General features: G+C 38.0%; 1 protein-coding gene across 3 annotated transcripts; it reads left to right on the top strand.

Moving 5' to 3' along the window:
• Positions 1-35,658: 35,658 nt before the first annotated feature.
• On the top strand, positions 35,659-62,951 carry akap11 (A kinase (PRKA) anchor protein 11). 3 transcript variants are annotated; one of them, XM_073811933.1, is made up of 12 exons: positions 35,659-35,778; positions 37,940-38,030; positions 38,137-38,247; positions 43,694-43,747; positions 44,231-44,362; positions 44,811-45,054; positions 45,181-49,360; positions 49,466-49,621; positions 51,948-52,031; positions 54,900-54,946; positions 55,257-55,438; positions 60,099-62,951. In XM_073811933.1, the coding sequence occupies exons 2-12, from the start codon at positions 37,968-37,970 to the stop codon at positions 60,252-60,254; spliced, it is 5,409 nt and encodes a 1,802-aa protein (XP_073668034.1). In that variant the 5' UTR covers positions 35,659-35,778; positions 37,940-37,967; the 3' UTR covers positions 60,255-62,951. The 3 variants fall into 3 exon arrangements, with proteins under 3 accessions (XP_073668034.1, XP_065149097.1, XP_073668035.1); XM_065293025.1 differs by having other exon boundaries at positions 51,945-52,031; XM_073811934.1 differs by lacking the exon at positions 51,948-52,031.
• The last annotated feature ends 9,138 nt before the right edge of the window (positions 62,952-72,089 follow it).

The following is a 72,089-nucleotide window of genomic DNA, read 5'->3' as shown; positions in this document are numbered from 1 at the left end:
CATCAGTATGAAATCCGTTAAATATGAAAACACAGGCGCGAAAACAAGAGTTTGAATCGTCAGTAGGAAATTCATTAAATATGAAAACACAGGCGCGTCACAGCTCAAAACACGCGTTTGAATCGTCAGTAGGAAATTCATTAAATATGAAAACACAGGCGCGTCACCGCTCAAAACACGTGTTTGAATCGTCAGTAGGAAATTCGTTAAATATGAAAACACAGGCGCGTCACAGCTCAAAACACGCGTTTGAATCGTCAGTAGGAAATTCATTAAATATGAAAACACAGGCGCGTCACCGCTCAAAACACGCGTTTGAATCGTCAGTAGGAAATTCGTTAAATATGAAAACACAGGCGCGTCACCGCTCAAAACACGAGTTTATATCATCAGTAGGAAATTCTTTAAATATGAAAACACAGGGGCATCACTGCTCAAAACACGCGTTTGAATCGTCAGTAGGAAATTCGTTAAATATGAAAACACAGGCGCGTCACCGCTCAAAACACGCGTTTGAATCGTCAGTAGGAAATTCGTTAAATATGAAAACACAGGCGCGTCACCGCTCAAAACACGCGTTTGAATCGTCACTAGGAAATTCATTAAATATGAAAACACAGGCGCGTCACCGCTCAAAACACGCGTTTGAATCGTTACTAGGAAATTCGTTAAATATGAAAACACAGGCGCGTCACCGCTCAAAACACGCGTTTGAATCGTCAGTACGAAATCATTAAATATGAAAACACAGGCGCGTCACAGCTCAAAACACGAGTTTGAATCGTCAGTAGGAAATTCATTAAATATTAAAACACAGGCGCATCACGGCTCAAAACACGAGTTTGAATCGTCAGTACGAAATCATTAAATATGAAAACACAGGCGCCTCACAACTCAAAACACGCGTTTGAATCGTCAGTAGGAAATTCATTAAATATTAAAACACAGGCGCATCACGGCTCAAAACACGAGTTTGAATCGTCAGTAGGAAATTCATTAAATATGAAAACACAGGCGCCTCACTGCTCAAAACACAAGTTTGAATCGTCAGTAGGAAATTCGTTAAATATGAAAACACAGGCGCGTCACTGCTCAAAACACGCGTTTGAATCGTCAGTACGAAATTCATTAAATATGAAAACACAGGCGCCTCACTGCTCAAAACACGAGATGGAATCGTCAGTAGGAAATTCATTAAATATAAAAACACAGGCGCGTCACCGCTCAAAACACCCGTTTAAAGTGTCAGTAGGAAATTCATTAAATATGAAAACACAGGCGCGTCACAGCTCAAAACACGCGTTTGAATCGTCAGTAGGAAATTCGTTAAATATGAAAACACAGGCGCGTCACTGCTCAAAACACGCGTTTAAAGTGTCAGTAGGAAATTCATTAAATATGAAAACACAGGCGCGTCACAGCTCAAAACACGCGTTTGAATCGTCAGTAGGAAATTCATTAAATATGAAAACACAGGCGCGTCACAGCTCAAAACACGCGTTTGAATCGTCAGTAGGAAATTCATTAAATATGAAAACACAGGCGCCTCACTGCTTAAAACACGAGTTTGAATCGTCAGTAGGAAATTCATTAAATATTAAAACACAGGCGCATCACGGCTCAAAACACGAGTTTGAATCGTCAGTAGGAAATTCATTAAATATGAAAACACAGGCGCGTCACAGCTCAAAACACGAGTTTGAATCGTCAGTAGGAAATCATTAAATATGAAAACACAGGCGCGTCACAGCTCAAAACACGAGTTTGAATCGTCAGTAGGAAATCATTAAATATGAAAACACAGGCGCGTAACCGCTCAAAACACGCGTTTGAATCATAAGTAGGAAATTCATTAAATATGAAAACACAGGCGCATCACAGCTCAAAACACGAGTTTGAATCGTCAGTAGGAAATTCATTAAAAATGAAAACACAGGCGCATCACAGCTCAAAACACGCGTTTGAATCGTCAGTAGGAAATTCATTAAATATGAAAACACAGGCGCGTCACTGCTCAAAACACGCGTTTGAATCGTCAGTAGGAAATTCATTAAATATGAAAACACAGGCGCATCACGGCTCAAAACACGAGTTTGAATCGTCAGTAGGAAATTCATTAAATATGAAAACACAGGCGCCTCACTGCTCAAAACACAAGTTTGAATCGTCAGTAGGAAATTCGTTAAATATGAAAACACAGGCGCGTCACTGCTCAAAACACGCGTTTGAATCGTCAGTAGGAAATTCATTAAATATGAAAACACAGCCGCGTCACCGCTCAAAACACGAGTTTTAATCGTCAGTAGGAAATTCGTTAAATATGAAAACACAGGCGCGTCACCGCTCAAAACACAAGTTTGAATCGTCAGTAGGAAATTCGTTAAATATGAAAACACAGGCGCGTCACAGCTCAAAACACGCGTTTGAAGCGTCAGTAGGAAATTCGTTAAATATGAAAACACAGGCGCGAAAATAAGAGTTTGAATCGTCAGTAGGAAATTCATTAAATATGAAAACACAGGCGCGTCACAGCTAAAAACACGCGTTTGAATCGTCAGTAGGAAATTCATTAAATATGAAAACACAAGTGCGTCACCCCTCAAAACACGCTTTGAATTGTCAGTAAAAAATCATTAAATATGAACACACAGGCGCGTCACTGCTCAAAACACGAGTTTGAATCGTCAGTAGGAAATCCGTTAAATATGAAAACACAGGCTCGTCACATCTCAAAACACGCGTTTGAATCATCAGTATGAAATCCGTTAAATATGAAAACACAGGCGCGAAAACAAGAGTTTGAATCGTCAGTAGGAAATTCATTAAATATGAAAACACAGGCGCGTCACAGCTCAAAACACGCGTTTGAATCGTCAGTAGGAAATTCATTAAATATGAAAACACAGGCGCGTCACCGCTCAAAACACGTGTTTGAATCGTCAGTAGGAAATTCGTTAAATATGAAAACACAGGCGCGTCACAGCTCAAAACACGCGTTTGAATCGTCAGTAGGAAATTCATTAAATATGAAAACACAGGCGCGTCACCGCTCAAAACACGCGTTTGAATCGTCAGTAGGAAATTCGTTAAATATGAAAACACAGGCGCGTCACCGCTCAAAACACGAGTTTATATCATCAGTAGGAAATTCTTTAAATATGAAAACACAGGGGCATCACTGCTCAAAACACGCGTTTGAATCGTCAGTAGGAAATTCGTTAAATATGAAAACACAGGCGCGTCACCGCTCAAAACACGCGTTTGAATCGTCAGTAGGAAATTCGTTAAATATGAAAACACAGGCGCGTCACCGCTCAAAACACGCGTTTGAATCGTCACTAGGAAATTCATTAAATATGAAAACACAGGCGCGTCACCGCTCAAAACACGCGTTTGAATCGTTACTAGGAAATTCGTTAAATATGAAAACACAGGCGCGTCACCGCTCAAAACACGCGTTTGAATCGTCAGTACGAAATCATTAAATATGAAAACACAGGCGCGTCACAGCTCAAAACACGAGTTTGAATCGTCAGTAGGAAATTCATTAAATATTAAAACACAGGCGCATCACGGCTCAAAACACGAGTTTGAATCGTCAGTACGAAATCATTAAATATGAAAACACAGGCGCCTCACAACTCAAAACACGCGTTTGAATCGTCAGTAGGAAATTCATTAAATATTAAAACACAGGCGCATCACGGCTCAAAACACGAGTTTGAATCGTCAGTAGGAAATTCATTAAATATGAAAACACAGGCGCCTCACTGCTCAAAACACAAGTTTGAATCGTCAGTAGGAAATTCGTTAAATATGAAAACACAGGCGCGTCACTGCTCAAAACACGCGTTTGAATCGTCAGTAGGAAATTCATTAAATATGAAAACACAGCCGCGTCACCGCTCAAAACACGAGTTTTAATCGTCAGTAGGAAATTCGTTAAATATGAAAACACAGGCGCGTCACCGCTCAAAACACAAGTTTGAATCGTCAGTAGGAAATTCGTTAAATATGAAAACACAGGCGCGTCACAGCTCAAAACACGCGTTTGAAGCGTCAGTAGGAAATTCGTTAAATATGAAAACACAGGCGCGAAAATAAGAGTTTGAATCGTCAGTAGGAAATTCATTAAATATGAAAACACAGGCGCGTCACAGCTAAAAACACGCGTTTGAATCGTCAGTAGGAAATTCATTAAATATGAAAACACAAGTGCGTCACCCCTCAAAACACGCTTTGAATTGTCAGTAAAAAATCATTAAATATGAACACACAGGCGCGTCACTGCTCAAAACACGAGTTTGAATCGTCAGTAGGAAATCCGTTAAATATGAAAACACAGGCTCGTCACATCTCAAAACACGCGTTTGAATCATCAGTATGAAATCCGTTAAATATGAAAACACAGGCGCGAAAACAAGAGTTTGAATCGTCAGTAGGAAATTCATTAAATATGAAAACACAGGCGCGTCACAGCTCAAAACACGCGTTTGAATCGTCAGTAGGAAATTCATTAAATATGAAAACACAGGCGCGTCACCGCTCAAAACACGTGTTTGAATCGTCAGTAGGAAATTCGTTAAATATGAAAACACAGGCGCGTCACAGCTCAAAACACGCGTTTGAATCGTCAGTAGGAAATTCATTAAATATGAAAACACAGGCGCGTCACCGCTCAAAACACGCGTTTGAATCGTCAGTAGGAAATTCGTTAAATATGAAAACACAGGCGCGTCACCGCTCAAAACACGAGTTTATATCATCAGTAGGAAATTCTTTAAATATGAAAACACAGGGGCATCACTGCTCAAAACACGCGTTTGAATCGTCAGTAGGAAATTCGTTAAATATGAAAACACAGGCGCGTCACCGCTCAAAACACGCGTTTGAATCGTCAGTAGGAAATTCGTTAAATATGAAAACACAGGCGCGTCACCGCTCAAAACACGCGTTTGAATCGTCACTAGGAAATTCATTAAATATGAAAACACAGGCGCGTCACCGCTCAAAACACGCGTTTGAATCGTTACTAGGAAATTCGTTAAATATGAAAACACAGGCGCGTCACCGCTCAAAACACGCGTTTGAATCGTCAGTACGAAATCATTAAATATGAAAACACAGGCGCGTCACAGCTCAAAACACGCGTTTGAATTGTCATTCGGAAATTCGTTAAATATGAAAACACAGGCGCGTCACCGCTCAAAACACGCGTTTGAATCGTCAGTAGGAAATTCATTAAATATGAAAACATAGGCGCGTCACAGCTCAAAACACGAGTTTGAATCGTCAGTAGGAAATTCGTTAAATATGAAAACACAGGCGCGTAACCGCTGAAAACACGCGTTTGAATCCTCAGTAGGAAATCCGTTAAATATGAAAACATAAGCGCGTCACAGCTCAAAACACGCGTTTGAATCGTCAGTAGGAAATCATTAAATATGAAAACACAGGCACGTCACCGCTCAAAACACACGTTTGAATCGTCAGTAGGAAATCCGTTAAATATGAAAACATAGGCGCGTCACAGCTCAAAACACGCATTTGAATCGTCAGTAGAAAATCATTAAAAATGAAAACACAGGCACGTCACCGCTCAAAACACGCGTTTAAATCGTCAGTAGGAAATCCGTTAAATATGAAAACATAGGCGCGTCACAGCTCAAAACACGCGTTTGGATCGTCAGTAGGAAATCCGTTAAATATGAAAACACAGGCGCGTAACCGCTGAAAACAAGCGTTTGAATCATCAGTAGGAAATTCTTTAAATATGAAAACACAGGCGCCTCACAGCTCAAAACACGCGTTTGAATCGTCAGTAGGAAATTCATTAAATATGAAAACACAGGCGCGTCAACGCTCAAAACACGCGTTTGAATCGTCAGTAGGAAATTCATTAAATATGAAAACACAGGCGCCTCACAGCTCAAAACACACGTTTGAATCGTCAGTAGGAAATCATTAAATATGAAAACACAGGCGCCTCACTGCTCAAAACACGAGTTTGAATCGTCAGTAGGAAATTCATTAAATATTAAAACACAGGCGCATCACGGCTCAAAACACGAGTTTGAATCGTCAGTAGGAAATTCATTAAATATGAAAACACAGGCGCCACACAGCTCAAAACACGAGTTTGAATCGTCAGTAGGAAATTCATTAAATATAAAAACACAGGTGCGTCACCGCTCAAAACACGAGTTTTAATCGTCAGTAGGAAATTCGTTAAATATGAAAACACAGGCGCGTCACTGCTCAAAACACGCGTTTGAATCGTCAGTAGGAAATTCATTAAATATGAAAACACAGGCGCCTCACAGCTCAAAACACGAGTTTGAATCGTCAGTAGGAAATTCATTAAATATGAAAACACAGGCGCGTGACTGCTCAAAACACGCGTTTAAAGTGTCAGTAGGAAATTCATTAAATATGAAAACACAGGCGCGTCACAGCTCAAAACACGCGTTTGAATCGTCAGTAGGAAATTCATTAAATATGAAAACACAGGCGCGTCAAAGCTCAAAACACGCGTTTGAATCGTCAGTAGGAAATTCATTAAATATGAAAACACAGGCGCCTCACTGCTCAAAACACGAGTTTGAATCGTCAGTAGGAAATTCATTAAATATTAAAACACAGGCGCATCACGGCTCAAAACACGAGTTTGAATCGTCAGTAGGAAATTCATTAAATATGAAAACACAGGCGCGTCACAGCTCAAAACACGAGTTTGAATCGTCAGTAGGAAATCATTAAATATGAAAACACAGGCGCGTCACAGCTCAAAACACGCGTTTGAATCGTCAGTAGGAAATTCATTAAAAAAAAAAGAAAACACAGGCGCGTAACCGCTCAAAACACGCGTTTGAATCATAAGTAGGAAATTCATTAAATATGAAAACACAGGCGCATCACAGCTCAAAACACGAGTTTGAATCGTCAGTAGGAAATTCATTAAAAATGAAAACACAGGCGCATCACAGCTCAAAACACGCGTTTGAATCGTCAGTAGGAAATTCATTAAATATGAAAACACAGGCGCGTCACTGCTCAAAACACGCGTTTGAATCGTCAGTAGGAAATTCATTAAATATGAAAACACAGGCGCATCACGGCTCAAAACACGAGTTTGAATCGTCAGTAGGAAATTCATTAAATATGAAAACACAGGCGCCTCACTGCTCAAAACACAAGTTTGAATCGTCAGTAGGAAATTCGTTAAATATGAAAACACAGGCGCGTCACTGCTCAAAACACGCGTTTGAATCGTCAGTAGGAAATTCATTAAATATGAAAACACAGGCGCCTCACAGCTCAAAACACGAGTTTGAATCGTCAGTAGGAAATTCATTAAATATGAAAACACAGGCGCCTCACTGCTCAAAACACAAGTTTGAATCGTCAGTAGGAAATTCGTTAAATATGAAAACACAGGCGCGTCACTGCTCAAAACACGCGTTTGAATCGTCAGTAGGAAATTCATTAAATATGAAAACACAGGCGCCTCACAGCTCAAAACACGAGTTTGAATCGTCAGTAGGAAATTCATTAAATATAAAAACACAGGCGCGTCACCGCTCAAAACACGAGTTTTAATCGTCAGTAGGAAATTCGTTAAATATGAAAACACAGGCGCGTCACAGCTCAAAACACGAGTTTGAATCGTCAGTAGGAAATCATTAAATATGAAAACACAGGCGCGTAACCGCTCAAAACACGCGTTTGAATCATAAGTAGGAAATTCATTAAATATGAAAACACAGGCGCATCACAGCTCAAAACACGAGTTTGAATCGTCAGTAGGAAATTCATTAAAAATGAAAACACAGGCGCATCACATCTCAAAACACGAGTTTGAATCGTCAGTAGGAAATTCATTAAATATGAAAACACAGGCGCCTCACAGCTCAAAACACGAGTTTGAATCGTCAGTAGGAAATTCGTTAAATATGAAAACACAGGCGCGTCACAGCTCAAAACACGCGTTTGAATCGTCAATAGGAAATTCGTTAAATATGAAAACACAGGCGCGTGACTGCTCAAAACACGCGTTTAAAGTGTCAGTAGGAAATTCGTTAAATATGAAAACACAGGCGCGAAAACACGAGTTTGAATCGTCAGTAGGAAATTCGTTAAATATGAAAACACAGGCGCGTCACAGCTCAAAACACGCGTTTGAAGCGTCAGTAGGAAATTCGTTAAATATGAAAACACAGGCGCGAAAATAAGAGTTTGAATCGTCAGTAGGAAATTCATTAAATATGAAAACACAGGCGCGTCACAGCTAAAAACACGCGTTTGAATCGTCAGTAGGAAATTCATTAAATATGAAAACACAAGTGCGTCACCCCTCAAAACACGCTTTGAATTGTCAGTAAAAAATCATTAAATATGAACACACAGGCGCGTCACTGCTCAAAACACGAGTTTGAATCGTCAGTAGGAAATCCGTTAAATATGAAAACACAGGCTCGTCACATCTCAAAACACGCGTTTGAATCATCAGTATGAAATCCGTTAAATATGAAAACACAGGCGCGAAAACAAGAGTTTGAATCGTCAGTAGGAAATTCATTAAATATGAAAACACAGGCGCGTCACAGCTCAAAACACGCGTTTGAATCGTCAGTAGGAAATTCATTAAATATGAAAACACAGGCGCGTCACCGCTCAAAACACGTGTTTGAATCGTCAGTAGGAAATTCGTTAAATATGAAAACACAGGCGCGTCACAGCTCAAAACACGCGTTTGAATCGTCAGTAGGAAATTCATTAAATATGAAAACACAGGCGCGTCACCGCTCAAAACACGCGTTTGAATCGTCAGTAGGAAATTCGTTAAATATGAAAACACAGGCGCGTCACCGCTCAAAACACGAGTTTATATCATCAGTAGGAAATTCTTTAAATATGAAAACACAGGGGCATCACTGCTCAAAACACGCGTTTGAATCGTCAGTAGGAAATTCGTTAAATATGAAAACACAGGCGCGTCACCGCTCAAAACACGCGTTTGAATCGTCAGTAGGAAATTCGTTAAATATGAAAACACAGGCGCGTCACCGCTCAAAACACGCGTTTGAATCGTCACTAGGAAATTCATTAAATATGAAAACACAGGCGCGTCACCGCTCAAAACACGCGTTTGAATCGTTACTAGGAAATTCGTTAAATATGAAAACACAGGCGCGTCACCGCTCAAAACACGCGTTTGAATCGTCAGTACGAAATCATTAAATATGAAAACACAGGCGCGTCACAGCTCAAAACACGAGTTTGAATCGTCAGTAGGAAATTCATTAAATATTAAAACACAGGCGCATCACGGCTCAAAACACGAGTTTGAATCGTCAGTACGAAATCATTAAATATGAAAACACAGGCGCCTCACAACTCAAAACACGCGTTTGAATCGTCAGTAGGAAATTCATTAAATATTAAAACACAGGCGCATCACGGCTCAAAACACGAGTTTGAATCGTCAGTAGGAAATTCATTAAATATGAAAACACAGGCGCCTCACTGCTCAAAACACAAGTTTGAATCGTCAGTAGGAAATTCGTTAAATATGAAAACACAGGCGCGTCACTGCTCAAAACACGCGTTTGAATCGTCAGTAGGAAATTCATTAAATATGAAAACACAGCCGCGTCACCGCTCAAAACACGAGTTTTAATCGTCAGTAGGAAATTCGTTAAATATGAAAACACAGGCGCGTCACCGCTCAAAACACAAGTTTGAATCGTCAGTAGGAAATTCGTTAAATATGAAAACACAGGCGCGTCACAGCTCAAAACACGCGTTTGAAGCGTCAGTAGGAAATTCGTTAAATATGAAAACACAGGCGCGAAAATAAGAGTTTGAATCGTCAGTAGGAAATTCATTAAATATGAAAACACAGGCGCGTCACAGCTAAAAACACGCGTTTGAATCGTCAGTAGGAAATTCATTAAATATGAAAACACAAGTGCGTCACCCCTCAAAACACGCTTTGAATTGTCAGTAAAAAATCATTAAATATGAACACACAGGCGCGTCACTGCTCAAAACACGAGTTTGAATCGTCAGTAGGAAATCCGTTAAATATGAAAACACAGGCTCGTCACATCTCAAAACACGCGTTTGAATCATCAGTATGAAATCCGTTAAATATGAAAACACAGGCGCGAAAACAAGAGTTTGAATCGTCAGTAGGAAATTCATTAAATATGAAAACACAGGCGCGTCACAGCTCAAAACACGCGTTTGAATCGTCAGTAGGAAATTCATTAAATATGAAAACACAGGCGCGTCACCGCTCAAAACACGTGTTTGAATCGTCAGTAGGAAATTCGTTAAATATGAAAACACAGGCGCGTCACAGCTCAAAACACGCGTTTGAATCGTCAGTAGGAAATTCATTAAATATGAAAACACAGGCGCGTCACCGCTCAAAACACGCGTTTGAATCGTCAGTAGGAAATTCGTTAAATATGAAAACACAGGCGCGTCACCGCTCAAAACACGAGTTTATATCATCAGTAGGAAATTCTTTAAATATGAAAACACAGGGGCATCACTGCTCAAAACACGCGTTTGAATCGTCAGTAGGAAATTCGTTAAATATGAAAACACAGGCGCGTCACCGCTCAAAACACGCGTTTGAATCGTCAGTAGGAAATTCGTTAAATATGAAAACACAGGCGCGTCACCGCTCAAAACACGCGTTTGAATCGTCACTAGGAAATTCATTAAATATGAAAACACAGGCGCGTCACCGCTCAAAACACGCGTTTGAATCGTTACTAGGAAATTCGTTAAATATGAAAACACAGGCGCGTCACCGCTCAAAACACGCGTTTGAATCGTCAGTACGAAATCATTAAATATGAAAACACAGGCGCGTCACAGCTCAAAACACGCGTTTGAATTGTCATTCGGAAATTCGTTAAATATGAAAACACAGGCGCGTCACCGCTCAAAACACGCGTTTGAATCGTCAGTAGGAAATTCATTAAATATGAAAACATAGGCGCGTCACAGCTCAAAACACGAGTTTGAATCGTCAGTGGGAAATTCGTTAAATATGAAAACACAGGCGCGTAACCGCTGAAAACACGCGTTTGAATCATCAGTAGGAAATCCGTTAAATATGAAAACATAAGCGCGTCACAGCTCAAAACACGCGTTTGAATCGTCAGTAGGAAATCATTAAATATGAAAACACAGGCACGTCACCGCTCAAAACACACGTTTGAATCGTCAGTAGGAAATCCGTTAAATATGAAAACATAGGCGCGTCACAGCTCAAAACACGCATTTGAATCGTCAGTAGAAAATCATTAAAAATGAAAACACAGGCACGTCACCGCTCAAAACACGCGTTTAAATCGTCAGTAGGAAATCCGTTAAATATGAAAACATAGGCGCGTCACAGCTCAAAACACGCGTTTGGATCGTCAGTAGGAAATCCGTTAAATATGAAAACACAGGCGCGTAACCGCTGAAAACAAGCGTTTGAATCATCAGTAGGAAATTCTTTAAATATGAAAACACAGGCGCCTCACAGCTCAAAACACGCGTTTGAATCGTCAGTAGGAAATTCATTAAATATGAAAACACAGGCGCCTCACAGCTCAAAACACGCGTTTGAATCGTCAGTAGGAAATCATTAAATATGAAAACACAGGCGCCTCACTGCTCAAAACACGAGTTTGAATCGTCAGTAGGAAATTCATTAAATATTAAAACACAGGCGCATCACGGCTCAAAACACGAGTTTGAATCGTCAGTAGGAAATTCATTAAATATGAAAACACAGGCGCCACACAGCTCAAAACACGAGTTTGAATCGTCAGTAGGAAATTCATTAAATATAAAAACACAGGCGCGTCACCGCTCAAAACACGAGTTTTAATCGTCAGTAGGAAATTCGTTAAATATGAAAACACAGGCGCGTCACTGCTCAAAACACGCGTTTGAATCGTCAGTAGGAAATTCATTAAATATGAAAACACAGGCGCCTCACAGCTCAAAACACGAGTTTGAATCGTCAGTAGGAAATTCATTAAATATGAAAACACAGGCGCGTGACTGCTCAAAACACGCGTTTAAAGTGTCAGTAGGAAATTCATTAAATATGAAAACACAGGCGCGTCACAGCTCAAAACACGCGTTTGAATCGTCAGTAGGAAATTCATTAAATATGAAAACACAGGCGCGTCACAGCTCAAAACACGCGTTTGAATCGTCAGTAGGAAATTCATTAAATATGAAAACACAGGCGCCTCACTGCTCAAAACACGAGTTTGAATCGTCAGTAGGAAATTCATTAAATATTAAAACACAGGCGCATCACGGCTCAAAACACGAGTTTGAATCGTCAGTAGGAAATTCATTAAATATGAAAACACAGGCGCGTCACAGCTCAAAACACGAGTTTGAATCGTCAGTAGGAAATCATTAAATATGAAAACACAGGCGCGTCACAGCTCAAAACACGCGTTTGAATCGTCAGTAGGAAATTCATTAAATATGAAAACACAGGCGCGTAACCGCTCAAAACACGCGTTTGAATCATAAGTAGGAAATTCATTAAATATGAAAACACAGGCGCATCACAGCTCAAAACACGAGTTTGAATCGTCAGTAGGAAATTCATTAAAAATGAAAACACAGGCGCATCACAGCTCAAAACACGCGTTTGAATCGTCAGTAGGAAATTCATTAAATATGAAAACACAGGCGCGTCACTGCTCAAAACACGCGTTTGAATCGTCAGTAGGAAATTCATTAAATATGAAAACACAGGCGCATCACGGCTCAAAACACGAGTTTGAATCGTCAGTAGGAAATTCATTAAATATGAAAACACAGGCGCCTCACTGCTCAAAACACAAGTTTGAATCGTCAGTAGGAAATTCGTTAAATATGAAAACACAGGCGCGTCACTGCTCAAAACACGCGTTTGAATCGTCAGTAGGAAATTCATTAAATATGAAAACACAGGCGCCTCACTGCTCAAAACACAAGTTTGAATCGTCAGTAGGAAATTCGTTAAATATGAAAACACAGGCGCGTCACTGCTCAAAACACGAGTTTGAATCGTCAGTAGGAAATTCATTAAATATGAAAACACAGGCGCATCACGGCTCAAAACACGAGTTTGAATCGTCAGTAGGAAATTCATTAAATATGAAAACACAGGCGCCTCACTGCTCAAAACACAAGTTTGAATCGTCAGTAGGAAATTCGTTAAATATGAAAACACAGGCGCGTCACTGCTCAAAACACGCGTTTGAATCGTCAGTAGGAAATTCATTAAATATGAAAACACAGGCGCCTCACAGCTCAAAACACGAGTTTGAATCGTCAGTAGGAAATTCATTAAATATGAAAACACAGGCGCCTCACTGCTCAAAACACAAGTTTGAATCGTCAGTAGGAAATTCGTTAAATATGAAAACACAGGCGCGTCACTGCTCAAAACACGCGTTTGAATCGTCAGTAGGAAATTCATTAAATATGAAAACACAGGCGCCTCACAGCTCAAAACACGAGTTTGAATCGTCAGTAGGAAATTCGTTAAATATGAAAACACAGGCGCGTCACTGCTCAAAACACGCGTTTGAATCGTCAGTAGGAAATTCATTAAATATGAAAACACAGGCGCGTCACAGCTCAAAACACGATTTTGAATCGTCAGTAGGAAATTCATTAAATATAAAAACACAGGCGCGTCACCGCTCAAAACACGAGTTTTAATCGTCAGTAGGAAATTCGTTAAATATGAAAACACAGGCGCGTCACAGCTCAAAACACGAGTTTGAATCGTCAGTAGGAAATCATTAAATATGAAAACACAGGCGCGTAACCGCTCAAAACACGCGTTTGAATCATAAGTAGGAAATTCATTAAATATGAAAACACAGGCGCATCACAGCTCAAAACACGAGTTTGAATCGTCAGTAGGAAATTCATTAAAAATGAAAACACAGGCGCATCACATCTCAAAACACGAGTTTGAATCGTCAGTAGGAAATTCATTAAATATGAAAACACAGGCGCCTCACAGCTCAAAACACGAGTTTGAATCGTCAGTAGGAAATTCATTAAATATGAAAACACTGGCGCGTCACAGCTCAAAACACGCGTTTGAATCGTCAGTAGGAAATTCATTAAATATGAAAACACAGGCGCCTCACTGCTCAAAACTCGCGTTTGAATCGTCAGTAGGAAATTCATTAAATATGAAAACACAGGCGCCTCACAGCTCAAAACACGAGTTTGAATCGTCAGTAGGAAATTCATTAAATATGAAAACACTGGCGCGTCACAGCTCAAAACACGCGTTTGAATCGTCAGTAGGAAATTCATTAAATATGAAAACACAGGCGCGTCACAGCTCAAAACACGCGTTTGAATCGTCAGTAGGAAATTCATTAAATATGAAAACACAGGCGCATCACAGCTCAAAACACGAGTTTGAATCGTCAGTAGGAAATTCATTAAAAATGAAAACACAGGCGCATCACAGCTCAAAACACGAGTTTGAATCGTCAGTAGGAAATTCATTAAATATGAAAACACAGGCGCGTCACTGCTCAAAACACGCGTTTGAATCGTCAGTAGGAAATTCATTAAATATGAAAACACAGGCGCCTCACAGCTCAAAACACGAGTTTGAATCGTCAGTAGGAAATTCATTAAATATGAAAACACAGGCGCGTCACAGCTCAAAACACGCGTTTGAATCGTCAGTAGGAAATTCATTATATATGAAAACACAGGCGCCTCACTGCTCAAAACACGAGTTTGAATCGTCAGTAGGAAATTCATTAAATATTAAAACACAGGCGCATCACGGCTCAAAACACGAGTTTGAATCGTCAGTAGGAAATTCATTAAAAATGAAAACACAGGCGCATCACAGCTCAAAACACGCGTTTGAATCGTCAGTAGGAAATTCGTTAAATATGAAAACACAGGCGCGTCACTGCTCAAAACACGCGTTTGAATCGTCAGTAGGAAATTCATTAAATATGAAAACACAGACGCCTCACAGCTCAAAACACGAGTTTGAATCGTCAGTAGGAAATTCATTAAATATGAAAACACAGGCGCGTCACAGCTCAAAACACGCGTTTGAATCGTCAGTAGGAAATTCATTAAATATGAAAACACAGGCGCATCACGGCTCAAAACACTATTGGATATTACCAGAATTCCAACCGCTAAATCGTCTTTTATTCAATAAATGCAATTGTTTAATTAAAAGGAAACCGAATATAAAAAATGGCATCTACTGCATTAATTTTTTTTTGCAGTTGACCAGGGGACACACCCACTCTTGTTTTTGCTTTCGACGCCCATGATTTCGTCTCAAGATGCACACCAGTGTTTTTTGTGACGCTCCAGCATTTTGAACTTCAGCTGTCATAACTCTCTCTTTCAAGGGCTGAGTGTTTTAATTGGTTAATGTTCATTGGACTTTTTTACCCTAACTGTAAAATGTGACAATTTAACTAACCGATAAACTATGAAAATTAATGATTATTTTAGTCTAAAGCCCTATTCGGACGGGATTAGTTTTACAGGGGCCCTCTGTGTTTTTAATCCCGTCCGAATCGGCCATGTCTGTGTTTTTCTCTGACGACATCTGTAAGAATTCCAGAGCAGTTTACCTACTGTTTTTCGCCGAACTCAGAGGTCCTCTGAGAAATTTAATCCCGTCCGGATGCAAATGTCTGTGTTTGCCCACAATATCTTTTGAAAACGCGTTTCTTTTCGTGTTTTGGCAAACGTGATCTGCCGTAAGGTCTTAGTAACGCGTGTACAGTATATTGTACTTCCTGAGTCCCATTCATTCAGATATGAATGTTTTTAAAATAATTAAATCAAGACAAGCTGAATATCAAACACTGTTAAGATTGGCAACTGTAATATCAGTATAAGGTAAACTCAACTTTATTTTGTTCAACTCCGAAATGTAAATGTTAATTAATAAAGATAATAAATTATTATTAATCATTATTTCTTCATTTCTTTGGGTTTATTATAAGCAGACAGTTATATAAAACATGTAGGCTAACGTTACTTTAGTAGGATTTGTATATTTTATTTTGATTTGTTAAAATTAAATTAATAAATTACATGTTCTGTCATAATTTTACATTTAAAGCAAAATATCAAACATTACAAACACGCAAATCCAGAGCACATGCTCTTCTGCAAAGCCAAAACGTGTGAAACAGACACTCATATCTCTGGAATAGCCTGAGAATTTTAATTCTGTCTGAAGCGGTACATAAAATCACAGACGTCATGGGGAACACGTTGAACACAGTGAGGCTTGTTGTTTTTTAACATTTAAAAAATACTGGTAAGACTATAAAACTGCTCACTTACCTGTACTCTACAATGGGAGTCAAACAAGGTTACCTCACAGCAAGAAGATCCCTGGTATAAGCTCCGGCTAGGACAGGTGGCTTCCTGTGTGGATTTTTACTCCTGTTACTCCGATCTCCTCCCACAGGCAAAAACATGCAGGTTAGGTGAATTGGAGATGCCAAATTGCCCATTCCCCAACATGTGTATGGATCAGCTTGTGTATGGATTAACCCCTTCCACAACATTGGCAGCCAGGGACTTTTTTCGAGGGTGCACGATGCAAAGCTCGTCACAACATGTATGTAGCCTGTCATGTGTCGTGTGTGTGGTTCGTCATTACAAAATATGTGTCTGGCGCATCGAGTGATCTTATGTGCATCAAAGTGTTTCGTCAAAATAAGTTTAACCTATCATTTTGACCACCTTATGATTACACTGAGATTTGATAAATGTTACAGTGTAGTCGCAGTCTCACGGCAGAGCCACGAGTCCCATTACAGTGTGTGCAGAATATTTTGATAAATTTTTCCTGAACACCTTTTACCAATTCCAATCATAGCAATTTTAAGAACTTCCATTCTTTTTTGTACATATATATTTTCCTTTTATCTATTTTTTCCAGTGTGTGTTAATCTTTTTTTTGGCCCATTTTCCCTTTAAAAGAAAATGTGCCTAATAATTCTGTACACCTGTCTAAACAGTGTTTTATAAATGCTTATTTACAAAATGAACGGTAGTTATTAAGATTAATTTGGTTTGGAATTGGTAAAAAGGTGTTTGGATAAAAACTGTGATCAAAAGTTCGACGTAGCTACATACTGTAATAAGTCTGCCCACACTGTATTTTATCGCAGTGTTATCACCATCATTTTGCAAACAGCCATTCGTCTATCACATGTGTTGTTGACTGAGTTTTATCAAGGGTATTTCTAACAACAGTGTTTTAAAAGCAGTTCTGCTTGCGCTTTTCCCTAATCTCTTATTTTGACAGACGCACACTGACGTTGCAAGCTCCATAAAAAGTCCAAAACATTTTTAAGAAGTGATTGGGCTAGCCAAATGTCAAATAAAAAAGAATCGAAAAAAAGTCATCTTATTCTAACTTACGCTAACCTTTCAGTGCCATCAATGAATTAAGCAAAAACTAAAAGAAAGACGGCCCAAAAAGTATGTTGGCCCACGGGGAAACGGCCCAGTCTGCCAGATGCCAAGTCCGCCCCTGTTTTTCACATTACACAACAAACACATATTTTAAAAACACAAGCAACACACATGAAACCTCAAACACATATTTTGAATTTGTGCCCCTTGGAAGAGAAGTCACCAGCCGCCACTGTGTATAGATCAACTTGTATATGGATTAACCAGTTCTCACCATGAATATAGATAAAGATGCTGGAATGGCGCCAAGAATAAATAAATAAGCAAACAATAACGAGAAATAAACAAACCAGCAGTATTTTATTCAATGATATGTTTTAGTGTTTCTTCATTCGCTCATTAACATAAATTAAATATTTGTTGTTTTGTTGTTACCTCAGCCAACTGAGCATCCTATTTAGAGACACATTTAGCTGACTACACTTAAAATCACTACATTTCTTCTTTTGGTGGAGAAACAGCTCAAGAATAAACATGTATATTTTTTCTCCTATTTCTTCTTTTGTTGCAAGGAACTTTAAAAAGCAGACCAAAATCAATGCTAAAAAACCCATGAAATTATAATAGACATTTAATAAAAGAAAAATACCTTATGGAGGAGAAATCCAGCAGCATCAGGAGCAAAATCAAACTGGGACACAAGAACGACTCGTGCTGTTCCACAAGCAATGACGTAAAAGCGGGCATTATGATGTCAACATATTAGAGCGTCATGCCAGGGTGACCTTGACAACAGAAATGCCTTTAAAGTGAAGATGAAACAAACATTAAAAGGACATCAGTTAACTAAATCTGTGTTTTCAAGAGCATACAGGAACAAAACCCCCAAATTAAAAAAGTCAGAGAGTAATTTTCTGTGGTGTCTACATGACTGTTTCTTATAAATATTAGGTGAAAAAATATCTGTCAACTTTGAAATTAAAGGGAGACACTTACTATGGGTATGTGGGTATAAGCAGAGGAATCACAACAACACTGTAGGTCACACTGGGATTAATGTTGACAAAGCATTTAACATATCTGGAAAAGGGAATCCAAGGCATATCAAAAAAAATCTGTTGGCAAGAAAGTTAAATATGAGAGATGATGTTCTGACATACATGCATACATTGTTTGACTTTATTTACATAAATTCATGTAATAAAAATGACACACTCTTTAAATTGTACGGTTACATACTAGGACATTATACAAAAATGTAGCAAAGGTTTGGCAGTGTGCTGTATGGGTCATTAAGGTCAGATGTGTGTTAACACAATCAGCCAATGAGGAAAAACATCCGAAATGAACTTAAAGAAGCAACTGCTGATGCCCATCAATCTGGGTAGGTGAACAATTTAAAAGCCATCATTTTACAACGAGTAAGATTATTAGCAGGTCAAAAACTTTCAAGTTATCAATCTTCACAGGAGTGAACGTCCCAGCAAATCCATGCCAAAGTGAGACCATGCAATGTTCAGAGAAACCCATAAACTATGTTTTAGACACTATAGGCCTGAGTTAACAAGTTAAAGCAAGCATGATTGATGACACTTAAGATCAGTAACGTTAGTTAATAAAATGCAACTATTTTGAATTATTTTAATTGCCCACCTATATTTTTTATATTTACGATAAGACAACGAGATATTATAGTACATTGCATTCTTACAGTAGCTCACGTGATTCATACAAGTTACCGAGATTTCAGATGCTAGGAGTTCAGTTCATTTCTCATTCAGATATTGATAAGGACAAATTAAACGACATATTATTTAACACTGAAGTTAGAGGTTGTGTGTATAATGTTACTGTCTCTTTTAAATGCATCTCTCTCTCACACACTGTTCTGTTTAAGTATGGATGTCATTTATATATTAATTCTCATGATGCAAGTTTATTTTAAATGCTAACATAAAAATGTTTATGGTTAAATTATTTCCACAGATACATTGTTGCGTGTCAGTGATGCAGTGGACAACTGTGAGGATAATACAATAAATATGTTCCTAAACTATGATGCAAACAACACAATGGGAGGATCCATCCGTCTCTGACCACAACTACACTTTAAAATCACAACTCAACCTGAAGCAACCTACATCTGATATGGGAAAACAATGGTGTGGTTTCCCTGTACAGGGCTTATTCTGGTCCCAGGCTTAAATGCATATTTGAGCTACAATAATTTAAAAACACCTTATACTGACATACCTCAACATATATGAGTGCACTGCCATTGTTTTGTCACAAGATGCGCACCAGTCTTGTTTTTTGTAGGGTTTGTTTTTAAAAACTAAAATGTCCTATGTAATTAAGGCCTAGTCCTGTAAACCCTGTCTGAGAAACTGCTCCATTGTGTTGAGCTGGCACAAATGTACATAACTCTGCTGAGAAACAACCATCTTTGTCAGCTTTACACAGGGTTGATATTGCATGCATTACATTCAGTTGCCGAGCACTTTACCAGTATACACCAACATATACGCTTGGGATCAGCTACTGATGACTCTGATAAAGCTGCGTCTTAATTTATTGCAAGGTGGTCTTGCTGAAAAGTTATTTTTATAAACCTTTACAATGTGACCTGATGTTACATGTTGTAAAGTTAAATTAAACCTTCATATGTGATCAGATGTCATGCAGATATATTAAACCTTTTCAATGTGATCAGATGTTGCCTGCCATGCAGCTACAGTATATAAACCTTTACAGTGTGATCAGATATTATCTGTAAGGAATTTCTTAAACCACATCTGAGCTTTGTAGATCCCACTTAAAAGGATTTAAGTCTCCTGATTTGAAGGAATAAGTGTTGGCAAATGAATTCTATTGTGGTACATTACCAAATGAAAATGAATTGGTGAGTTATTGGACTGGCTAAGGTGCACATTTGCTTTAAAAAAGATGAAATCACTGTGTAAATACTGGTAGGCATAAATACTTTATAAATTTTTTATGCTGCTTCTTCAACTCCTTCTGACAGGACGAGGTAATTAAATATGTCCCATATGTTACTTGCCGCTTCATATCATCTACCAACGTAACGACTGATGGGACAATATGAGACTATCCGAACGTTGTATGTACGTTTTCTCCATGCTCCCAACTTAAAACATTTACAGCATTAACGTTTTTTTGTAATTTTGCTTATAAGTTATAGTGAACTACAACCAACCACCAAACTAGCTGTCGGATGTGTCGTGTCGTGCTAGCGGAAGTCAGTTGACAAAATGCGGAAGAGTGAAGAATTAAAAAGGGGCGTGGTGGAATAAGGTGAATATTCTGAATTCAAATGTGATGTCATTTGTTTGACATCTAAAGCTTGGCTGTAATTGGATAATGCATCGAGACAATGATGAAGCACACAAGCAAATCTACAACAGAATGACTGAAAATGAAAAGTGTTACAGAGTCCTCAACCCGACAGAAATGGTGTGGTGTGACCATAAAAAGTTGTGCATAGACAAATGCCTTGCAAATCTCAATGAAGTGAGGCGACATTGTAAAGATAAGTTATTCAATAAAGTGAGAGACTGATAAAGTCATACAGAAAACAATGACTTCAAATTATTACTGCTAAAGTTGCTTCTACAAGCTACTGAATCACGGGTGTGATTAGTTAATCCCTCACGACTTCTCCAAATTTTGTTTATATTGATACATAAAACCAGGGTGCGCTTTCTTTATTCACATGACTATATATGTGAAAATATTTACACATGAATTAATATTTAAAGATGAACTCTTTAAGATCTTATCCACTTTAATCTCATACACTTGTAAAACACTAGCAAACTCTTCATTGACATAACATCCATTTAAAAAAAGAAATAAAATAAATATTCAATAAAACCCTCAAAAGTTAGACATTAAAGCATGTGAATTGCAGTGTTTTTTTCTCTGAAATGTAAAAATTCACCAACCTTTTACAAAAAGAGAAGAGTTGAGAGAGATGAGAGTTTGCTGTAAGTCAAGCGCTGCTCTGTGTTGACTGATGATGCGTCACGGTTACCACGGCAACTCAACTCTCATCTGGAACTCAAAAGATGCACTTCTCTTAATAAACATTCAGCATAGATTATTATAACTAAATAAAAATCCTTTACCTAAAACTGTATTATGTAATTTGAATACAACACAACAATACATCATAAAATACACAAACATTATACATACTAGACAATGTGATAGATTCTAAAGCCTTTAAGGGTGCTTATTTAATACAATTTTAAAACGATTGTCATTTTTCACAATAAAAATAACAAATATACACTTTAGGTGGTTTAAAAGTGTATATTTGTTATTTTTATTGTCAAAAATTGCAATTGTTTCGCTAGATAAGACCCTTATGCCTCTTTTGGGATCGAGTCCTTTGAAACTCCGTTGAAAAAAAACTGTTAAGTGTTGAGTTAAGTGTTAAATGTTGGGCTCTATTAAAGTCCATTAAAATGAGAAAAATCCTGCAATGTTTTCCTCAAAAAACATAATTTCTTCTGGACTGAACAAAGAAAGACATCAACATTTTGGATGACATGGTGGTGAGTAAATTATTTGGATTTTTCTTTTAAGAAAATGAAATATTCCTTTAAAACTGCTCACTTACCTGTGCATTATAATAAGAGTCAAGCGTGCGTCTCAGCAGGTAGCATGGTAACCTCATAGCAAGAAGGTTCCCGGTTCAAGCTCCGGCTAGGAAAGGTGGTCTTCCTGTGTAGAGTTTGCATCTTCTTCCTGTGTCAGCGTGAGTTTACTCATGTTACTTCGATGCCCTCCAAAAGGCAAAAACGTGCAGGTTAGTGAAGTGGAGATGCCAAATTGCCCATTCCCCAACATGTGTATGGATCAACTTGTGTATGGATTAACCCCTCCCCCAACATGTTTATGGATCATAAGCATAAACAAACAAACAATAATGAGAATTAAACAAACCAGCAGTATTTTATTCAATGATATTGTTTAGTGTCTCATCAGTGACTCATTAACACACCAAAATCTGTGCTAAAAACAAAAACCATGAAACTATAATGTACATTTAATAAAAGAAAAATACCTTTTGGAGGAGAAATCCAGCAGCGTCAGGAGCAAAATTCAACTAGGACACAAGAACGACTCGTGCTGTTCCACATGCGATGACGTAAAAGCGGGCATTATGATGTCAACATATTAAAGCGTCATGCCAGGGTGACCTTGACAACAGAAATGCCTTTAAAGTGAAGAGGAAACAAACATTAAAAGGACATCAATTAACAAAATCTTTGCTTCATGAGTGCTGTAAATACACACAAGACAACATGACAAAAATAAAACATCCAATTAAATAAAGTCATAGAGTGTTTTCTTGTGGTGTCTACATGACTGTTTCTTATAAATATTAGGTGCAAAAAAATCTGGCAACTTTGAAATTAAAGGGAGACACTTACTATGAGTATGTGGGTATAGGCAGAGGAATCACAACCACACTGTAGGTCACACTGGGAATAATGGTGACAAAGCATTTAAAATTACTGGAAAGGGGAATCCATATCATAAAATCTGTTGGCAAGAATTCCTAAGTATTTTAATACACTGTTTCCCAATCCTGGTCCCCGGGCACCCCCTCCCAGAAAGTTTTAGATGTCTCCTTATTTAACACACCGGATTTAACTCATCAGCTTGTTAGGGACACATATTTACCATTTTCGAAGGAGGCTGATGAGTCGAATCAGATGTTTTAAATAAGGAGACATCTAAAACTTTCTGGGAGTGGGTGCCCGAGGACCAGGATTGGGAAGCACTGTTTTAATACACCCGTTATTACTACACCACTGCTAGTTGAGCGTGTTTTTGAAAAAAAAAACAGCTTAGTTGGACAGAGTCTACTCCAAAAAGCAAAATATGCATTAGCAGCCTATGTTAATCGTTAAAATATGTAAAATATGTTATTTAATGTTAAACTATGTGAGTGGCGCTCTGTGGTGCGGCAGGGATTTGATCAACGACCAGAGTTCGGACAGCCGTCGCCAGACGTCACTGGTGTGTGTGTACATTCATAGAACATAATGTACTAGATTTTTAGATACATGGTGCAATGTGGACCCCCTTTAGGGAGAAACAAAAAAGGTTTCATGGTATAGGTTTGTTTGCTAGTTTGCAAATGTTTTATTAAGAGCTTTTTATTTAGTGATGTCTGCCCACAGATCTTTTCTACTTTTATGTGTAGTGTTGTGGTGTTGTTTCTGCATTCTTCAATTATTAGCAAATAAAACATTTTTTTGTCTTAAAACAATTTTTGTAATAGTTTATATTTTTTGTGCTCTGTATGGGAACTTAATTTAAGATTTTCATAGAACAAGGAAGACATCAGACCATTGATGGGACCATGAACGGGACCTTTAAAGGAATAGTCAATTTTCTTAAAAGAAAAATCCAGATAATTTACTCACCACCATGTCATCCAAAATGTTGATGTCTTTCTTTGTTCAGTCGAGAAGAAATTAGGTTTTTTGAGGAAAACATTGCAGGATTTTTCTCATTTTAATGGACTTTAATAGAGCCCAACATTTAATACTTAACTCAACACTTGAATTTCACTTGAGTTTCAAAGGTCTATAAACGATCCCAAACGAGGCATAAGGGTCTAATCTAGCGAAACGATTGTCATTTTTAAAGCACAACTTTTCGCCTAGATCCGGTCGTGATGTGTCAGCGTGACCCCACGCAATACGTCATGACGTCAAGAGGTCACAGAGGACGAACGCGAAACTCTGCCCCAGTGTTTACAAGTGTGTTGAAAGAGGACCGTTCCTACGTTGTTGTATGTCAACTGATACTAATTAATGTCTTTGTGTCAGTTTATTGTTTACAATGGTCCGCAAATGTGCATTTTATATATGTAACACGTGACCTCCCTACGTCACTACGCATTTACGTTAGGTCACGCTGGACCGGACCTAGACGAAAAGTTGTGGTTTAAAAGAGCATATTTTTTATTTGAAATTTTTGATATTTTGATATTTTTTATTGTCAAAAATGACAATCGTTTTGCTAGATAAGACCCTTATGCCTCGTTTGGGATCGGTTAGAGTCCTTTGAAACTCTGTTGAAAAAAAAACTGTTAAGTGTTGAGTTAAGTATTAAATGTTGGGCTCTATAAAAGTCCATTAAAATGAGAAAAATCCTGCAATGTTTTCCTCAAACAACATAATTTCTTCTCGACTGAACAAAGAAAGACATCAACATTTTGGATGACATGGTGGTGAGTAAATTATCTGGATTTTCCTTTTAAGAAAATGGAATATTCCTTTAATGTACAGCCCTGGGCAGAGCTGACAAATTTGGCAACATTCCAGTAAAAGCTGAAAATGTCATCTGAAGATAAGCTACAATGTAAGGAAAGTAAGCGAAGGAGCTATCAGGAAATATTTCAGGCAATGAGGGTTTGGAGTTGGTGAGCACAATTAGTTTAACTTGGAAAAACTGTAATATGTTGCCATATCCTCCTGACTAAATAAAACACCTTTAATAAGATTTTGGGCAAACACAAGCTCAAGCCCTGTGGTGTGACCTTAAAGACAAATGCCTTGCAAATCTCAATGAAGTGAAGCAACATTGTAAAGATAAGTTATTCAATAAAGTGAGAGACTGATAAAATCAAATTATTACTGTTAAAGTTGCTTCTACAAGCTATTGAATCACAGGGTGTGATTAGTTTATCACACATGACTTCTCCAAATTGGCCTTGTTTTTGTTAAATAAACACAGCATGATATGTCATATTATTCTTTTGAGGTTGTATTTCACTCATTTTAACGACCAGATGACTTTTTATTTCATCCTGATCCATTAAACCAATTATGTTAATTAATATTCACACATTAATTCATATTCAAAGATGAACTCTTTATGATCTTGACCACTATGCTCACTTTAATCTCATATACTTGTAGTATAGAACACTAGCAATTTCCTCTCTGAGATAATATCCATTTAAAAATAGAAATAAAATAAAATATTTAATAAATCTCTCAATCATTAGTCATTAAAGCATCTGAACTTCAGTGTTTTTTTTCTGTTCACTAACCTTTTACAAAAAGAGAAGAGTTGAGAGAGATGAGAGTTTGCTGTAAGTCAAGTGCTGCTCTGTGTTGACTGATGATGCGTCACGGTTACCACGGCAACTCAACTCTCATCTGGAACTCAAAAGATGCACTTCTCTTAATAAACATTCAGCAAAGATGGTTTCAGCTCTGTGCAGATTTGGCAGCCAGGCAAGAATTTAAGGAGCTAACATTGTATACATTAATTTTACAACATTAGCTCAGTGTAATAGTTGATATGCGTTTAAATGAAGGTAATCTACTTGTAATTTATTTAGCTTCTTATCAGAAATAAACTACTGTAACTGTTGTTATTGATTCTATGCGAAAGTCTACCATAAGTTAAGTTTGGTTGACAAAAGCCATTTGTTTATGTTGTTGCTGCTGTCAATATTGTCAATAGGATTTTCATACATTTGAAAAAAAATTTTTTTTAATTTTTCTAAAATTTTATTAACAATAACTGTCCAGTGGCAATACAATATTTTGAATAGAATATCCAGTAGGAATTTATGAATAGGGCTGGGTATCGATTCAGATTTTCCAGATCGATTCGATTTCGATTCACAAGCTATGAAATCGATTAGATTTCGATTCTCGATTCAATTTGCGATTCCGGTTCTTGGGCCGATTTTTATACTCGATTCTCGATTCAACTCAATGAATATAGATTTAATACAAACACTATATTAATAAAAAGAACAGTGAACAGCAGGTTACAAGTGGGTAACTAATAAAATCGATGAAGCACCTGAAACCGCCATTTTAAGCACTGAATGAATGAATGACAGGTTCGCCTCTCTCTCCTAGATAACATCGCGCAAGGCACAAAAGAGGGTGACATAGTGAAGAAGACTAGTAATTCGATTAACGTTAATCTTTCGTTTAATGTTTGCAGAAATAAATATGAAAGAAAAAAAAACGATTCTGCTCTTTGAGAATCGATTCTGAATCAACCAGGTTTTAAAAAAACGATTAATCGAAAAATAAATTTTTTTGCACAGCCCTATATATGAATAGTTTTTACTACAGGATTTTAATAATCAAACAGTTTAAATGGGACCAAATATCATAGTTATGCAAACATTAGCAAGTCGTTTCCCACTGTGCCAATAGTCAGTGTCCTTTTTAAAGATTTTAGAAAATTTTCCCAAACTTGCCCTAAATCCAGAAATGAAATGTTTTCAAAACTTCTAACCTTATGAATTTCTAAAGAAATTTATAAAGATGAAAAAATTACAATTATCAATTATCAGTTAAAATGTAATTGTGGTAAGTAACTGTACATTATAGGGTGTATACACTATAAAATATTTTAGGGTTAGCATAGTGCCTTATTTGTAAAATTATATTTTGTGTACCACCGGAAATTAAGCAGCCACCCCTATAAAAATCCCTGGCTTCTGCCTTGTTTGAATTTCGGCAAATTATTATTATTATTATATTATAGTCTTGTTTTATATTTATGTCTTGTCATGATGGCAGGGTTAGAAGTCCCATGTTCTACTATGTGAAGGCTCATGACCTTGTGTATCGAGTCATGTGCCTTCGGTGTCTCGTCTCTTGCCTCCGCCCCCTTGTTCTCCCCATTCATTGTAATCATTAGTTCATTCCCCTCACCTGTTTTTCCTTGTTATCTTGTTTAGTTTTTCCTATTTCATCCCCTCTTGTCTTTTGTCTTGTGCTGGATCATTATGTATTGTTCCTGTGTGTGTAGTCGTGTGCCTTCCAGTTTAAATATCAAAGTCTAGTCAAGTTTAGTGTTAAGTCTGTCTTTTGTGAAGTTACCGTGTTTTTTATGTTGTTATGCCCCCACGTGGGCTTTTAAAATAAAATTTGTTAATATTAAAATAAAATGTTTAAACTGATAAAATTAATTAATGCACAATATACTAACATGAATAACTTTATTGACATTAACTAACATCAACAAGAATTAATAAATGCAACTATATTGTTCATTGTTCATGTTGGTTGGTGTATTTATTTATGCTAACCTAATTGTAAAGTGTTACCCACATTACTTGTACATTACTAAAAAGTGTTGCAATAAGTAACATAACATTATTAGAGATTAACACAAAATTGTGTTAATATTTAATTACTTTAACCCTAATAAGTCCCTTTGGGTCAATCTTACCCCCAAGCCACTTTTTTTTAGTTAAAAAACATGGTTCCCTTCATCTCAGTGGAATAAGATTCTGTGACTTTTCCAGACTATCGGTCAAGATTCATATAAAAAAAACTGGGCTTGATTCGGTCATTCTAAAGAGGTGTAAAAAAATTCACCAAAAGAGGCCCTTTGGGCCCAACTGAAATAAATGGAAAATGCAAAAAAAACAAAAAAAAATTCAAATAAAATCAATGCATCCAGAATAAATCTGAAAATTTTGACACAGAACGGTAGGCCTGGTACTAGGGCACAAATGCAATATAGAAAAGACATGCTCAATCACACACACACATACAAACACACACACACACACACACACACACACACACACACACACACACACACACACACACACACACACACACACACACACTAGGGCTGTCACTTTTTATTCGATATTCGAATATGCATTCGAACAGTTCGTGAAAAATCCGTATTCGAACTATAAATAAACCATCCGGTTTTTAAAATGCAATGGGTAGCGCATTTTTTACAGTAACACCTGGTAATAGGAAGGAGGCTGAAAGTGAGACCGACGACGGCAACTTGGCGCAAGAGAGGGAATCAAATTGGACCAACATAAACCTCATGTGCATGTCAAGATAGAATTATAGTTTGTATAAAAAATTACATATTATTATTTATAGTGTTAAAATTATAGCAGAATAAAAAGCTTGTGTTAATACGTTCGCATTATGAAATTAGCAGGTATAAAGATAATTTCATCATTTTTACAACGCAATGTAAACTTTATATTAAACATAACAACAGCATTTGTCTTGTAAACGGATTTTAAATGATCATGTGCTGACTGTAGGCAAACTTCAGAGTGTTTTTTATTTTATTTTAGCATAACCATTAGTTATTTAGCCCTAGACATTTCTTTACATTAAGCTTCTTAAAGCCCATTCACACAGCATTTCATAAAATTATCAGAGAGGCTTCTGTGTGAACACAAACAAGGCCTGTTAATGTTCTGGGATCGCTCCTGTAAAGAGAACCTAGTAGTAACTTTGCCATAATATTTACGGAAAACGTCCTGTGTGAACAAAAAGCAGAAACAATGCCATAAGGGACGTGCCGCATTGAGTGTACAGTATCATGGCAACAAGAAGTTATGGTTCAGCTCTTTGACAGATTTAAATGCAGATTAACATTCATGACGAGAAATGTCTGCAAACTGGACTGCAGCAGAGAACAGGGAGCTCGTCATTATCCACGCTGAAGCTGGGATCATTCACCAGCAGAACAGCGCATCATTCGCTCCTTTATAATCTTAACATAAAAACAAAAATGCATGCACATTTTCCAGAGAGAAATCACAGATATTTAGCAAACTTCAGACGCTAAAGGAAAATCTACTTGAACGGAAATATGTCACGTGTCTTGGACCCACAGATTCTAGAAAATCAGCGTGAATGAACCAATATCAAATGATCCTCGAACAAATCCCGGACGCATTTTCTGTGTATTTTCTGTAATCTCTGGGTAAAACGAGATTTAGTGTAGTTAGGGCTTTATTGACCATATCCAATAAGCCGGCCATTCCCAAACTGTGGTCCGCGGACCACTAGTGGTCCGTGAGGGTACTGCAGGTGGTCTGTGTAAAGGCAAAATAAGAATATGTATATTTTGAGAATATGCTGTGTTAGGGGTGGGCGATATGACCAAAATCTTCTATCACGATAGGATTAATTTTATATCATGATAACGATATGTATCACGGTAGAGTTTTTTATGTTTTAATAAGGTTTAAATCTTTAATACCATAGAAATGTTCATAATTCTCACAAAAAACATATACAAGCATAGAAAGAAGATAAAAACAAACAAAACTCAAGCTCTCTGAAGATACACAGTCAATAAGAATGATAATAAATAATTATGCATGTATGTATAGGCCTACATATATTTTTATTTAAGGTAGAAAAGTGATTTAATCAGGAGTGAGAGATTTTTTTCTCAATGCTGTTTGATTAACACGAGTGACAGACAGGAGCAAAATTAGGTAACTTCCCCTTTAAGACCAAAGTCCGGATCCAATACACTGTTACACATGCGCTTTCTCTTTTAGCTGTTTACTTTCTCTTAAGACCTTACTGGTCGTGTTTATGATGATGCTTGCAAAGACGGGAATTTTGACGCATATGTGTATTTAAGGCCAATAGAGCGGGAAAAATGCTCACGAGCTTAATAAGCAGAGGTCGCGCGACTTGCGCGCTCCTCACAGACAGAAAGAGCAGCGGTTGCGCGACTTGTCCGCTCCTGACACACAGAAAGAACGCACGCATACAGATCTGTTGTCTGTGTTTCAATGGCTTAAAATAACTTGTTTTAAAACTGCAGTGCTTAAATACGTGTACAAACGTTACGTTTTCGCGACCACACGCACAGGAGCGTGACGTGGGCACGTAACCTCGATAGAAACGATAGTCCAAAATCTCTACCGGTTGACAAATTTCTACCGGTTAATTTTGTCTACCGGTTTATCGCCCACCCCTATGCTGTGTTGTGCTTGAACGAGTTCATTGAACAAAAGTTGAAAGTGAACTGAACGTACAGTATGGTATTACTGCCTGATGAACAATACTGTGAACTCGTTTATTCTGGTGCCTATGAACGGCACGCTTTTTCAGTTTAACGTCGTTCAATAGGGTGCCAGATTTCTATATTTTCCAGCCGAAAACCCGACTAAAACACACTGTAAACAGGCCTTAATGTGTAGCGGAAAAAACACCCAATCTGGCAACACCGCCACCAGTCAGTGTTCACCAGTCACGCTGCATGCGTCATCAAAACAACACAGAAGCTGCTGAAATTCCTGCCGCGCCACTCAAATAGTTTAACATTAAATAACATCATATTTGTCTTAAATCGTTAACGATAAACATAGGCTGCTAATGCATATTCTGGATCTTGAAATAGACTCTGACTTAGCTCATGCTATTTAACGTGCACGTGCGGTGTGCAATACCTGCGAGTTGTCATACACGCAATGCCTCGCAGCGCTTCTCGCCCGGGGTGCGACCCCCACCCGGCTAGCTTTTCAAGGTATGTGCAAGCAAATACAAAAATTAAAAGACAGTCAATGCTTATGTAAACCCTGGTTGGATAAGGATTTAAAGTTGGATATGAAGATGAAATCTGACGCATTTAGCTTCAGTGTTAAAACTGATGAAATAATTGCTGTCTGTGGTTCTATATGGGCTATAATGGCAATCATTTTTTTTTTATAATATGGGAAAAAAGAACTATAAATTAGTTCATTTTTGGAACAGTGAACTAGTTCAAAATTTTGAAATATGAACTATATACTAAACTAGTTCATTTTTAAATTTGTGAACTGTGAAATGAACTAGTTCATGTAGAAAGTAAACTTTCCCAACACTGAGAATATGTATATAAATATTATTGATATAAGAATATTGATATAAATTTTAAATTTAATTGTCAAGTTATTGTGTGATTACTAAAATAGGCCAGTGGCGCTCGGCCGTGACATTCAAGTTCAGTGCCGTACAAAATGGATTGCTATATGAATATGTGGCAGCTGTTTTGTGCAGTAAACTTTCTTTTAAGAAACCTGTTGTACTGATGTGATGACCAGTTATAGTTTTAGTGCTAGTAAGCCTATTTAGATGTGCAGATTAATTCAGGACTTTGTGTAGACATATTTTATAATGAGTATTATGAGGTGGTCCGCGAAAATTCTTGATTACAAATAGTGGTCCACACACACAAAAAGTTTGAAAACCCCTGCAATAAGCCCTTATTGACAGTGTATTTTTTTGTAGGTGTTTTACCTTAATCTCCAAAAAAGCGGTAACATTTAAGCATACTGTTTCAAACTTAACAGGTAAAGAAGGAATTAAAGCAGAATGAATGGTTAGTACTGCATGCATTAACACTGTAATCACTACTTTTTACACTACTTTTAACACTACTTTTTACTACTACTAAGTAGTACCATACTGATGTTAAGATGAAGTAACAAATAGATATTAATTTCTTTTAATATAAGTCATTGTTAAATACTAAATTTATAGTCATTATACTGATAAAAAATAACTATGAATTAACTACTAATCAACAGTCACTTAATATTAATTATGCCAATAAACGGTCCATATCCTTATGATCACATTTCAAATAGAATTGCTAACAAATTACCATGATCTTTACTTTAGAAAACTATTAGATCATAAGTAATTAAAAAATGTTAATGTGTATCTTATGGTACAGTATTCTAAAATGTTATTGAGAATAAGGTTTCCCAGACAGGGTTTATCCTAGTCCCAGACTAAAATGCATGTTTGAGCTGCTTTAATTTAAAAACATCTTGAACTGATACATCTTCACATATATCAGTGCCCTTTTTTTGTCTCAATATTATGCACAGCAGTATTTGTAGTGAAGATAATGGGTAAACACTCAGTAAAGGTGCTAATTCTGGGTTTATCACCAGGTTCATGCAGGTTTGTCGGCCAGAACACTCCTTAAGGCCACATATTCCAGAGTATGCAATAAAGAGCTGAGAGATATTCTTAATGTTCTGTTTATTCTCCTTTGAGCGAGTTTAAATGAAATTTTGAATATGTGTGTGGTTTCTATAAAGAGAGAAACAAAATACAAATGAATAAGGGAAACATACATATACTCATTCCCCTCTACATTACAATATAAAATAAACAATAATCAGAAAATATTACTATATATCTCTTAAACTCTAGAAACGTAAGCAGAGAGAAAGGATTGAAACACTTATCAGATTCTCTACCATACATCAAGTTACCAACAACGTAACTATAACATACTGTCATTTATAATACACTTTAAAGCCTTAATAGCAGTCCAGATAATAACATTTAACACCACATAATACTTTACTCAGCCATAATAATGAACATTTATAACAACAAGTGTTAAATAAAGCAAACATGTCTAAACACGATATGAAATATTCGATCCGACGTATTGAATAAGGTAGACATAATTAACATAACAGTCGTGTAGCGACCCTTAAAGCGTAACTAAACCCCTGGTCAGAGCCTGACTCCACCCACTGCAATATTTGAAAAATGCAAGAAAAGTGGGCAGATCCCAACGGAGATAGAGGGGATGAACTAAAGGGCGATTTATAGTCGTGCGTAGGTCCTACGGCGTAGCAGCGACGGCGTAGGTTCCGCGTCGGTTTTCATTTATACTTGTGCGTCGCCGTCCGCGTCGACGTGCAAAGACACGCGAAACCGCTGGTTGGCAGTAATCACGCGTGTAACCACAGTAGCAGCAGAAGTCGTCACAGAAGAAGAAGCTAAGCAAGTTAACCCACAAACGAAGAAAAAATAGCAACTTGTTGTGTATAATTTGAGAAGACCAGCAATGATGTAAGTAAATAAACAGCGACTTATGTTGCAGTTTTAGTTAAATCACTCCTCAACTTGGCTCATCTTTGTTTTCACCGTCTCAACCGGAAATACCTATGACGCAGTTTTTTTTTTCCTGACGGGAGGGGTTCTGGTGGACCAATCACAGAGCTTGCGGTCCGCGTAGGTCCGACGCGCTGTTAGGAATTTTGTGAGGTGCGCGTCAGGCTACGCAGAGCTACGCACAGGCTACGGATAGCCTACGCCGTAGCTACGGCGTAGCACCTACGCACGACTATAAATCGCCCTTAAGCTCGTCCCAAGTGTGTAGTGAGATCGTAACAAGGGCGTGGTGAGCTTGAACCTGCTTACGTCACGAGTCATTTCTTGGACCCAACATCCAATAGGAAAATTCAACTGCAGTAGCCACCGTTCAACCTCAAGAGGGCAGCACTCAGACGTTTTTACACCATATATTATAGTATTGAAACACTTTATATCCAAATGTCAAAAAACTTACTAAAATCAATGAACAGCACTAATAAAGCATCATTCTTACAGATCATTAACTAAAAAAAGTTGGTTTGGGGTTTAGTTACTCTTTAAACTCTTAATTAACATATCAAATAACAGAAATAACAGCGCCAAAAATACAATATCACGAGTAATGCAGCAGATATAACTTACTTTTCTCATTCACGCACACTCTGAGGAAAAATGACACCCGCAATTATGTCCGAACCGACAGACGATCTCTGTAGTACTGAATATTAACTGAAATGACGAACTCTATCATACTGCATACTAACTGCGTGACAACGAACGTCTATCTCTACCGTACTGCATACTAACTGGGTGACATCAGGTAAAATACACAAACCAGTGCGCACTTTTCTACTCTGTAACAAGCACTGAATAAACGGGAGAAAACATGAAACATGATTGACTAAATAATAACAACTCTAACATAACTTTGGGGCCTTTTCTACAGTATTGTTTTTTGTAAGGTATGTTTGTAAAAGCTACTTAAATGTCCGAATATAACTAAGGTCTAGTCCTGGATTAATCTAAACCTTGTCGGGGAAACCGCCCGCCAGAGTTTTCATTGCCCTTAAACAATAAACCCCAACCATTAGTGTTTTACCAAATGTTTTATTATGGGGCCTTTATAATGGTTGTGGTTTATTGATAAGTGTCACTTATGTGTGTTTTTTGCAGAGGATATAACTGCAGAGGACTGTTTGTTTTTTATTTGTTTTTTACCAAAAATCCTTGGTGTTTTATCATTAGATCTTTCAATAAAGCAAGATTATGTGCAGTTTTAATGATTGTGGATTATTGATTAAAGTCAGTAATGTTTTTTTCCGAAGTTGTTTCACTAAGGCTTCTGTTTTTGCCCTAAAGTTTGTAGTGAAGTGCTAAGAAACATCTCAATATGAACTTGCATTGATATGATTGTTTTGTCCTAGTTCTTTACTTCTGTAAGCAACTTCACAAACAAGATTTCACAAACAACACAGCCTTTTAAAAGGACTGCTATAAGCAAAAACCTTGCAACTATAATGGACATTTATAAAGCTAGATACCTTTAAGAGGAGAAATCCAGCAGCGTCAGCCGTCAGGAGCAGAATTCTACTGACACGTGAAAGACCCGTGTGTTCCACGCGCGATGTAAGAGCACCGGGCATTATGATGTCACAACATAAAAGCGTCATGCCATGGTGACCTGACAGCAAAAATGCCTTCAGTGTTGAAGAGGTGAACACCATTTACTGTTTCTCCCCACTGATGACTTGCCTCATCAATTAAGAGGCAATTGTTCCCTCCTCACAATGACGGAAAATCCCGCTAATTTCCGCTCTTATGCAGTTGGAGGCGCTGTTACCCACCTTCTAAACACCTATATAGATGTAACTATAGACGGGTTGCACGGCGACGTCACTAACTGGTTGCGCGCGCAACCGAGGGGCAGAAAGAAGAGACGTGCATTGTGTTGTATGCTAGTAGCGGTGTCTGTAAGTCAAAATGCCAAGGAGTTTTTGCGTGGAAAATAGTACCAACAGAGTCAGTGCTGGGTGCCTGATGTTAACATACCAGTAGATGCGACTATTACGTTACTAGCATTATAATTATAAAATTATAATTCATACATGTATCACAGTAACACTGCAAAAATAAAGACAGAAAAACAGATACAACTAAAATCAAGTCTTATTTATGTACAAACATTAAAGAACGCTTCAATAATTAAGGTTGTTGCAGTAGCAGATCAGCTCACCAATCGGTCTTTCTGCCCCTTGGTTGCGCGCGCACCCTGCAATGTTTGTAAACTTGCAACCCCTCTATACATTGTATTCATAAGCCAACATGGGTGATATAGAGAAGGACATTTGTCCCAGTTGGATTTAAAATACATAAATACATCAATATGTTTCCAAAACATTTCAAATACAAAATAGTATTGTGTTTCAAATACGTATTTAAATCAGTGTATCTGAAATACTGTCCATCCCTGCTCTCAAATCCATCGATCGGTGACTCTGCGCTCAGTCGCTCGGTGTTCGATTATTTTTGCCTGCACGTCTTGTTTTCATGAAATGACGGGACGCAAGAGCACCTAGCTCTGCCCGCTGCACGGCTCTGTCACTACAAGGTGAGACTTCAGACCTTTTTCATTTTAATGTCATTTGCCACCATACATCACATATTACAAATCAGTTAAAATCCATCGGATGTTCTCTGTGGATTACGTTTCATTTATGTCCTCCACACAGGCCTGATGCGAATGCACGAGCCAGCTGCGTCTGTTATGACATCATCAGGCTTTAGCATAACTGCACGAAAATAAACACATATGATATTGCGAATGGTCTGTCGTTGTGTTTTTAAACGCGTAATTTTTTTGGTTTTCAGTCATTTACCATGCAGCAGTGTGTGACGTTTTCTAAAAACGAAGATGAATGAATCACCCAAATAATGTGCATCATTTATAAAAACAAACATTACTGCAGATTAACTGTGAAGCAAATATGTAAGTTAATCAAATGGATTGTTGTTTAGCATGTAAACCGGAGACTGTCACATCTCAAAGATATGTACACATTAAATTTTCATACATTTTAAGTAGTAAGGGCAGTCATTCAAACGATGCGTATGAAAAATGACATTTTGCGTCTGTAATGCACAGTAAACAGTGACCATTGCCACTCCCCTTTCTTAGATGGGAATAGGCAGTGATCCCATAAACATCTGTTGATTTCAGGAAATCATTTGACCCTCAGTCTCTCCCTGCTGATGGCTTCAGCATATGGGGCTGCGACATCATTTTCTCATTGTAATGGTCATTTCCTCGTATAATGGTATAACTTTTCTGGTATAAAAGATGGTGGTGTTCTGGATGGGCGTGAACTTGTACTATTATGTGTACTGAATCTCTACATGTTTACCTTTGTAGTTCCCACCCACATGCAGTTATGCTGAAATACATCAAAGGATGACCTAGTTCAGCATGTGTTCAGATGTAAACACTTTAGACAGAATAGCAGTTAAAATGATTAGTGATCTGGGCAAGATGAAATAAACCTAAATTTTGCTATTATACTTTATGTAGTGTGAATTTAAAAGCCAAAAGAGCAATTCCATACAGATGTCACCCTTACCACTGAAAATATACATTTCAAACGTTTTTAACCAAACTGATATCTCAGATATCAACATTTAGTGGCTTTATTTTAGGTTTTTAAAAAAACATTTTTGTACATTTCCTTATCTAAAACTGAAAGCATGAGTATAGACTGATATTTGTCTGATGTTTTGGAAAATATAAAGAACATAGAAATATGTTCAATATATTGGTAATAAATGCATTCTCTAAAAAATAATATTTTAATTTTTGACTAATTTCGCATCCATCACACTAGATTTGCTTCAAACTAATGTAACAAGACTTTTATGTCACTTTGCAAATGCAAATGTTTATTTGCTGATTTGATCACTAAAGCTTTTAATTAAAGATTGTTTTTTTTTTAACCCCACTGTCTCATTTAGCATTAGAAAAGTAACATAATTCAGTGCCAGTCATGTAAAGTTAGCTTAACAGTCCTTTACCAAACTTGTTTTTCTGGCCATAAACAAATGACATATTAAAATCACTCTGGGCAATTGTACACGGAAGAGTTTACCTTTGAGGCTTTAAACTTCCGTGTATTAATTATTAAACCACAATAACACATGAACACATTGTACAACCTGTACTCCTAAGAAGATTTTCTCTGCATGTGACACTTGTTTCATATTCTATGCTTCATCAGATAATGTTTCACAGAGCTCAATTCATTTTCACATATGCATTTGCAATGCCTAGATAAGATCTTATGTCAGGTATTGCTCTAGCACAGTGTGTCGCTTCAGTCTACATGAGAATATGATAACAGGCTCATATTGGGCAAACCTACAGTCCCAGGCCTACATTTTCCATCATATACACCTACCTCACATGCATAGATGGCCTAAGATAACCTGACAGCAATAGGCTGTTTGATGGAGTCAGAAATGACTGTTAACTGTGATGTATTTCACCTCATACAAAGTAAATTCCCTGTATGATTTACTGGAACAGTTGTAACGCCTGTATTTACCCATACTGTAAATTAAGAATCAAATTAAATGATCAAAATAATCAAAAAAGGCTAAGTTTTAAGAAAGCTCTCAACTTTAGTTTTCTGGATTGCAAATCTTGTTTATATTAGAAATGGGACCAATTTATTTACAATATATTTGTAATATAATTCAACCAATGTTTTCCACTTCCAAAGGAGAGGAGAGCCCCCCTATCAAGACATCATGGACGCATGTGCACGTATTAAAGGGGTCCCGCTAAAGAGCCGTGCCACCATTAGGAAAGAGGTATGATTTTGTCACTATGGTTTTCTCAGTACTAATCTCTCGACTTTTTCTAAACAAACGCTTTTGTTGCATTTGTGTTTCTCACAAACTTTGTTCATTTGATCAGATAATCCGTGAGGGCACGAACCCTTGCTCAAAGAGCCTGTTGAAGTACAAAAAGGAGCTGTGCAATGTATCAGTGGATCTACATACTAAGGAAACACAGTGTCTTTCAGAAGTAGGGACTGCATAATCTTGTATTTCTGAATTGCGTTATACATGTGTGGAAGTTTATGTGCAAAATCTAACAAGGGTTTCAACATCTAATGGAATAATTAAGTAAACAAATGTGTCAGTTTAAATCCATGACCTCTTTTTTTAAGCTGAGTGATTTTGAAAGCCTTCATTACTGCAGAGACTGTACTGCTGATAAGATAGTGGTTAGACTCAACTAGGACAGTTTAGCGGTGTGATTGTTTTATCTTACCTTTATACACACATAACTCTATGTTACTTGGGTGAGTTTGAAAATAGCAGTCTGCAGATGCAACTGTGGCTTGTTGTTTTTGTTTTGAGGTTGCATGTATCTATAAGGCATTTTTTTTTTTACAAAGTATTATCCGTTAAATACAGATGCATAGAACAGTTATTACAGAACATTTGCTTTACATTTGTGAGTGATTATGTAAGGTACATTTGGTGTTTATATACATCATTCGTTTTTTTTTATGTTTATATTTTTAATTATTTAGATAATTCGGTACTCATTGTTATGGATCACAGGCCATAGCCATATAATTTTTTTCTGTGAAAAGTGTCTTTTGTAGCTAAAAGTTAGAATTTCCTTTGTAAATTGGTCAGTGTCAATTCTGTCACTGTTAAAGGGACACTCCACTTTTTTTTGAAAATATGTTGGAGTTAAACATTTGATTCTTACAGTTTTGAAATCCATTCAGCCGATCTCCGTGTCTGTTGCTAGCACTTTTAGCATAGCTTAGCACAACTTATTGAATCTGATTAGACCGTTAGCATCACGCTAAAACATAACCAAAAAGTTTCTATATTTTTCCTATTTAAAACTTGACTCTTCTGTAGTTACATCCTATACTAAGAGCGACAGAAAATTAAAAGCTGTAATTTTCTAGGCAGATATGGTTAGGAACGACACTCTCAAACTGGTGTAATAATCAAGGACTTTGCTGATGGAACATGGCTGCAGCAGGCGTAGTGATATTATACACAGCCCGAAAATAGTCCCATTGATTACTTTCAATGGCAGGGGACTATTTTCAGGCAGTGCTATTTTTTAGCACGATGCTAATGGTCTAATCAGATTCAATGGATTGTGCTAAGCTATGCTAAAAGTGCTAGCGCCAGACCCCGAGATTAGCTGAATGGATTCCAAAATGGTAAAAATCAAATGTTTAACTCTAGGGGAGCTGGAAAATGAGAATTTTCCAAAAAAAGTGGAGTGTCCCTTTAACACTCTTGCTGTGCCTTGGTAACTTAGTTTGACTGTAACAGAATTGACACTAGCTATGTTTCTATCCCCTTTTTTATGCGCATTTTAGCACATAAACTACCATGGAAACACTTTAAGCGAGGAAATCCCTAGATTTACATCGCGAATACTAACCAGCAGACCGATCTCATTGCACAGCATCTGAAATGCTATTTTGGATGTTCTAAAATAAATAGACAAAGTCTCTTGTCTAAATGGTTTGGTAAAATTACTTTGCAAAACTGTGTTACTTGACTGCTTTCTCAAACACCATCTACCACCGAAAGCATGACGCACAAACAATTTATTATACACTAAAATAAGTAAATGACTTCACCTACTTTTCTTATGCAGATTTTATTCCAGTTTTGTATGAAGTTTTGTTCTCTTGAGCTGGATAAAACGCTGCTTTATTCGCAAATGTTATGCAATATTCCAGTTTTGGAGGCAAGTTTAAAACGCAACTTTGGATAGAAACTTAGCTACTGACTAATTCAGCCAACAGAAAATCATGATTTTCAGCTAGAAATTGTTTACAGAAAATATGGCATAGTTATGGTCTTGTGATCGAATTTTTTATTGTTTAAAAATATAACCATTTGATATGTGACAAAACACACCTGCAATTGTATAGAGTGCCACAGGGATGATGCATTTTTGTAGGCAAAACCTGGAAACTAGTTAGCATTTGTGACCCTGGACCATAGACTGTAAAAAAAGATGGACGACTCCTGTTTGCTCTCTTCCATTGGTGAAAAGTGAAGCCGCCAGTGTCCCGATATGACGCTGACATCTTGGGTCTTGAGTCTGCGCAGTAGCGATTTCGGGACCAGTCATGCGCAGTAATGAGCAGGAAGTAAAGCTGCGAAATCAAGACCCCGCCCTCGCTCTTGCAGAATGCGCATTTCACACGATATCACAGCTGTCAATCATGACATGACACCACCGTTTTTATATCATTAAATAACTACCTAAACACAAACTTATTTTAAAAACAAACATTTGAATTTACATAAGCGTGATAAAATCTACAGTAAATAACAGAAACCAGCTTCGGAAAAAAGATAATTGAAGTGTAATAAAATTTTTTTGTTGGTCTCAACTCCCATTGAATAACATGGGGAGGCGGGCTTTATGACCTATACTGGGACCAGTCACTGGGGGGCGATGGAGACATTTTGGCTTCACTTTTCAGGGCTTGTGTGGCACGCTTGCCCTGGACCACAAAACCAGTCGTAAGTAGGGCTGTGCAAAAAATCGCCTGCGATTCTCATGTGTGTTTCATCAGTAAACCCGGTTTGGTGATTAGTATTAAATCACCATCAGCTGCTTTCAGATGGAGCGGCATTTACTAAACAGAGCCGTAGTTCACAGAGAAGTTAGGCAAAATCAGGTTCATAATCGAGGAAAATCGACTTCGATATTCTATGCGATGTTGCCTAGCTTCTCTGTGAACTACTATCCTGGTTCAACAAGACTCTCGTACATTCATTTCATTTGTACAGAGAGTCACGCCACGATGGCCACGCTCCATTGTAAAGCGTTACTTCCGTTAAGGAGGGTTCTCTATTGAAGTTTAAAACTATTATTGGATCTGCCCAGAGTCACTCTGAATCTGCCATAACCAATTGCTAACATTTGGTCATGACGGATGTCACTCAGTCTGGTGCACGACCTCAACGTCATTGTTCTTAGCTGATTGGACCTGCAGATTTTTGCCGGAGAAAACAAAACTCTACACAGCAGTCCCAGACTTGTACTGAAGCGAAATGAAAATTAAGCGGAAGCATGTAGGAGGGCGGTGCCAGGCTAGTGAAATACGGCTCTGTGTAATAAATGCCGCTCCATCTGAAAGCAGCTGATGGTGATTTACTTCTACTTACAGAACTGGCTTTACTGATGAAACACACATGAGTTTCGCAGGCGATTTTTTGCACAGCCCTAGTCTTAAGGATCATAAGTCGTATTTTTTTAGATACATCACTGACTATATAAATAACCTTTCCATTGATTTATGGTTTGTTTGGATAGGACAATATTTGGCCGAGATACAACGATTTGAGATCTGGGACTTGAGAGTGCTAAAAAAATCAAACATTGAGAAAACTGCATTTAAAGTTCAAAGTCCAAATTAAGTCCATCTGGATATGGGACTAACAGGATCGATCCAATTCTGATACTGTATGTTACCCATGGTTGTTACTGACAAGCGATTAAAAGTACAAAGTATTATAAAAGCACCAAAAACATTTTTATGGACTATAGCAAAGTCTTCTTAATACACTGATAGCTTTATCTGAAGGAACAAACGCACATTTAAAGATATTTAAGTTCACAAAAACTCTTTACTCGCAACTAGGTATATGCACAGGTGAAGCAGATGGATGGAATGCGTCATTTACACATATTTTATTTGGCATGACAAGTAATGATTAAAACAACACCGCATCCAAATATTAACAAAGAGCCCATTATGTTTCACCTGACAATACAAACAGTGTGAATAGTCACAACCTCATAAATTAATAAGCTATGGATAGAGATGACATCGTCTTCTCCAAACATGCAGACTGCCAACACACACACACACACACACACACACTCAAGATAACTGTAGGCTATTTTGAAGATCTGATTTTACTAAATCTCAGTAAGCCGTTGGATGAATGCAATTCACTATGTGAGGAGCTCATGACGCATCTCTATTCATTGGATTCTCTTGAGGGGATGCTTCCAGCTTCTATCTAATGTTAGCTTTTAATTTATAGTATATACACATTTAGACTTCAAAATTAATAAAAGTTGTGTTCATATGTAAAAAATTATCTTGTTGGACAGAATGTGTAGCGTTTTTTATTAAATTTTGTTAAAAACAAAGCATTTTTTTGCGATAATCCAAAGATTTAAGTGAAAAATTAATGTGTGAACTAGGAACTAATAACTTGCATTTTGCTAGCTTCCGGGTTGGTCTACAAAAATGTGCCATCCCTGTGGCACTCCATAATCACCCTTTGGCAGGTGCATTTATCCAAAGTGACTTAAGGGCCGTTCACATAACTATAACTGTAATGTCATTGTCAACTATAATGATAACTATATTAGCGTCCACACAACTGAACGAAAACAATAACTTTAGGCTAATTCGCTCGCAAGGCGCAGAACTTGCACAAATTATTTACCTTCAATGCAGGGCTCCAGACTGCCACAAAATGGTGGCATTTTTCCACCAAAATTTGAGAGTGTGCCACTGAATTTTACATCCAGTCACACATATGCGACCAGTAAATTTTACCTTTTTTTTTTGATGTGACACTGAATTTGAAACGGCACATTGTACTTTCTGCATCTATCATCAAAGTATGTTTTAGTAATACAGTGGAAATTTGTAGAAATGTAATTATTTAATTAGCATTTTGATTTACGGTGTGTGCCCCTAAATTTTTTGGTTGCGCCCCTAAAATCTTCAGTTGGGGGTCACTGTGCTCCTAGTGAAAAAAGTTAGTCTGGAGCCCTGCAATGGCATTAAATAATATTGCATATTTCCTGTAATAAAAACACTTTCTTCACAGTTGTTCATATGTCATTTATAAATATGCTGTTCTTGTTGCATTTACACAGTGGGTATAACAGGCAGAAGTACTCCACATGTTGCGTTTGCATAACTCAAAACAGTGAATCTAGTAGTTTGTGTAATGTAATATCTTAACCTTTTTGGGGTAACATTAGTCAATGTAGTAGAATAAGCAATTGCATCAGCGCTTGATATCTGAGGTAATTTTATGTTATAGACCTCAGCAATGAGCTTCTCCACAGTATCAACTGTCTTTTCAAATGCGCGTGCACTTGAATTTAAAATAGATTTGATTGTCTGTCAATGGGTTATCATTCAGAAGTGATCTCAATGATATCGTTCATTGTATCTTTATCATTATAGTTATTCTCTTTGATATAAAACGATTTTTAAAACTATATTGTTATCGTTATAATGTGAACGGCCCTTCAATCAAGCCACTCTTTATTCAGGGTACATTTTTTATCAGTGTGTGTTTCTTAGAAATCAAATCCATGACCTTTGCACTGAAAATGCATTACTCTACCAACAGAGCTAACTGAACGCAAGTTATTAAAGAACTTGTACAGAAACTTCAATAATAGGCATAACTGTGCCCTTTTTCCTTCATAGGTACATTATGTGTGTTTACCTAGTCTTGCTGATGGGGAGAATTTAACTCTACAGGCAAGTGCCTCTATTCATTTGTTTATTTGTTGTTTTTAATTTATTCAGTATAATTTTATATAAAGTTTATTTAATTAAGTTCGGGAGGAGCATGGTTATGTGATCCAACTTATCAACGCGAAGAGGTGACTTAAAATAGGCGTCCCTGCAGCATCTCTCCTTCACCCCATCACCTCACTCTCAGCTAGTTTCATCTATCCCAGTTAAAGGGGTGGGAGTACTCTGGGTTTTGGCTAAAATTCGGAGCTTGGAGGCCTCCCCTTGGTCAGCACGCCAAATATGCTTTATCTCATTCCCTGTCGATTACATATTAATGTGAACTCGTGAAATAAATATTTTTTGTAAAAAAAAAATTCACAGTGAACACTGTAGTAAGTGCGTCATTGTTACTGGTCAGGTTGCCAGAATAACACAGAAGAAACAGATTTTACTCATCAATAACAACAGTTTTAGTTAATGTCATTGTTTTTTTAATCCCCACAGGCTCTGACATCTCTTTCCACTGAGATGATGGAGTTACTTAGATCACTACATGTACATACCCTTAAAGATGAAGAGATTCTTCTCCTTAAAGACCCCAAAAGGCCTTTTGAGAAAAAAGATAACATTTCTCAGGTATTTGTGGCGTTTCAAGGGTATCATGTGTGTATGGGAGATGTTTTGCGAGTGTGTTTCATTGAAACTAGGTTTCTCTGTTTTAAAGTTTTGTGTGAAATTGGTTTGTGCAACCATGACACTCATATTCAACATTACCTCAAACCACAGAGGTTTTAGACATAACAAGAGGTGACATGTTTTCTTTCACACGTGGCTGGGGAAAGTGCTGTGCAAAGTCCAAAATCACTTCTACTGTAAATGAATTATGTCAAATGAGGGCTTGGCAGATTGTGGACCTTTTGTGAATTATGTTTATTATCCAGAATAACATTATGTTGTATAGCATAACAATATGTTTATGACAGCCATGCCGTAAAGGTTGTGAATCTGTTATCTGAACAGTTTATCTGATCCAGATTACTGGATTGTTGTTTGAATGTAATCTTACATTTTCTTTCAACTTCAGGCCAGCTTGTCAAGAGCCTTGTGTATATTGAGGCATAGCTCCACTTCTCAGATTAGTGTTTCCACCATGCTGGGGTTGTTGGCTCGATACACAGCTGGCATAAGGTATGCCATGGAGTTACAGGTTCTACAGAGGGGCACATCGGAAGCATGTCAGGCTGAAGACGATGATACCAATCAGTCTGTTTCTTCTATTGAAGAGGACTTTGTTACTGCTTTTGAGCATCTTGAAGATGAAGATACAGGTAATTGTTTTACATTGGGGTTTTGATTATATATTTTTTCACGTTTCAGTTGATCATACAAAGTTGCACTCATGAACAACAAGTTTTACTTTTATTTTTCTTATGAACTGTCCTCTGATTTTCCAGGTGCTCATAGTCAGCGGAACCTAAGAGATGTGGCTTCCCAAACGCTCCCATCCCACTTAAAAGAAATGTCAGGATCTCGCATCATGATAAGTTCAATACACAAAAAGTCATTGTGCATGGAAAAAGACACTGCAAATGTTTCAGAATCTGCAACGGCATGGCCTGAAGTTTCAGAGGCTGTGTACACACCTAGTGGTCCACCAAAGGGACGTGCTACCTCCACATCCCTCACAGAATCAGATGAGTCAGACTGCTCAAGTCCAAGCCCTATTATATTTCTGGATGAAGTTGGATATCAGAAAAGTCTTAAAGCAAAACTTGACATTCCCAAGATCCCCATTTTTAAGGAGGGAGTGGAAGATTCTGACTCAGAAGTCAGTGAATTTTTTGACAGCTTTGATCAGTTCGATGAACAAGACCAGTCTTTTGATTCAAACATTACGGTCTTGAAAGAGCAGCCCCTCCCAGGGAAAGGGGAAAAGAAGCATAGTGATAACTCTGGATGTAAATTTGTGTCAAGGGGGTGTTCAACCAGAGCAATGAACCCTCACAAGTTTGATCACAGGACTCTACCTGCCAATGTCAAGAAACCAACTCCACTTAAACCAGGGTCACCATATAGTATTCAATCTGACACACCAGATTCCCCACGGCCAGCCATGACTCCCTGTGATGAAAGCGGGCCACTCTTCAGTCCGGTTCGCTCATCCGCGTTCAGCCCTCTTGGAGAAGGAGGGTCTTTGGAGTATTTTTGGAAAGCAGATGGTGATAGCTCAGAATTACATAAACCACAAGACCTTTGCTCGCTGTACAAAACTTACTCTGACTTTGCCAACAACCTGTCAAAAGAAATCCTTGGATCTGTTTGTGGGTACTCCTCCCCTGTTGATTTTAACATCAATAAGAACTTGAGCTGTGTCTGCCATAAGGAGTTCGAAAACACTAGCGGACATCTGATGAAGCTGTCAGACATTCAGGAGACAGTCAGCATCACCAAATCGCAATCACAGTCTCTTAAAGATGGGATTCAGAAGTTTGCTACAGACTTGGTGGAAATGAGCATTGGAAGTGCCTTAAGGGACTTGCAGAAAGGAGTGTCCTCTTGTACCACTACACTTTGCCATTTGGCAGCGAGGCTAACTTCCTCAGTTTTTCAAATGGCCTTTCATGAGATAGGAATGCGTCGTGCATATGTGTTAAAAGAGCGTGCCATAAATGGATTGGCCAGTTTCCTGGTAGGGGAAGCCGTTTCTGGAGCCCTCAAAGAGTTTCTGTTTGTGAAAAAACAGATTTTCAACAACACCGTGGCACGATTTGCAGCAGATCTCGCAGAGGAGTTAGTGTTTGAAGGAATTATGGAGGTTTGCCAATTTTCACATCCCTCCACACCTCTCACACCAAGTGACTGGTCTTTTGAACAAGATGAGGAAGTGGTTTCTTCTTATGCCTCTGACCTGTCAGAGTCAGTTCTTCAAGAGGCTTTTATAGAGCTGTCACAAGCTGATGTGACTTTTACCACGCAGGCAGCTATCAGTGTATCAGTAGATAACATATGCTATGTGAGTGCTGAGGATACATCTCTAGTCACACAAACCTGCAGTGCCAAAACTGGCTATCTTGGATCACAGGCTTTTGCAGATGCTGGAAACCAAGAACATGATGGTTGCACAGTTAAGAAAGCCTTGTATTGTGTGTCAGGTATGGCCAGCTGTGTTCCAGTACCTGTAGCTGGCAAAGTCATATCCCATGTACACACCTCAGAAGAGCTTTCTCAGTGTAAATCCAGTATTGGCCACATATGTCAGACAAGCCCCAAAATAACAATTTGTTGCCAAGCAGAAACCCCAACCTTTACCTTAGATGCCTCAGCAGCAATCCAGACTGAATCGTTGCCAAATCCTCCAAGTAATCAGGACACTAATAGTGATGAAATTACTGGAAATCCATCTATTGACAGCAATTCTGGTAAACCCTCCACTGGCAAAACTTTTCAAAACTTCTCTGGCAGTATGGTAGATGCTATCGTAGGTGAGGCATTTGATCTTATGCATTCTTCAACAAAAGTAAAGAAAAAAGTAGAGGATTGTGCAGACTTTTTAAGCAAAACTATAGCGGCCCACATATCCACTCCAAGCCATGGAATTGTTAAATCGCATGATGCTTCGTCTCAGAGCTCACAGCCTCAGAGAGGTCCCTCTCAAATTCCCTTTCAATTGGGATCGAAGAGCTGTTGTGACACAACCTGTAGAAGCATGCGTCCAGTCACTAAACCAGCCTCCGAGGTTAGAAAGGACACATTAGAAGTGCCCAGTACCTCCTGTGGTAGTAGAAAAGTAATTGCAGAGGAAATTTTTAACAGCAACTCTGGGACAAAATCAACTGAAACCCCAAGCACTCCACCCTCAAGTCCCCAGCAGCCGTTGGATGAGTACAACGAGAAACGGATCAAACAGTTCTCTAAGAAACTCAAAGGTAAGCTTGCAAAAGAATTTTCTCCTGCCACTCCTCCACCCACTCCTTATTACCCTTCTGCCACAGACTCTAAAGAAACAGGCTCAGTTTCAGATAAGACAGATTTCATGCTAAAGCTCATTCGGTCTCTCTCAGAAGAAGCTGGTAGCAACGATGATGAGGAGGAACTGCAGGATGATGTCCCTCACTCTAGAAACTGCCAAGCAGAACTGAGCCCTATCGTCAAGAACAAACTGAGTGATCAGGGTGCGCTTCATTATGCGGAGCGTCTAGCATGCCACATTGTTTCCATGGCAACTGAGATGGACATGCTAAGCTTTGGAGATGTTTTGAAGCCTGTAGGTGATGAGAGCAAAAGCAGTGTTGCTTTGCACAGTGCACAGTTCTCAGAGCAGACTTTAAATTCATTGTGGACGTATGCTGGGGAAGTGGCTGGAGAAGTCATCAGTGATGTAAAGAGGATGATGACTTCAACCCATTGTCGTCACAAAACAATGAAAAGAGGATCTGTGAACTATGCAGACAAGCATCAGAGTGGAGATTACGAGGACGGCCTGTTCGGGGGTTTGGCCTATCAGTGGTCTGGTGACGTCCAAGCATCTTTTCATAACTCTTCAAGTGGGATGTCTTCAGAGTATCCAAGCTGTGAAAGTGTCACTGATGAATATGCAGGATACCTCATTAAGGTGCTCAAGAAAGAGGGAGGAACCAGGGAGCTCATACTTGATCAGTATGCCACTCGATTGGCCTATCGATCTATTAAATCAGGCCTGGCTCATGCTGCACAAAAAATAAAGCAGAGATCCCCTTTGAGGCTTCACTCCTCTAGGCGTTTACACAACGACCGCAGCCATGATACTTCTCAGTTCACCCTTTCCAAATCATCCCATTCTGTTCTTTCTCACGGAACAGATGGATCCTCTTGTGAATCTCTACCATGTGCTTATCAAGATGGCCAAGACGTGAGTAGTAGTGAATATGTAGAACTTGTAAGCTTTGCGGAGTCATTGGCCTACAACATCACATGTGATGTGACAAGAAAGCTACGAATGTCGTCCGTTAGACTTCCAAAATCTCTCACCGATTCTTGCCTCTACAGGAAATCAAATGTAGAGGACGTGCCAGAAAATCAAATCAAAAGTTCATTTTCATGCTCGCTTTTACCTTTCGCAGAGACTAACAGACTCTATCATAGCACTGGCAGCTTGAATGAAGGCAAATGCAACAATGGTGTCATGCAAGTGATTGAACATTATGCCAGGAAGATTGTCGATGACACTTTGGAAATGACACTCGGGCCAGCATGTTTTCCAGCAGCAAGGGACAGAAGAGGCTTAGAACCCAATTCTTTCACAGAAAAGCTTGCCGAGGCATACGAAGCCTGCCGATATTGCCATGGTCGAGATTGCCTGTTTTGCAGTAGGGATGGTCGTCGCAGTTTCCAGGGACTGAAAAGAAGACCCCAACAAGATTCAGATGCAGTCACCGGACGTGAAATTCCTAGAATTCACATCGATTTGGATAAAAGAGCTGCATTTGCTGAAGGAATGGTGTCTGGTGCGATCGAGAAAGCCAGAAAGGAACTCAGCTGTACTAGCTTGAATGCAGACAGTGGGATTGGTCATGATGGCGCAAGCTTTGCGGAAAGTCTCACCACAGAGATTATGACATCCGCCTTATCCAACGTCTGTCAAACCATTAATCTTGGGTAAGATTTCACATAAACAGAAATATTTGTACAGTCTTGTAACAAAAAAGTGGAATTCCTAGATTTTGAAATATTTTTAGTCAATGGCACATCCTGACTCTGCAGATCTCCTAGAGGAGATGGTGCCAATGTGACGGAGTCAACAGTGAGTCAGCAGCTCAGTTTGAGCGTCGGTGATGACAGTCTTGGTAGTTGGTCCAATTTGAGCTTTGAAGAAGACCATCCAGATGAGAGCAGCAGCTTTCACCATCTAAGTGACAGGTGAACACAAACACTAAATTTGGAGCACTCAGTCCTGCTTCTTTAGATCTACTTTTTTACAGAGTATAGATCCAACTTTAACAAAACACACCAGAACCAGCTAATCACTAGTTTTAGAGTTTAACCCTGGAGAACCTACGGGTCCAATTTGTCCGATGTTAATTAATGCTAAGAGAAGGGTTCTTGGGTTCTCCAGGGTTAATTGAACATTACAGGCTTGTGTGGTTGGAACCAAATTTTTCATAAAGGTAGATGTAATTTCTGATTGCTCTTAGAGATTGTGTATGACTTCAAACAAGAGTGCTCAATGCACAAATTTTGGAATTTGAGCAGTTTTAGGAAAAGTATTGCTGGTTGATTAATACACTACAGTTCAAAACACTCTGCTTTCTTTCTTGTACACCGTTCACAAGCATGTACCACTAACCATTGGTAATTGGTGAATGAATGTATTGCAGTGGCTTTGCAAATCCTTGAAGAAATGCAGAGAGGACAGTTCTGTATTTAATAAAATTTTTAAATTAAATGCGTAATGTAGTATTAGATGTCATATGTTAAAAAAGTTTTTTAAGTGCTTTAGTGCACTTTTTACATCATTTGCCAGGGTGTTTGGTTTTTAACGGAGACATTTTGTCACGTTTCATTTAGGTTCTGGACTAAGAAGAACCTATAAGAAAAAGTTTTTCATTTTTTTGTGTAAAAAAATGTTACAATGTCTTTGAAGACAGAGATGCCAATTATATCACTGTTTTTCAAAACTGCTGGGGAATACCTAGGGCGGTGTCCAGATAAGCATTGAGGAGTATTGTTTTTCTGTCTGAATAAAATGTAGCTGTCTTGGGCTTCAGAAGATTACAACTGACTCATACAGTCTTTTAAAGGCGGGCATTTTTGGCATAATGTCTCAATGGAAGCACATTTTATCATGATGTTATTACCTCCCTAGACAGTAAAAGTTTGAATATATGAGCAAGTATTGTTTTGAACAACCAAAGATACAATGAAGGTATCATAATATTTCTAAAAGGTGTGGTTGTCAGCTTGAGGTCATGTTTCTACAGAAACCAAGTCCTTAATGGATAGCCACGTACTCCAAAATTTATCCAAACGCAGATGTTCTTCTCTTGGAGGAAAACAGATTGACTCATTAGGCTGTTTTGATGCTTTTGTAAAGCATGGTTGTTGCAGTCATAAAGTGCTAAAATGTTCAAGTAGGATTTCACATGACATTTATTTATATATATGAAGAGTTTGGTTCGAAAACGCTATGAACGCCATTTAAAAAAATTAGGGATGCACCGATACCACTTTTTTGGAATATGAGTACGAGTACTTGCATTTCAGTACTTGCCGATACCGATACCGAGTACTTAATAAAAAAAACATGATTTAAATTTACAGGTAACAGCTTTAGTAATATAATTTAACAAAAAAACAAAGGACTAGTTTTCCAGTTTGTTGTAAACTCTGCCTCTTTGGACAACACAAGAGGCATTAACCCCTTACACGCCGCTCAAATATAGACATTTCTCAGACCGTGGTATCGATTCCAGGTATCGGGGGACTTTTAACGAGTACGAGTACTTTAGAAAATGTGGTAGTATCGGTATCGGTGTCCCTAAAAAAAATGAGTGGTGGTTTTCTGTGATGGGAAAGAAACGTAAGCCGTCTAAATCTATTAATTTACAAGGCACTCGGGAGATGAAAAAATGTCGGCTGTTGCTTATTCTCCCGACAGCTTCAAGCTTTTGTCATGCTAACACATTGACCCCAGGGGATCTTATGAGAAACTTTCCATTATTTTACTCAAAGCCAACGAAAATCGAGCAGGACCAAAACATTTTACAGCTGATCGCTGTCAATAAAGTTCAGCGACAACGTCCCAAGGATGACAGTTTTTTATCAGTTTATATCACTAGTCAACTAAATGAATATAACATGTCAAAGATTAATGCAAATTTATATATTGATTAAACAGATTTATAGCATTTTGAAATAAAAACACTTTTCGTTTAGACCACCAGGCGACTTTCTCGCTGTGTGTGTCGTCCATTTCTTTCGAAGAGGTATTTAGCAGGTGTTCTAATTTTAGTTGTCATAAACAAATGAGTATCGTCCACTGCAGTTAAGGGCCGATCATAGTAGACTTTTTGTTTCATTGACTTTCATTCATACACATGAGAACGCGAGCGTCACACAAAGTTACGTGCCGAAGACATATATGGAAAATACATGTTGTGAAGAAGGATTTTTTTCAGGATACATTTACTATATTTTCAGAGAAATTGTTTTGTAGTGTGTCTCCTACTTTTTCTTTCCCCAGCAGTAATGGAAACAGCAGTAGCTGGAGCAGTCTGGGTTTAGAAGGCGAGGTTTATGAAGAACATTTGTCCTTCTCTCCATCAGACAGGTTGGTCTATGGAAGGAGACAAAACGGATTCCCTCTAATTATTGCATGATGTCATGCTGCTTTATCAGCAAGTACAGAAACATGTCTGTCTATGCCAGTTATTAGCTTTTAGATGCCACCATGAAACAAAACTTCCCTTTGTTGTTCTGCTTTTGTGGTTAACAGTAGTAGAGTAAGTCAATTGAATCTTTGTGTGCGTGTTGGTAGAACTGTGGGTGTAGGAAGTGTTTCATTAAGTTTGTGATGTATGGCATGGAGAATGAGCTATCTGTTCTTGCTGTATGTTTCCTGCTTTGAGTGAGTCAAGGATGTCCCAGACACTAATTCTCATAGGACTTCACATCCACATGAATGATCATTTGAGTACAGATATCACTTTGTAATTCATTACATCAGACACAGACAGATGATATGTGAAAAAAATCACAGTTGAACAGTTTAAGAGGAGATAATGGGTTAATGTTCTTCTTGGCAGGGACAGTGTTTATTTAGTTGTGCAGGAAATTACCCATCTACAATTTAAAGCTATTTACAATATAGTTGTGCTGATTTTTCGGTCAAAATTTGGCAAATCTGAAGAATCGTTTTTATGTATACGCTACCCTGTCTGTAAAACTCGAGTAGATAGTCTTATAATGTAACAATGAGATTAGGAGCATCGCATTTTGATTCACTCATTGAATTTACTTTAATTTCAATCTTTCACATGGCCTTACTCAGTTAATATGTGATATATCAGAGTCACGTTTTCACAGTATGTTGTTCTTTACATTATGTAGATTTTATGTAGACAGTCAAGCACAAACATGTTTTCAAATTTGAGTCACGCATCTGATCACACATTTTTAATGCAAGGCCTTGTTAGTAGACTATGATCACTTTTTGTGTCGCAAAATGTAGACATATGTGTAAACGATATCTCTTGTTCAGTTTTTTCAATTAATCATTTTTTTGCAGTTAACTCTTTCCCGGCCAGCGTTTTGAAAATGTTGCCAGCGTCAGCATTTTTATGATTTTTACCAAAGTTTAATGCCTTCCAGAAAATTTTCTTTTTTAAATATATAGGTTTCATCAAAAAGATTATAAAAGGACTTTTGTTTGAGATCAGATTGAGAGCGATGATTAAAACATACATGAGAGTTTTTACTGTTTTTGGAACAGTGGATGCTTCAGTGTTTTATAAGTTGAGTAAGAGCGCCACCTAGTTGATAATATCAGAAATATGGATTGCCGTAAAAACTCACTGGCAGCAAAGCGTTTACTCTTAACTTTTTCCCCACCATTAGGGTTGTTGCGGTGACAGAATTTTCCCACCGGTTAATCAGCGCGTGACAAACCCGGTTTCACCGGGTGGGAGGGGCTTATAAATGCACATACAGATGTGCGCATTTACTTTCACTTTTGAATTAGATGCAACTGTTGGTTAAATCCAGCGCTTGCGTAAGCTGTGTTAAATCGTATATGAATTTCATCAATCACGAGTGCAACAGCTGGTTTAAGTGCTTGAGTCAATGTGCACAGGTACTTCTGACAGAAACCCGCCAGTCCCAAGCAGAGCAACCGGCTATTCCTCCATAAAGCGCTGCTTGAATGATGGCTTTATTATTATTCTTAATAAAAAACACAACAACAAAACGATCTCACTTATATTTAACATCATATATGTATATTGTAACAAAAACGAGTAAGCACGCGGCTTTTGCCATGATCGTCTGGTCAATCAGCTCGCCGCAGTCTGACAGGAAAAAATGAAATCTGACACCTGCTGCTTTGTGATGACGCGCGTTGAGCTCCGCTGAATTTAGGCAGCAGACACATTCAGTTGTTAGTGTGTATGCTCTCTAATGAAACAAAATTATTTAATTAAAAGAAAATATCAAAACGACGGTGAAAGACGGTGTCGCCGTGGGCAAGTGATCCAACCGGTGAGAGGCTGAAGCACCGGTAATCACCGTTTCACCGACTATCGGAACAAGCCTACCCGCCATTGAGTTATCTCGTCAATTAAGAGAAAACATTTGCATTAAAAAACTTTAATGTTCCTGATTAATTTTTATGTTAATCTACAATACCGCGATTATCCACTAGATTGCTTACCCAATTTAGGAGCCAAAACATTATTTACTAATTTTAAACTGTGTATGTTTTGATAATCGTTCTAAATCTGATCTATAACAAAATGCCTTCACAAAAATGCAATTATTTCAGGTTTTGGTAAAAAAGTATTTTTTTAAAGAAAATACCTATATTTAAGAGTTTATAAGCAGAGAAAAATAGGATAAAATGTTTTTTTCCCCGTTTTGTTTGTTTGTTTAAATGCAGAGGGTCTGTTCTTTCATTTGATATATTTGTATGTTTATATATTTTTAGAGTAAAAAATTCCTGGAAGGAATTTTGTGAAAATCACAAAACATACTGACGGCAACTTTTCAAAAAATGGCTGGCGGGGAATGAGTTAATTGACGAGATTACTTGTCAATTACGGGGAAAGAGTTAAAGGCTATAAAGATAAAAGTAATGTCTGGGGATGCACATTTTTAAACAATTGGCCGATGCCCGATAGTGGAAAAATTTGCTTTTATCTGCCGTTACCGATTATAGGCCTATATATATATATATATATATATATATATATATATATATATATATATATATATAGGTGCATCCCGAAGAATTTCCATTAGTTTGTTGTTAAACTACAATGAATGTGTGTTTCAATACAGTGGTCAATTTGGTCTGAATGAGAATTGGAATGCTGGGAGATTCTATCACTCGTTCGTGGGCCTTGCGAAGCCCATCTTGCATGTGCTCCGCGGTCTCTTTGTATTGATAATATTCACTCACACCTGTGATATTTTTACCTTGCAGTGACTACACTGATGACAAGGAGGCAGAAGCCAAGGAGGCTTCAGGTGGTAAATGAAACTTTTATCTGTTCTTCTTCATATTTGCCTAAAGCAACGGTGTTATTATGTGGTCTGTTAATAAAACCACATTAAAAGTGGTCTTACTTGGCACCTTTAACGCGCCCTTGTCAAAGCTAGTTGCTATTTATTGCCGTCCCTGAGTGCCCTGATTGTCAGACCGGCTCCATGGAGGTCAACAGATGACAGTTGTATCTGGTCCAAGTACCAGAGAGAGCGTGGGAAACTGGTTTGCTGATGTAGGCTGTTTGCTGTTATTGTGGTGTGTGGATTGAATTGTGTCTGTGTTTTCTCCATGCAGGATCTGTTCGAGCCGAGAGGGAACATGGGCAAGCTGATAGAGCACTGATGGTGGTGAATACAGACGTATGTGTCCGGGGTCTGGATGTCCAGCTGACAGCAGTGCTTCAGTGGATCGCCGTCTCTATTGCTGATCTGCCTTTAATGCAACTCAGCCAACAATCAGCTCCAGAGCTCCAGCAGGTGAGGATTTTTCACCATCAGAACTGTGACCCTGGACCACAAAATCATTTATAAGTAGCATGGGTATATATTGTAGCAATAGCCAAAAATACATTGGGTCAAAATTGTATTCATTGAGATTTACTTAAGATATTGAGTAAAGATCATGTTCCATAAAGATATTTAGTACATTTCCTACTGTAAATAGTAGATCAAAATGTATTTATGAGTAGTAATGTGTGTTGATAAGGACTTCATTTGAACGATTTAAAAGCGATTTTTCCAATATTGAGTTTTTTGAACTTTCAGATTCCAGATTTGGCCATCCTTATAAACCATACATTAATGGAAAGCTTATTTATTCAGCTTTCAGATGATCTATACATCTTAATTTATGACATTTATCCTCAAGAGTTTACTTGATATTATGATATACAGTGTATAAGCTTGGGCCGGTAGGATATTTTGGCAGTATAATAACCTTTAAAAAAAAAATACAACGGAATGTTATTTTCAAATGTCTGCATATACAAACAACAACTTTTCAACTGGACACAATACATTTTATTTTTAAGTAACATACAACATGTGTATGCCAGGTAAAAATAAAGCCTTTAAAAGGTGCATTGTGTAACTTTTAGGAGGATCTCTTGACAGAACTGCGTAACTTGTGGTGAAACCTTACATAACGAACTGTAATGTTTTTATTACCTTAGAATAAGCTGTTTTGTCTACATACACCGTGGGTCCTCTTACATGGAAGTCGCCATTTTGCACCACCATACAATAGCCCTAAACGGACACACTGCTCTACAGAGCGCGTTTTGTCACTACGTTGTCTCACACGACGACATGTTTGTCCTGTGGCCGTAGCTTCTCTATGCGTTTCGAAAGGAAGGGGTGAGCTGTCGACTAAGCCATTGGTTGCAATTCACAGTCTCACCTCTAGATGCTGCAAAAATTACACACAGCACCTTTAAATTATAATAGTTTTTGAAAAAACTTTTATATATATATATATATATATATATATATATATATATATATGTTACAATAAAGATGTTGTATCGGGGTATTTGTAACACTATTTTTTAAAAACTATAATCTTAGGGTGTCAGGCAAAATCAAGAAACAAAGGTGCGGTGCAAAAACAAGTGTTTTATTTATACAGTGATAGTGATTGTGTACAAAGTGCTGGTGTAATATTTTAATATTTACAAACTATTTACAGTATTTGATAACAAACAAACACCAGGGGAGGGGAGGAGAGAAGGAACGCGAGCGGTGCTAAATAAAAGAAATAAACAAAACCAAACAAATCTAACTCACGTTTTAACCTTCTAAACTGCCTAAACCCAAAACAAAGAGAGAAAACAAAATATCTTCAGCGTCCAAGACGCCCTACCTAAACTACTCTCTCTAACCAAAAAGTCGGGGAAAACATACAGTGGGTGGCACTCGCTCCTTACCTAGTGTACTAATACAGTAAATACCAAAATAACCTACGTGTTGCAAATGTACGTCACGTGACAATCTTACCTGTTCACTCCTCTCCAAACATACAAAAGGGATTGACATGTAAACAGATAAACAAAGTAACGTACACACGGAGATTAACAATAAACAGAGCGTAATGTAAGCGAAATGTACAAGTGAGACGGGGTCTAGAGCTGCCGGTCGGTTGCGCTCTTTTATTGGGCGGAGTCTTTGTGGGTTGGTGGACCGGGTAGTGACGTCAGCGGCAGGGGTGGAGACTGACAGGGATGTTAGCCAATGGCAGCGTCTGGGAAACATTAAGAGAGAGACGGAGGGAAAATACAACCAGACGACATACGGACGTAACAATATATATATATATATATATATATATATATATATATATATATAATTTACACTCACCTAAAGGATTATTGGGAACACCTGTTCAATTTCTCATTAATGCATTTATATAATCAACCAATCACATGGCAGTTGCTTCAATGCATTTAGGGGTGTGGTCCTGCTAAAGACAATCTCCTGAACTCCAAACTGAATGTCAGAATAGGAAAAAAGGAGATTTAAGCAATTTTGAGCGTGGCATGGTTGTTGGTGCCAGACGGGCCGGTCTGAGTATTTCAAAATCTGCTCAGTTACTGGGATTTTCACGCACAACCATTTCTAGGGTTTACAAAGAATGGTGTGAAAAGGGAAAAACATTCAGTATGCGGCAGTCCTGTGGGCGAAAATGCCTTGTTGATGCTAGAGGTCAGAGGAGAATGAGCCGACTGATTCAAGCTGATAGAAGAGCAACTTTGACTCAAATTACTACTCATTACAATCAAGGTATGCAGCAAAGCATTTGTGAAGCCACAACATGCACAACCTTGAGGCGGATGGGCTACAACAGCAGAAGACCCCACCGGTTACCACTTATCTCCACTGCAAATAGGAAAAAGAGGCTACAATTTGCACAAGCTCACCAAAATTGGACAGTTGAAGACTGGAAAAATGTTGCCTGGTCTGATGAGTCTCGATTTCTGTTCAGACATTCAGATGGTAGAGTCAGAATTTGGTGTAAACAGAATGAGAACATGGATCCATCATGCCTTGTTACCACTGTGCAGGCTGGTGGTGGTAGTGTAATGGTGTGGGGGATGTTTTCTTGGCACACTTTAGGCCCCTTAGTACCAATTGGGCATCGTTTAAATGCCACGTCCTACCTGAGCATTGTTTCTGACCATGTCCATCCCTTTATGACCACCATGTACTCATCCTCTGATGACTACTTCCAGCAGGATAATGCACCATGTCACAAAGCTTGAATCATTTCAAATTGGTTTCTTGAACATGACAATGAGTTCACTGTACTAAAATGGCTCCCACATTCACCAGATCTCAACCCAATAGAGCATCTTTGGGATGTGGTGGAACAGGAGCTTCGTGCCCTGGATGTGCATCCCACAAATCTCCATCAACTGCAAGATGCTATCTTATCAATATGGTCCAACATTTCTAAAGAATGCTTTCAGCACCTTGTTGAATCAATGCCATGTAGAATTAAGGCAGTTCTGAAAGCGAAAGGGGGTCAAACATAGTATTAGTATGGTGTTCCTAATAATCCTTTAGGTGAGTGTATATTAACTGTAAACATTAAAAGGCGGTTTCCCATACAGGGCTTATTCTAGTCTTAGACTAAAATGCACGTTTGAGCTGCTTTAATTTAAAGAAACCTTGTCCTGTTTAATTTTAACATATATCGGTGACATTGCACACATGTAATGTTTTTTGTAAGGTATGTTTGTAAAAACCTAATATAAGGGCGCACTCACATTATCCAAACCAAACCATGCCCCAGCGCGATTGTCACCCCTCCCTTCTCCCCCAGATGCACGCACTCACACTGTACTTGTATCGATCCGAGTCCGGGCGCGCTTTCGTCATTAAGATGCGATTGTTTTGAAAAAAGCAGGAAGTAAAGCACTCTCTTAACACTGGAACCCACCGTAATGATAAGTCTGTGTTTTTTATTCGGAGTCGTTTGGTGCGCGATTACAGACAGCCCTCTCACATGTCATCATATTGCTTAGTTCATCTGTCACGTGCGCAGCTCGGACATTCACGTAACCCCGCGGCGCGTATCAAAAGGTTTTTACGGAGGCAGATGAAGGTAGTGGTCGCGCAACTGACGTCTTCACCTTTTGAATCGCGCTCAGGCGCGAATGCGCTCACACCACAGCCTTCCGCGCCTGAGCCCAAGTGAACCGCGCTCCGGCCCACCTCTTCAACCGGGCCGCGGCGCGAATAACCAATCCGCGCTCGGGCGCGGAACAGAGCGATCACACTAGTCAAACAAACCAGGCTTTGGGGGTGAAACGCGCCCGAGCGCGGTTTGGTTTGGATAGTGTGAGTGCGCCCTAAATAAGGCCTAGTCCTGGAAACTCTGTCAGGGAAACCGCCCCTAAATCAATTACATGACTTAACAATTTAATTAATTTTCAATACCTTGAAAACGGTATCACTGAAAATGTTTGTGGTTTTGAAACCTTAACTTTCAATTCTACTTGGTTATTTTTTACCCAACGCTGGGTAAATATTGGACAGAACACTTGTCGGGTTATAAATAAACCTATGCTTGGTTGTTGTTAACCCAACCATGAAACAACCCAGCATTGCATTGAAACTAAGTTTATTTATAACCCAACATGTGTTTTGTCCAATATTTACCCAGCATTAGGTTAAAAAAATAACCCAGTAGAATTTAGAGTGTTGATATACTTTGAACCCGGTATCAGTGTATTACAAAACTGTAGTTTTGTCATTTGAAATAGGCAATTTGTGACAATTTAGATTAAACATTTTGAATGTAATTTACAACTATGTTTGTTTGATTAAAAAGCAAATATATATAAACATTGCAATTTCTCTATGAAATCATCCTATATAATGTAAAGAAAATTTTATGAAAATATAATCTTGATATCTTTAATATTAACTAATAAGTAAGTTCACATCAATGTGAAATCAAACTATGATGCTCCAAATCTCATAATTCGATTATGAGACCTTATACCTGGATTTCACATACAGGGTCACATATGGTCAGATAAGATTCAATACTCATCCTTAGCTAGATATCTATCAGGATGTTTCAAAGATCTGTCAGGAAGTGTATTTTCTCAATCTTACGTCTGTTTTTTTCTAGCTGCCAGCTGTGGCACAACGACTGAGGGAGAGAGAGTTTAGGGTCGGGGATCTTCTGCAGGCACTGCTGAGGTACTTTGAAGAACGTCATGTTGAAGAAGATCGTGAAGCCGGAGCCCACAAGAGCCTCTTCCAGTGGCTTCTAGAGCAGGCGTAAATCGCAGTCCCACGCAAGATGAAGATGAAGTTACCTGTCACTTTAAAGTGATCTGCAACGTATCTGCCAAACTTACAGGCATAACCGGTTGAATGTGTTTATGTGTCGTGTATTGCTTATGCACCCGTGGACACCCAGGGGGCGCCATAGAAACAACTGAAGTAATGTAAGAGCCATTCGTTCAAGCGTGTGTATTGCATGCCGTGGCGGAAAGTACTTTTGCTCGCTTTTTGACCTCTCTTTTTGTTGTCGTATTGTTTTATTATTAGACTGCGCCATCACTGATACCTGCGTGTTGGGCTTTGCCCCGCCCCAAACAGTAGTATTGTAACCAAAACATGTTAGGGAATCCCCATCGCTGCAAGAAAGCTTATGTCACCTTCGTACTTCTCCTTTATGGGGATGTTTCCACTTGTTTAAGGGACCAGCCAAGCAATCCAGCATATTTCCAGGTCACTGGAAGGTATTACACATACGACAATTACAGTCAAGGGTAATTATGACAATTGTTTAATTATCATATTTAGCACATTTTTGGCAAACAGCACATGGATACCAGTCAACACGGGTTAAAAATATTGTTCCTTTGATTTATCTGACAGTGATTAGAGAGACACTTTAAATAGTTACTGTGAAAATATATCACAATCAACAAATACTTTTCAATTCCAGTCATAAAAATATGCTTTTTTATAACTTAAAATGTAAACACATTGTTTATGCTAAACACTAAAAATAGTGCACATGATCCAGTGTTCAATTCTAACAATAACTTATTTAGATCACTAAAGAGTGACAAGACATTGCCAAGTTTCAGAATAACATACAGTAAATATATATGAAAGCTGCTCGCCAAACTCATAATAGACATTTAAAAGTATTAAGGACTATTTTAAAGGAGGCATTATGTTTTGTTACTGCCTTCTGCCATTATTCACACTTTTAATGTTACTTTCATACAATACTAAATGAGGAAACATCTGCAGTGAGTATAATCCATAATACAATTGTCGCCTGTCACGGATAATGTCCCTCTAAACCTAAATATTGCACATTACTGAGGAACGGTTCGGTAGCACTTTACTTTAACTTGGTAATGTTATTGTAATACATATGTAATTCATGGTAATATTATTTTTAAACCACATATTACAACTGCAATATGCAGACAACTACGGTGCAGTTTCCAGACAATAACAGTGTAAATTGCATTGATTTAAAGGTATAATAAAATGGTAATAACTGTAGTGTACTTACTGAATTCATAAATGTTCAGGATTTACTTATTGTAAAGTAATATTTCTGTAATTACACCAGCCTGGTGGTGTTATGAAGGAGTTAAATATTGTACATGGTTACTTTTCTTTGACATATCAGTGATCAAAGGGACTTACCAAGATGATAAATAGTAAAATTTGACATGCTATCAAGGTTGTAAATATAGCTGTGTTGATATATACATAAAGTCTCCTTAGTGATGCTCAGTGTTCTTCTGCATTGAAATAAATGAGGGAGTTTTAAGGAATCAACAGAGTATTAGGGCTGTAAAATGCAAAAACACGCATTTTCACTCAATTACTTGGGTATTACCATCTGCTATATAAAATAGGCTGTCATATTAATTAAACAGACGAATACCTGCTGCAGAACTTCTCTGCCATCCCTTTGATATATTCACAGCTTTTTATGAAATTATCTATGGCTGCATTCTTTATTAACATAATAACTTCACAAATACGTTTGAGCACTTTTTATTTTTGGTGCCATTATTCAGTTAATGTAAAAACACAAACAGTAGTATCAAAACTCAAAAGAAATTGTATTTTTTTAAAAACTATCATTTTATAAGAGACCGGTAATGACTCTCCATTTTGTTTCATTGCTTGAATTTTTCTTGTAGCTGTGGCTTGCTGTCAAGGAATGCTTTGCATTGTCTTTTGAAATATTAGTTACAATGTAGTTTAATAATGAAATATGTAAAGATGTCAAAGGGATGTCTTTGTTGTTGAGTCAGAAAAGTTGTTAAAAGTTCTGCAGCAGGTTTATGTCTGTTGAATTAAAAATTACAGCATATGTAAGCCTATTTCACATAGCAAATGGTAATAGACAAGTAATTGAGTGAAAATAAGGTCATTCTGCATTTTACAACCCTGATACAGTGTAGTTTTCTTAAAACTATATAATTTAGTTCGATCCAATTACAGAGAAACAACACTGAGCATCACTAGATGGAGACTTTATGGTTTATCAACACAGCTGAAATTAGGTAACGGGCAATACTGTATTTACAGCCTTAATAGCATGTTGTTTTCCGTGAAATAACACGAAATTTTGAGGTAGTAACAGATACAAATCTAAATACTACCATGACTTGGTTAGTCTCTTTGGTCACTGTGTTGCCATAACATTTAAAAGTAACCATGTACTTAAGAACATTTTAATCATTCAAAACACCATCAGGCTGCTGTAATTACAGAAATATTACTTTACAATAATTAATAATAATAATAAGTGCTGGGCAAAGATTAATTGCGATTAATCGCATACAAAATAAAAGTGATTTTTTTGCATAATATATGAGTCTGTGATGTGTGTAATTATTATGTATATATAAATACACACACATTCATGTATGTATTTAAGAAACATTTAAATGTTTTTATATATTTATTTCTATTTGTATATATTCTATATAAAATATATATAAATAAATATATGTACGTGTTTGTGGTTAAAGGAATATTCCATTTTCTTAAAAGAAAAATCCAGATAATTTACTCACCACCATGTCATCCAAAATGTTGATGTCTTTCTTTGTTCAGTCGAGAAGAAATTATGTTTTTTGAGGAAAACATTGCAGGATTTTTCTCATTTTAAATGGACTTTAATAGAGCCCAACATTTAATACTTAACTCAACACTTAACAGTTTTTTTCAACGGAGTTTCAAAGGACAATAAACGATCCCAAACGAGGCATAAGGGTCTTATCTAGCGAAACGATTGTCATTTTTGACAAGAAAATAAAAATGCTCTTTTAAACCACAACTTTTCGTCTAGGTCTGATCCAGCGCACCCTAATGGAAATGTGTAGTGACGTAGGGAGGTCACGTGTTACATATATAAAACGCACATTTGCGGACCATTTTAAACAATAAACTGCCACAAAGACATTAATTAGGATCAGTTGACATACAACAACGTAGGAACGGTCCTCTTTCAACACACTTGTAAACACTGGGGCAGAGTTTCGCGTTCGTCCTCTGTGACCTCTTGACGTCATGACGTATTGCGTGGGGTCAGCTGGCGCATCACGACCGGATCTACATGACGAGAAGTTGTGGTTTAAAAGTGGATATTTTTTATTTTTCTTATCAATAATGACAATCGTTTCGCTAGATAAGACCCTTATGCCTCGTTTGGGATCGTTTATAGTCCTTTGAAACTCCGTTGAAAAAAACTGTTAAGTGTTGAGTTAAGTATTAAATGTTGGGCTCTATTAAAGTCCATTAAAATGAAAAAAATCCTAGAATGTTTTCCTCAAAAAACATAATTTCTTCTCGACTGAACAAAGAAAGACATCAACGTTTTGGATGACATGGTGGTGAGTAAATTATCTGGATTTTTCTTTTAAGAAAATTGAATATTCCTTTAAATATACATAATAATTACACACAGTACACACACATATTATGCAAAAAAATCACTTTTATTTTGTATGCGATTAATCTTTGCCCAGCACTAATAATAAAGTCCATATTCAGTACAGTTATTACCATTTTATTATATCTTTAAATCAACACAATTTATATTGTGACTTTCTGGAAACTGCACCGTAATCGTCTGGATTTTGCACAGTAATTACTTGTAATATGTTGTTTAAAAGTAATATTACCATGAAATGATGTGTATATATAGTACCATAACATTACCTTATTATTACCGATCTGTAAAACAAAGTGCCACTGACAATTTAACAGGGCATTTCCTAAGTCTTTGTCTAGAGCTCAACAATATCACTCAAACAATTAATGAATAATAATATGTATTACTATTAAGCCCCAAGGAACAAGTGGCAATTTTCACAGATCTTTTTTTTTACTTTAGTGACATCAATTTTGCACTAAAGGTAAAATAGTGATAGTAAGGAAAACGGATAGCAGAAATTTCATTTGTGTCATCATTTACTCATCGTCATCTCGCTCCAAACCCGTATGCTATTGTTTTTCTGAAAAGAATCGCAGTTTACTGTGCCCTGATAAGCTCCGAAAACACTTAGTAACATGTCATTAAAACCTTAAATCTTTATACATCTCTTGCACTATATCCCACACTCTCAGAAAAAAGGTACAAAAGTTGTGAATGGGGCGGTAACTTTTTTTTGGAAAGTGCACTTTTGTACCAAAAAGGTACTCATTGGTGTCTTAGAGGTACAAATCTGTACCAAAAATTTTACATATTTTGACCTTTTTAAAAGGTACCATCCCAGTGACAATTTTTGTAGCTTTTTCTAAGTGTGCATGTCTTCTGAAGCCATACAGTGTGTGCTTTGTGTATAAACAGACAAAATTTGAAGTATTGAATAATTATAACCTTGCTTTTCGCCAAGGGGCTGTGTAAAGCCCGCATTCACATCAAGACTTGTTTTTCCACAAAAAAATAGCAGCATACAGGTTTTCAAGGTGTTCTTTTGAGGTGAACTGTTCCTTAAAATTAAATTTTCATGAGCTATCTTTGATTGGTTGTGCTCAGGTTATAGTTTAGATTGATTTGAAGATAAGATAAACTTTACGGAAGCAGTTGGAAAGATTATCGTATCTTGTCTTTGCATTGTAACATGCATGCATGATGCGCTTTCAGTCCATGTTTCATGTATTTCTCTTTATGGGTCTTCTCTTTATGGTATCTTCAGTACTGATTTATTGGCTTACGCACAGTTTCAACGCAGCCAACACCATATATGCTCACACGCCCACGATTTGCTACTGCTAACACGTTTTTGTATTCATGCGGTTACGTAACATCACCGCTGCCAAATGTATTTGGATAAAGACCTGCACGGTATTTGTTTACATTCTTTAGAAATGTTTTTACAACCTGCCATAAACTGTGTTCGAGTTGGTAATTTCCCTATGGTAGAAGTAAAAATCACCTAAACCGTGATGCGGGAGAGGAAACGAACTAAGAAAATGCGTTCCTTGAAAGTTTATGTATGATAAGTAGTCGGCACAACAATGTTCAAATCATCAGCGCTGCCTCATTCTCGGTGGATTTGTATATGCATCTGTGCTGTTGCAGTCAGTGTAAACATATTAATGCTGTAAATGGTCTGCCCCTTGTGTAATTATTCACTTTATTTTTGTGTACATTCCTATCCTTCGCAAATGATCTATTGACGTTTTGTGTTATCTAAGGCTGCGTGTATAATGCAGAATCCGCGCCATACTAAACAGATGAATATTTTGTTACTTGTGCAGTATTTCTCCATTGTGTCTCATAGTGTAGTGGGCAAATGATACACATTGACTTCTCTATTTTCCTCTTGCCCATTTGTATACTCTTGCCAAAATAAAGATATTTAATAATTTATGTAAGTATAAGTTGCAATGGTGAGTACACTACTTGTTCCTCCAGTGAAGTTGCTGAATAGTTTACATGTTCAAGCTTAATGCACTACACCTGTACACTGTAAAAAAAGCTGTGGGTAATAAAGCTTTTTCATTTGATGTGTGGATCATGTTTGTTTACTTAAAAAAATCTTTTGGGAACTAAATATGTAATACTTTAAATGCCTAAAACTAATAAAAAATGTTTTGAATGAGCTGAGTAAAGAATAAACTGCTACTGTACAAAAATACAACTTTCATTTTATTGATTGATTGATTATCTGAATTAACTTACCTAAGGGTGAGGAGGATTAAGCAGTTAATGCTGGTTAAACACAAAAAGATTGTTTACATCTTATTTATTAAGATTTTTAAAATATGAAAGACCACAAACATGAGGATAAAAAATCCTAGATTTAACCGTTTTGCTCCTGTAGTGTGTGTTGTGCCATGATCAAAGACGGCACACCACACACAAAAAGATTTTCGACCAGAGTCTCAACTGTGAACACTGGAAATCTCGCAAAATCTCGCGAGACTTCAGAATAAGCATGGCGGATGATATGCAGAAAGAAATTTTAATGATAGTGTTTGGAATTTTTTTGCAGAAAATTCAAGGAAAAAAATAAAAGGGTTTAGGTGAAGTCGTGAAGACAGTGGGAACATGGTCTGTAGAAGTTAACTTTGCATCAGCTTCGCTTTGTGCTGCGCCATGACTGCTTCCATCTCGCTTTCTGATTGGATATTGTTTCGTTTCATGTGATAATCTCAAGAGCGTGCACGCGTTTGTCCTTGGGGTTCTCCCACACATTAGGATTTCTGATCATAAAAATGAAACATGTTTTATATTTACGATTCGCGACCGAGCGGCTCCGACGTTCTTCTGATCAGGTTTAGACACTCTTAACACACCTCACACCAAGGGAAAATCTGATAAGATTATCTGTAGAACCATCAGGATAATCGGGACATAGCTAGGATTGTCGGAAAGGGGGCCCAGAATCAGCCTGATTATCTTTAAGTGTGTACCCAGCGTCATGTTGCGTTTACACCAACCGCGGTAGAGGCGTGAAGCGCGAGTGATTTCAATGTTAAGTCAATTTGAGGCATTTGGCGCGGAAGACAAGTTTCCCCCTATTCGCGCCTCTAGTTCACGCGAAAGGCGTGAAATGAGCGCTGTGCGCGGAACACGTGAATGGTGCTTTTTGTGCATTTTGCGGTTCACGCAATTTTGCGGCTGACGCCCGAGTTGATATTGTCCGTAAGCAGTCACCCGGAGATATATACGACACAAGTTCTTATTTCTATAGAGACAGAAATAAAAAGGACCTCGCTTGGAAGAGTGTCAGTGAGGACATTGGGCAACCTGGTAAGTTGTAATACACATTTCACTTTTGAGTCACGTGACGTTTATCGACCCGCGCTGTTTATTTTCCCCCTATAGTAAGGTTACCAAATACAAACCGGTAACTCTCTCGATAAATGCACAATCAACATCAGTCATCTTGCAAACAGACAACCGCATAGCACCTGACCCTCCCACAAGAAGCGTATTTTGCCTCTGACGCGCGTCAAATGCTTGCTTTTTCCACGCGTCTACTTCGCTGTACGCGCGCGAATGCATTCAAACTGTTCAAGCGGACGCAGCAATGCGTCTGGTGTGAACCCTGCATAAGTCTTGCCCACACAATATGTTTTTGCAAACACAAACTGTGAAAGCGTAAAAGTAAACTCTTGCAGTGAATCCAAGATAGCGTCGTTACTGGAAGTTAGTTATTATTGGTTTATAAAGTTAAAACATTGCATTGATTATGTGCAAAAGACCTTTATTAACCCTTTGGTTAACTTTTGTGAAGATTTGATGCACTTTTTTGGGAGAAGTTGTCAGAAGTTGTTCCCTGATCCCTGTTTTCTACCAAGCTTGGAAAGGCAAGGACATTTACTAAAATAACTCCAAATGTTTTCTTATGAAAGGTGATGGAAATTTGTGTCTTGAATTGCTTGAGGGTGAGTAAACCATGGGGTAATTTTGATGTTTGGCTGGAGTATTGCTTTAAATAATATCCTGTGTCTTTTTAGCTTTATAATGCTGCCCTGTTATGCAAAAAGTGCGTCCATCAATCAAAAACAAATCCGTACAAATGTCTTCTGAGGTGAAGCAATGGATTTTTGACAAGGAAACATTTCTATTCAAACTTTTTAAACAACGACCATACAGCATATATGCATGTTCACGAGAGTTAATGTCAGGCTGGAGGCTGCTGTGGACTAGAAAACAATGCTGCATTTAATTTCAACTGCATTGCCTTAAAGCATGAACATTTTGAAGCTCACAGAGATGGTGTCAAATAATGAAAAAAATGGGTGTCTACAATTTAGAAAATGCATAATATGACTGCTTTAAGCAAAATCGGCACAGCGTATTATTTTCACCATGCACTGCCACTCCTTGCACTAACAAATGCTTAAACACATGTAATCATCCAGAGCTGGAAGAACGGAGGTGTTTGTTTGATGGCGAAGAGGTTTAAAGTGATTTCAGGCTTAGCAGTGACACACAGATGAAAGAATGCCAAATTGCATCAGGTTTTACAATGGAGCGGATTCAATAAAGATTATCGCTCTGTGCCGTCATCCATGCCCACCCCCTGCGCCATTACACAAGGTGGCTCTTAGCACCACTCAGCCAACACAAGCAGAGACCCTTTGACTTTATTAGGTTGGCCTCACTTCCCAACTGGTGTGGTCTGACATCAGACAGGCTTAGTCTTATACTGGAATCCCCCTTTGGGTCTGCCATGATTCAGCTCAGGCTATGATATCACTTCCTTTCCAACCCTAACAAAACCGTTGCCTGTGTAGCTAGGTTGAATCTATTGTGAAGACTGAGATGCAACTCGGTCGACATGGTAAATAATCTTCACATACCCCATTCTCACTGTTTTCTATTAGTATACCCAGTAAAATACTTAATGAATGCTTTGTTCTATCTATAAGTGCCTAACCACACATTTATGGAAAATGTTCAGTTCCCAACGCTAGCAAAACCAGATGTATATTGTCTTAATAGATTTTGACGAATTGCTTTTGACAATAAGCCGCTTTACAATAATTGCTGGTCAAGCTGTGGAGATTTACAGCTAAAATTCTGATGACAAGTGGGTGTAGAAAGTTTTTTTCAAATTCATTTCCTCCTTTCATAAAACTTCAAGACATTTGGTCTTTTCTCATGGCACACTGCATTTCACTTAGACTTTATTAAAATAAATGTCAAAAGTAAGGTCACTTAAGTGTAAAAGTGTCTGTGATTATGTCTGTAGTTTTAATAAAAATGAAGTTACAATATTTTTCCCGTCCCATCTTGTGCATTTGCCCATTCGATGGATAAATACAAAAAAAGACTTTTGTGCTATCATCAGAAATTCCTCTGTTTTCTCACGCAGCTCGACCAATGGCATGGGTGCAGAGTGGGACTGATTGTTTATCCAATGGCAGATGGAGAGGCCACCTGTTTTGAAACATCAAAGGAATTACACCCTAAATACCACTTAATGTTAGCTTTGTCTGTGTAATCGGAATGAGAGAATGATGTCTTAAAAATACCAAAAACCACCCAGTTTGCTTTGGTGTTACAGAACATGAATCAGATGACATTTGATTGCACGATAGTCATCACCCAGCATCTTTCATGAAAGGAATTAGTGACCAGGCATTATGGCTGTAAACTAAAGGGAGTTTCACACCATATGAGAAAAGTGGCACTCGCGGGGCAACTCCCGACGCTTGTCGCGTGGAAGCCTTTTGTGCAGTATATGGGGTGCTGGCAACGTGGTGGCGAAGTGGACGTTGCCATTGGTTTCCATCAGCAATTTGTATTTAGGCTACTGAAATCACAACAAAAATATTATGTTTGTTTTGTCATCAACCGTTTAATTTAATTTAATAATAATTTTTTGTTTTCCCCAAGTAATATTTTAATGATTTGCCTAAAGCACCATCACATTTTGAAGGACCAGTGTGTAGATTTTTAGTGGCATCTAGCGGTGAGACTGAATGGCAATCAACGGCTCTGTCCATAGCTCACCCCTCCGTTTCGAAACGCATAGCTATGGTAGCCGCCACAAGACAAAAATTTCATCTGAGACAACATAGTGCCAAAACTATCTCCGATTAGGGCTACTGTAAAAAAGCAGACTTTCATGTGCGGTGCATGTAGATAAAACTTCTTATTCTAAGGTAATAAAAACAATACAGTTCATTATGTAGGTTCACATCTGATATTATACAGTGAGGAAAATAAGTATTTCAACACCCTGCTATTTTGCAAGTCGCTGAGAAACACAGAGTTTGAGCTCCCTCCAAAGATTCTCTATTGGGTTTAGGTCTGAAAACTGGCTAGGCCACGCCAGAACCTTGATATGCTTCTTACAGAGCCACTCCTTGGTTATCCTGGCTGTGTGCTTCAGGTCATTGTCATGTTGGAAGACCCAGCCTCGACCCATCTTCAATGCTCTAACAGAGGGAAGGAGGTTGTTCCCCAAAATCTCGCTATACATGGCATCCTCTCCTTAATACAGTGCAGTTGCCCTGTCCCATGTGCAGAAAAACACCCCCAAAGCATGATGCTACCATCCCCATGCTTCACAGTAGGGATGGTACTGATCATTCTTCTTCCTCCAAAAAAAGGGGAGTGGAATTATGACCAAAAGGTTCTATTTTGGTCTCATCTGACCACATGACTTTCTCCCATGACTCCTCTGGATCATCCAAATGGTCATTGGCAAACTTAAGACGGGCCTGGACATGTGCTGGTTTAAGCAGGGGAACCTTCCATGCCATGCATGATTTTTAAACCATGACGTCTTGGTGTAGTAACCTTGGAAACAGTGGTCCCAGTCATTGACCAGCTCCTCCCTTGTAGTTCTGGGCTGATTTCTCACCTTTCTTAGGATCATTGAGACCCCACGAGGTGAGATCTTGCATGGAGCCCCAGTCCGAAGGAGATTGACAGTCATGTTTAGCTTCTTCCATTTTCTAATGATTGCTCCAACAGTGGACCTTTTTTCACCAAGCTGCTTGGCAATTTCCCTGTAGCCCTTTCCAGCCTTGTGGAGGTGTACAATTTTGTCTCTAGTGTCTTTGGACAGCTCTTTGGTCTTGGCCATGTTAGTAGTTGGAATCTTACTGTTGTATGGGGTGGACAGGTGTCTTTATGCAGCTAACAGGTGCATCTAATTTAGGATAGGCAGACTAAAAGGTCTTTGAGGGTCAGAATTCAAGCTGATAGACAGGTGTTCAAATACTTTGCAGCTGTATCATACAAATAAATAGTTAAAAAATCATACATTGTGATTTCTGGATTTTTTTTTTAGATTATGTCTCTCACAGTGGACATGCCCCTACGATGACAATTTCAGACCCCACCATGATTTCTAAGTGGGAGAACTTGCAAAATAGCAGGGTGTTCAAATACTTATTTTCCTCACTGTAGCTATATGTATTATATTGCATAATCCTCCTAAAAGTTACACAATGCACCTTTAAGTCCCACCACGCTCTTGATTTCTTACATTGATTTTTGATGAGTCATATAGCTCCAGGAATGAAATGATATTCCCAACAATTTTTTCCTCAATCTTTTCAACACTCCACTATGAGCCCAGTAAATTGTTTTATGATTGATTGTTAATAATCTGTTTCATGATTGGTTAAGGTGTGGCGCCATGCATGGCAGGATTTTGGGTGCACAAGCACCGTTTGCCTGTAAAACTGCCCGCATTTTGTCTTCTACTGATAATGAACTTGACACTTGCAACTGCCGCGTCCCATCTGAAAGGCCCATTCATTTCCATTTACAACCACAGCCTATTGTTTTATATCACAGCGAGGAGTATCCAAGATGTCTCAAACAACACGACGACGCACATGGCAATGGTTTCTATTGTGTTTATGGAATGAAACACAACTCTGGTGGTGGGTGGTACACGGGCTCTCCCACAGGCCTGAGCTAGGCCCTGTTTATCATGGAAACATCCCACGGCTGGAGAGCTTCAGCTTTAAGAGGTCTTCAAGACCCTATATTCACTTAACGGAGCAGCTGAGTCATTTCAAAATATCAGTGTTTACTGAAACAAAAAAAGAGGATTGTACATGAGAAAGCAAAGACCTTTTGGTTATTAGAGGAATTTTTCAAACATGTTTTTATGACTGCAACTGAAAACACATTAATCAC

This window comes from Paramisgurnus dabryanus, chromosome 15, assembly GCF_030506205.2.
Source record: "Paramisgurnus dabryanus chromosome 15, PD_genome_1.1, whole genome shotgun sequence".
Lineage (NCBI taxonomy): Eukaryota > Metazoa > Chordata > Actinopteri > Cypriniformes > Cobitidae > Paramisgurnus > Paramisgurnus dabryanus.
The sequence above is the reverse complement of the archived record's forward strand: the minus strand, read 5'-3'. Positions and strand labels throughout refer to the sequence as shown.

Bases quoted from the DNA above. Each gene is read 5' to 3' on its own strand.
- akap11 (XM_065293025.1), top strand. From the start codon at position 37,968: ATGGACGCATGTGCACGTATTAAAGGGGTCCCGCTAAAGAGCCGTGCC. The intron at 43,748-44,230 runs GCAAGTGCCTCT...TAATCCCCACAG, and splicing joins GGGAGAATTTAACTCTACAG to GCTCTGACATCTCTTTCCAC. The intron at 49,361-49,465 runs GTAAGATTTCAC...CTGACTCTGCAG, and splicing joins TGTCAAACCATTAATCTTGG to ATCTCCTAGAGGAGATGGTG.